The following is a 72,089-nucleotide window of genomic DNA, read 5'->3' on the forward strand; positions in this document are numbered from 1 at the left end:
TCAGCCAGGGTGAGATCTTCCTGGGGCTCCGAGTGAGATCACTCACTGATGAGGCATGGAGGCACTGGGTGTTTGGGGAGGCAGATAAGTAAGGGCCTCACCTATGGGTTTCATGGAGTCAGGAAGAAGGATGAGGCAGGTTTTAGACTCTGCAGAGACTGGACGGTCCTTCGCAGGCAGTCAGTTCCTACAACTAAAAAGGATGAAGCATGCCTTAGCATAGCAGGGGTTTAAGTTCAGCACTGTCAGGCCTCATTTTTGTTCAAAATGAGTGTCACAGTTGCTAATGAAATGCACTTGATTGTGTACCTCCTGAGGACTGCTTACACGTGCGCAATTACTTCAGATCTGAAGGAGAGGTCACATATTGATACCAAAGGCAATGCGCACTAGATAAGGATGTGAACTTTTTTGGGGGGCGGAGGGAGGGAATTTTGTTAACAAGGGAAAGCTCAATGAAAAGTATCTTAGAGTTTTGTAGAGAAACAAATTGAGTAAAGGAATGATCATGGTGTCTTATGGGAAAGGATGGAGATTAAAGAATTATCATGTTGTCTTATGGGAAAGGATGGAGATGTAAGAAATGATCATGGTGTCTTATGGGAGATGATGGAGAGGTAAGGAATTATCATGGTGTCTTATGGGAGATGATGGAGAAGTAAGGAATTATCATGGTGTCTTATGGGAGAGGATGGAGATTAAGGAATTATCATGGTGTCTTATGGGAGAGGATGGAGAGGTAAGGAATTATCATGGTGTCTTATGGGAGAGGATGGAGATGTAAGGAATTATCATGTGTCTTATGGGAGAGGATGGAGATGTAAGGAATTATGGTGTCTTATGGGAAAGGATGGAGAGGTAAGGAATTATCATGGTGTCTTTTTTTAAATTAATTAATTAATTTATTTTTCTTTATTAAGAAATTTTCTACTCACTCCTCATGCTATCCACAGACTCCCCCTCCTCCCTCCTCCCACCCCCAAGCCCTCTTTCCCAAGCCACCCTGCATCCCCACATCCCCCAAATCGAGGTCTCCCATGGGGAGTCAGCAGAGCCCAGCACACTGAGCCTAGGCAGGTCCAAGCCCCTTCCCACTGCATCAAGGCTGTGCAAGGTGTCACACCACAGGCACCGGATTCCCAGAAGCCTGCCCATGCACCAGGGACAGATCCCGATCCCCCTGCCTGGGTACCCCCCAAACAGTTCGAGCCAAACAACCGTCTTCCGTGTCCAGAGGGCCTAGTCCAGTCCCATGGGGGCTCCACAGCCACCAGTCCACAGTTCATGGGTTTCCACTAGTGTGGTCCGTCATCTCTGCACATCCTCCCATCATATCATGGTGTCTTATGGGAGAGGATGGAGATGTAAGGAATGATCATGGTGTCTTGTAGAAAAGGATGGAGATTAAGGAATGATCATGGTGTCTTGTGGGAGAGGATGGAGAGGTAAGGAATGATCATGGTGTCTTGTGGGAGAGGATGGAGAGGGAAGGAATGATCATGGTGTCTTGTGGGAAAGGATGGAGATTAAGGAATGATCATGGTGTCTTGTGGGAGAGGATGGAGAGGTAAGGAATGATCATGGTGTCTTGTGGGAAAGGATAGAGATGTGTCTTAGAATGGTTGAGGGTTGCATTGTCATTCATGGCTGTTAACTGCCTGTTTTGTTTTTGGTTTTGATTTTTCTTTTTTACAATATGAACACAAGAAAGGGTTTTACACCTTTGGTTTGGCACATGTTTGTACTGACTATGAAATTAACATATCCCACACCTTACACTATATTTTTTAATTGTCATTGTTCTCGGGGAGCACAGGACTCAGATAAAGTTAACAGTGTTAAAGGTCACGGTGTTTTTTTTTTGTTTTTTTGTTTTGTTTTGTTTTGTTTTTAACTTTTAAGACCTGATGTAGTGTGGATATCATTTGCCCCTAAATGTTAATTTGTGGGTAGCTTGGCCCTTGCTGTGGTGATGTGGGAGATGGAATCTTTAAGAGGGGAGTCTGGTGGAAGTCTTTAGGTCTTTGAGAGCTCTTCGCTCAAAAGAAATTACGAAACTTCTAGTGGAATCCTGGGCCAGCTCTGTAGAGTGGGTGTAGCTAGAGTTTTCCTGCCTGGCCCATGGTGGAACTGGTTTCCCGCCAGTCCCACAGCCATTCAGACCCGATCAAGTAAACACAGAGACTTATATTAGTTACAAACTGTATGGCCGTGGCAGGCTTCTTGCTAACTGTTCTTATATCTTAAATTAATCCATTTCCATTAATCTATACCTTGCCACATGGCTCGTGGCTTACCGGGATCTTCCCATGCGGCTTGTCATGGTGGCGGCTGGCAGTGTCTCTCTCTCAGCCTTCCACTTCCCAGAATTCTTTTCCTTGTCCCGCCTATACTTCCTGCCTAGCCAATGGCCAATCAGTGATTTATTTACTGACCAATCAGTAACACACTTGACATACAGACCATCCCACAGCAAATGGGAGTTGTTATTGGATCAAGAGTGACCCCTAAATTCATCTTTATATCAATTTCCTGTTTGGAGATGTGGTCTTTCCCACTCACAAGCTCCCCTGCCATTAAGCCCAACTCTGCCAATAGGCCCTCACCAGAGACAAATCAATAAGGCCACCCAATCTTGGACTTCCTATATCCAAAACTGCAATCTAAATAAACCCCTTTCTTTATAAAATTTGGTTTCTTTAGATATTTCATTGCATTAATGCAAAATGGACTAATATAAGAGCCTAAAACAAATTTGAAAGAAAAAAATCAGTTTTGTAAGATATGAGTATGAGACAACTCAGGATTGTGGCATTTTGGAGGCCTGTTCAATAACAGACGTTTGTCTCCTTATTTAATTTGTGGAAGGAAAAACAATGGCCTGTATCACTCATGCTAAATCAAATGATGGGAAACAACTCTTTTTACTGTTCTAGAAAACCATGGAATGTTATTCAATTTGGGTCAATCATTCAGCATACATTTGTTCACTTACTGAGCACCTTCAGGGTCCCAGGCAGGAACTTGGCAAGGATATGGCACTCCATGCACAGTCTAAAGTTTCTCCCCAGGAAGAGCTCCCTATTACTGAGAAAACATAACAAAGAAACTGTGGGAGCCAGGAGAACTGCTTCAAAGTGTCAGAGAATGCCTCACAAGAAGGTAGTTTGAAGCTGAGAGGTGGTGGTGCACACTCCTTTAATCCCAGCACTCGGGAGGCAGAGGCAGGCAGAGCTCTGAGTTCGAGGCCAGCCTGGTCTACAGAGTTCCAGGATAGCCAGGACCTCACAGAGAAACCCTCTGGAGGCTGAGGCTAGCCTTTGGTGCATTTACGGCAAACATATCAAACAATGTTTTTCTACAAAACCTTTTAGAATACACAGGAGAGTCGAATAGTATAGTTCCCACGTGGAAGTGGAAAGAAGTGGAGCTGTTTACAGACCAAGTATCCACACACCCAGAGTATCCACACACCCAGAGTATACCACACACCCAGAGTATCCACACACCCAGAGTATCCACACACCCAGAGTATCCACACACCCAGAGTATCCACACACCCAGAGTATACCACACACCCAGAGTATCCACACACCCAGAGTATCCACACACCCAGAGTATCCACACACCCAGAGTATACCACACACCCAGAGTATCCACACACCCAGAGTATCCACACACCCAGAGTATCCACACACCCAGAGTATCCACACACCCAGAGTATACCACACACCCAGAGTATCCACACACCCAGAGTGTCCACACACCCAGAGTGTCCCACACACCCAGAGTGTCCCACACACCCAGAGTATCCACACACCCAGAGTATCCCACACACCCAGGGTGTCCCACACACCCAGAGTATCCCACACACCCAGGGTGTCCCACACACCCAGAGTATCCACACACCCAGAGTATCCACACACCCAGAGTATCCACACACCCAGAGTATCCACACACCCAGAGTGTTCCACACACCCAGGGTGTCCCACACACCCAAAGTGTCCCACACACCCAGAGTATACCACACACCCAGAGTGTCCCACACACCCAGAGTATCCACACACCCAGAGTATCACACACACACACACACACACACACACACACACACAGAGTATCCACACACCCAGAGTATACCACACACCCAGAGTATCCCACACACCCAGAGTATCCACACACCCAGAATAACACACACACACACACACACACACACACACACACAGAGTATCCACACACCCAGAGTGTTCCACACACCCAGAGTGTCCCACACACCCAGAGTATCCCACACACCCAGAGTATCACACACACACACACACACCCAGAGTATCCCACACACCCAGAGTATCACACACACACACACACACACACACACACACACACACTCAGAGTATCCCACACACCCAGTGTCCCACACACTCAGAGTATCCCACACACCCAGAGTAACACACACACACACACACACACACACACACACACACACAGAGTATCCCACACACCCAGAATGTCCCACACACCCAGAGTGTCCCACACACCCAGAGCTTAATGCCAAAGGAAACCTGAAGAATACAATGGCATGGCACTAACATACAGAGAGCTGAGAAAACTCACAATAAAGACCAATCTCGCTGTGCAGAAGAGCCATTGAGAAGGATCTTGAACTGGGGTTTGGCAGAAGTACAGCATTTGTGGAAATGCTGGGAAAGTGTTAGGAGAAGCTAGGCCTGAGGAGCATTGCCTGCAGCCCCAGCACTCAAGAGTCTGAAGTAGGGGGGTCATAAATCAAAATCCAGCCTGGCCTACACAGTGAGTTCGAGGCTGGTGTAGACTACACAGTGAGACCCTGTTAGCAGAAGGAGGAAGACAAGGGTAGGTCCAACATGAAGATGTTCTGAGAAGATACACACCAGGAACACCTGTGTGGAGCTGGCTTGCCCTTCCCTTGCCAAAAAATAATCTGGGTGTGTGGGATACTCTGAGTATGTGGGATATTCTGTGTGTGGGACACTCTGGGTATGTGGGACATTCTGAGTGTGTGGGACACTCTGGTATGTGAGATACTCTGGGTGTGTGAGATATTCTGTGTGTGGGATACTCTGGGTGTGTGGGACACTCTGGGTGTGTGGGACACTCTGGGTATGTGAGATACTCTGGGTGTGTGGGATACTCTGGGTGTGTGGGACATTCTGAGTGTGTGGGATACTCTGGGTACATGGGATACTCTGGGTGTATGGGATACTCCGAGTGTGTGGGATACTCTGGGTACATGGGATACTCTGGGTGTATGGGATACTCCGAGTGTGTGGGATACTCTGGGTGTATGGGATATTTAATAAATAAAATTATGTTGAATAAGGTAGGGCAGGCCCACTGGTTTGGATCACACCTTTTAGATTACAAATGCCAGAGAAGAAATCTCAAAACTTTCAGGTACCAGTGTGCACTTGCCACCTACATGGCAATGGGCACTATTTCCCACATTTACTTGACATTGGAATCTTCCTTCGATGACACCACCTATTAATACCTTTGGAAATGTTTGTTTCTCAGACACACTACTGAGGTAGAGAACATTCGACCTTGGAGTGTGGTAGGTAAACTAGAAGCTCACCAGTACCAAAAAAAGCCAAAACTTTTTTTAAAGGTCATGGATAGTATCTCAAGTGATATTTAACAATGCTAATTTATTCTCCTTCCCCCAAAATTCATCTTCACGGCTGTAACACATCACATTCCAGAGCACTTGCCGAGAGACATATGGGTTGGTGAATCTTCTTTAATGATGGATAAATCTGTCACAGTTTTCACTCTGTGACTCCGATATCCCTGCAAATTTTCTGCTTGGCTTTTTGCCACACCGAATTTAATCTAAGCCTTAACTTGTACTGCTTGCCCTTCGGTAGCCAGTGGGCACTCTCTGGTCATCATCAGATGCCAGGTGGTGGCACACCTACTTCGAGCAGAAAGGAAGTGGGGTTTCCCCCTGAAAGGAACTCCATGCCAGCAAAGCTGTCTGTTGCTCCGGGCGTTTCCTGCCTATTCCCATTCTTGGGTTCTGTCTCAGGGAGCAGTTGTTCCCAATTGGTGCAGGGTGGGCTTATGGCTCCAGTGGTTGTTGGGTTTGTAGGAGTTGGGTTTTTTTTGTTGTTGTTGTTTTGTTTTGTTTTGTTCTGTTTTTTGGTGAGGGAGCAGGGAAAGGTAGCTGTCTGGTCCCTGGGACTCCAATGGCTGGGGCCTAGGGGCTAGAGACCTGGTCTGCCGGTCCAGAGATGGGGGCTTACCTGTTTCCAGTCGGTGTTGGGTGGGCTTATGATTCTGGTGATCTGGTTCGGTGGCTGGGTGGTGCCTTCTTTTGTGTTCTCAGGTTGCATTTTTGCTCAGTTGTCAACTCCTCAGCTGATCTTGTTTCCTGACTGTAGACTGTAGGATTCTGAATCCTCTTCCGAATGGATCTCAGATGATCAGGTTGTTCAGTAGGGCAATCTCACCAACACCTCCAAGTTGTTGGGTTCACAGCATCGGCAGCTGGGCTCTGGGTTCACTGATGAACCCTTAAGAACACTTCATACATCTTTGTGTAGTCTGCTCCAGAGACTCACAACCACGGTTGGAATTTCAAAGGAAGCAGCCTGAGACACGCAGGAAGCATCGCCTATTCCCATTCTTGCCATGCCTTTGCCGCCTTCTCATTTGCATCCCCACTGGCTCGTCTGGTGCCTCCTCCACTGAGCCCCAACATAATTGAACTTGACTTCCATCTTCCCTGTGTGGATTTGTGTTTCTGGTGCAGCGTCCAGAAAGCCTCCACTTCAGCAATGTATCCTAATTAGGAGTGGTATCAAATCCCCCTCAGTGCTCTAAATACATGGCATTTGGAAACCCTTAGAGGCCTTTTTCTTTTTGCAGGGAGAGTTGTCATCATGCATGTTGGGAGATTAGGGTTTGCAGAATCTAGGGCTATCAAGGATACTACAGATAACCGTACATGATAAAGAGTGATGCCATAATACTAACTACTGTGTTGGTTTCCTTTCTAATCAGTTTGATCTGGCAAAATAACCTAAGGGAGGAAAGGTTTATTTCAGCTCATGGTTTCAGGGGACACAGCCCATCGTGGAGGGACATGCATCCTGGTGGCCATCTGTGGCAGTGGAGCCTGGAGCAACAGCTCTTCATATCATGGTAGATCAGGAAACAGAAAATGAACCAGGAGTAGACCCAGATTCTAATCCTCAAGAACTGTCCCCAGTGACTTATTGTCTGCAGGAGGACCTTGTCACAAAGGTTCCATGACTTCCCCAAACAGTACCCCAACTGAGGACTGTGGGGGTCCACATGGGCTCCCTAGTAAGACTTCACTCACAGTCAAAGAATCTGAGCTCGCTATACCCAACAGGGCTGCATAATGGGGTGATTTGGCCACAGGTGTGGTTACCAGGTGTTTGGAAGGGTCTACACTTGGCTGTACAGTGTGCCTCACCCCTTGGCATTGTATAAAAAGCCATTTGGAATAAACCTCAAGGCAACTGGGTATTGACCCAGTACCCTCCCGAAGCTATCATGTGTCTCTATCTTTTTTTTTTTATCATCTCCTTCTATCTTTCTATCTAATACTTCCTCGTTCCTCTCTCCTCCCCCCAAGAACCCTTTGACAGGTTGGAGCTGGACTGAGAGACTCCCACAGAGGATCAAGTACTCCAATACATGAACCCACGAGGAACATTTCACATTCAAACCGTAACCACTACTGCAGCTTCAGTCAAGTATGCTTTGATAATATTCAGCATCTAAAATACTACCCATTGACTATCCATCCTATGATGCCATACATACCCTTTGGGGTTTGGTGGGCCCATTAGCCTAATATTGGCTTTCTCTTATGAACCACCAAGACTCCCCAGCATGAGCGTTATAAGAGCAAAAGGTATGAGTTTGAAGACCCATAAACACACTCTGTTTTACATAAAAATGTCTGTCTCCTAGCAAGAACAGTACCCACGACTCTCAAGCCAACTCTCGCTTTGCTGATTCCAAAATCAAGCATAAAAATGAGGCTTACTCGGTATTACCCGCTCAGTGTATAGGCTCAGCGAGGGGTGCTCTTGTGCCTTAAGATTCCATCTAGCCTAATTCAGAGCCTGCCATACAGTCAGGATTGCAAAAGTCTCTGTGAAAGAATGAAGCCTTGAATGTAGGCGAGGCCATCCTTCCAGTTCTGTTCTGTTCTGTTCTCAACACAGGGAGCTCTTTCCCAGAACACAGTGACAGTTCCCGTCCCCCACTCACAGGAACTGTGGATTAGTGGTTATCTCGAACAGCATTAGGACATATCCAATTAGCTAAATTCCTGCTCTGTCTTGCCTGACTCCGTTCTGCGGGAACAAAATACTTCTGTGCCGTGAGTAATGGAGGGGCAGGGCTATAGGGGTGCAGGGGAAGAGAAGAGTCCTCACGGAACTCCTGGTCGGCCCCGGGCCTTTGGAAGGGATTCTGAGCAAGCATGAGTGTCCTTTCATAACAAGGACTTAGAAACTATGGTTGATAAAAAGCACCGATTTCACTCGACGGGCCACTAAATGCAGACTAAGTCTCAGCCGTTCTGCCTTTAGCCTAAGCCCTTGACATTGGGTCAGATTCCCGCTGAATTTGCCATATAGGCATGTTAATCACTAAGAGGTGTTTGTCTAAAACTTGGTGACACAGGGGTGATTGGCTTTCAAAGACCTCACCTACCTCAACTCCCTTCAAAGCTGGAAGCACAAAGATTAAAATCACTAAATTATTTTACTGCCATGTTTATGACCGCCCCCGCCCCCAAAAAAAGTGACTCAAAATCTCCAGTCCTGCAGTCTTCTTGAATTCCAGAAACAATGGAATCTCATAGGCTGATCACCCCAGAGAAATGGCAGAAGTAATTACGCGTGGGTGAGAGCTGGATCTGCTTCCATACCCAGGAGGGAGCAATCATCTCACGGGAACTGGATTGTCCCTCAGCTTCATTAAGACTTCTCTGAAGCTTCGTTTTGGAACCAGAACTGAGAGAATAATGAGATGTGCCTCAGATTGACCAAGTCTGCCTAATTATGCCTCCTCCTCACCCTCACCCCAGTTCTTCCTCTACTTAGAAAAACTCTTATCTGCACCCCAAAGACGGGGTGAGGTATTCGGTCACCATCTTCCTGACATGGCCTTCCTGATAAAAACTTCTCTATCCTTTTCTTTTTCTTTCTTTGGGGGGATCAGTATGTGTATATGATACATGTGCACAAGGGCATGTTTGTGTGTGTGTGTGTGTGTGTGTGTGTGTGTGTGTGTGTAGGCCAGAAGCTGAGGTCAGGTGCCTTCCTTGACCGCTCTCCACCTTATACATTGAGACATGATCTCTCACTTAAACATGGAACTTGCTAATTTGGCTAGTCTAGCAAGGCAGCTCGCTTTGGGGGATCCTCCATGCCTTCCTCGCAAGTGCTGGGGTTACAGGCAGGCTACTATACCCGACTGGCATTTCCTTTAGTGCTGGGGAGTTGAACTCGGGTCCTGATACTTGTATGACAAGCACTGTACCCTCTAATCCACCTCCCAGCTACCTTTGATGCCTTTTGCTATTTCCTTTGTCTGCTTTCCTTGGGTCAGGTAGCTGGATATGACTTGGAATCCTTGCGGCCGAGGACTCCAGTTACAGCTTAATTATCTGATATTCTTAGGAGTCAGGGGTCGAGCCTTGGTTACCTTATTTTATAGGCTGGAGAAACTGATGCCCAAGAGGAGTTAACTGCTGTCGGAATTGTTTTTTTTTTTTTTTAACTCCTGCCATGCTATCAGGAGGGCACCTCAGAGACCACATCAGCTATACATCACCGTGAGTGCAGGCCACTGGCCACATTTTTACATCATGACTTCTTCCCATCGCTGGTACAGGAAATGAATGATTTCATTAAGGAGATGGTCTGTCCGAGGCATAGTCCGGCCCCCAGCACCAGGTCCTGTGAGGCTGCAGTTGGTTGTTCCACGGGACTTAGGGTTTAGTAAGCAGCCATGATAATGTGTCTGAACGAATGTGGGGACAGGTGCAGCCTGGGGTTCTGACCACCGGACTTGTCTCAGAGCTGTAGGGAAAGCGCTCCATTGGTGACCTTGAGTAGATAGTCACCTGCATGAGAGGCTGTAGGAGGAGCCAGAGTCTTTCTGAGAGAAAGGGCTTTGCTCCACCCCCCCAACCCCACCCCTCAGCCACAAGTGGATCCTGCATCCCACGGCTGGCAATATCGGTTTTTACTTTTCTAATTTTTTTTTTTGATAAAAGGTTTGATTTCCCCTTTTCCTACTGTTTTCCGCTGAGATACCGTGACGATGCCTCAGTGTGTGAGCCGAGGAGTGTCCTGGCTTCTGCCAGCCAGCCACACACAATGTGAGCTCCTTGTGGCCTTCGGTAAGGAACCTCTGCTCTGTCTCCACCCCAAACCCTCCCTATTGTCCCCATGGAGCCCCTGCCAAAGCTATTTCCAAAGTGAAATGTCATTGGCCTCCTCCGTCCTCAGAGGAATAATCCTCCTGCCCTTTAGCGGTGTCTGTCACTGCCCCCTGCTTTCCACACTGCTAATCTTATTAAGCCACCAACAGGATTGGGAAACGGCCTGTCTTCTGAATTTGTTAATTCCAGCAAAGATTATCTAAGGTCCCTGTTGGTCAATCTGAAGTTTGGGTTCCCAAGTCAAAGCCAGAGGATTCTCTTCCGGGCACCATGAGCAACTTTCCACAGAGGACGCCCCCCCCCCCCCCCCCTGCCATTGCAGGGCGCACATGTTTTCTAAGCCATCGGACAGGTTAGCTTGCCCTTTGCAAAATGTCTTGTGCGAATCAGGCTTTTTGTTTTCCTTCTGCCCTTTGCCTGACACTACAAGTTCTGAAGAAAGGTGACACCTGAGTGTTTATGATATTAAATGCCAGAGTCACCTATACCAGGAACAAGGAATTACAAGGAAAAAAAAAACACATCAGGTCATCAAGCCTTTTAATCAGTAATCTTCCTTATGATTTACAGAACTCAGATTTTCAGATAACACCAGAATGTGTATCCAAGAAACAGGCCACTGTAGGAGCCAAGATTAGCTTTAAAAAAAAAAAAAAAATCTTTATTGAATTGACTGTTTAAGTTCTTCACTTAAGGGTTGTTAGTGAGGTTGTGTTGGACAGGAATCTACCGTGGTCGGCTTGCTAGTTTGTTGCCAGTGGAGGCTTTTTATTCTCCTGGCACTCTGTTTCTCAAGTCCCTGGCTTCATCAGGTGGCTGCAGAACCGGCCTGTTCATAGTTAGAGTCCCGGTGTTTACAACTCCCTGTGGGTCCACGCGAACTTGCCTGAGTGGAACTCACCGGCACAGGTGAAACTTGGAAAAGCGTCTTCCTCCCCGCGTCCAGACGGTTAGCACTGTGGCAGGGGAAAGATGAACGGTATCATTTACTCTCGTAAATGACTAATATCATTTGGAGTTCTTAGTCAGGATGGTCTTATAACGGAAGAGGTCAGCGAGAGAACAGAAGACCACACATGTGTGCAAGGGTAATAGGAAAAAGGGGGAAAAGCGCAGATGCATTGCCTCCATTCCGGCTGAGCTGCTGTCAGTTCCTAGAACAGAGGACCAAGGGTGAGAGGCTCTGCTGAATCCTGGCAGGCTGCTCAGGAAACACGCTGAGCGTTTTGTGTGCGGGTCTGTGGCGTGCATCTTTCTCCTTTGGGCGCTGTTTCCAGAGGCTTACACTCAACCTTCCTTCCTGGTGCGGAGGACGGGCATCTTTGCCAACGAAGAGTTGCTTCCTAGACGGAGATTCCTCCTGTAGAAGGCTTCCTTCTGTTCTGTTTTCAGCTTCTCTTGCATCTGTTGCAATTTCCCAATAACCAACTCAAAATACTCCTTACGCCAAAGAGGCACATTTGGAATGGTGTATTCCAGCCTCCTACCGTCATATTTTGCAGCAGCAGGTTCTGGATTCTAAACATCTCCTATCTCACACCAAGCTACCAATGTTTCTTCTTTTCAGCTCATGAAAGGGCTTCGAAGCCCACACATCGCTTGCTATGTTAAGCTTCCTTGCTGTCGGTTGGTTTACTTACTTAGCAAACACGTTTTTTTTTAGTGTCTCCAGGATTCCATGCAAGGTGTACTTAGGCTGTGGAAGAATAAAACAAGGCAAACAAAAACAAACAAACAAAAAACAGGTCCCTTCCTCACAGGTCTGACAATCTACTTTAAAATTATAACTGTAGAAAATGATAAGACGCAAGCTATGAAGACTGAAGAGAAGTCTCAGTGGTTAAGAGCACCGACCGCTCTTCTAGAAGACCTGGGTTCAATGGCCAGCACCCACATGGCCGCTCACGATCATCTGTGGCTCCAGTTCTAGGGGAATCCAATGCCCTCTTCTGGTCTCTGGGGTACTGTGTCCATGTGGTACACGTGCAAGCTCGCAGACCAAACACCCATACATGTAAAATAAAAATAAATGACTCTTCATAAAGAAGCAAGCCACGAGAACGTATTGAAAGGAGAGTTTCTCAGGGAGGGGTCACAGGCTGCAGGTCTGGATTCTGTATTTCTCTTCTCTGTCTTCCATTTTGGCTGCTCAGTTGGATGCTTATTTATCTGTTGGTGTTACTGGAGTTTTACCATAAAATCCCCAGCCCCGTGAGTCCTCACAGGCTGGGTCCAGCTACCCATACCAGTGTGCCAAACGAAGTGGAAAGCAATGCTGAAGGGTAGAGAGAGGAGATTTAGTCAGTGGCCCCACGTTTATCTTACGAGTACTGACATGAACTTGAGGTTCAAATAGAGAAAGAACTGGGACTTTGGGAAAGAGATGCGCATAACGAGACGCTGTTGGTCAAGGTGTGATATGGTTAATCGTTATCTCAGGCTTGCTTCTGCAAGCTGGTCAGAAGTCCTTATTACTTAAAGGGACTAGTTGTTTTCCTTGAACTGTTGCTCCAGCGTGGGAGTGATCTTATCACTGGGTGATCTGCCTTCAAAGGTCTATTCCTAGAATCCAAGGTAGGTTCAGGACAGTGACTGGGAACTTCCAGCTCGTTTTTTGTGCACAGAAGAGGACGGTGGAAAAGGCCGGTGGTAAGATACTTCAGTTACTCTTATCTCGGTGCCTTTAGCTCCGAAGCAGGAGGAAACGGTGAGGTATCGCCAGGCTTAGGAGGGCACTCCTGAAGTGAACCGTGTGCCTATGTGCGGGATTCACAGTGCCCACTGTGCTTCCTGCATGAAGAGTTCAGCAGCAATCTAGGATTGCTTGCAATCAAGAGGGAGAAGAACTGAAGAAGTTGAGACAGTCCATCGTTCTGTTCACATGTTTTGTGTTTATGGAAAAAGATTTAAGAGAGTAATAATATGCAACGTTAAAATTTTAATGAGATGGGCAATTTCAGATACCACTGTGAAGAATATCGTTGTATAGTATAGCCTTCAATAAAGAATGATTGGTGATTCTAGACAGCCCATATCTATGGATTCCACATTAAAGACCTCAATAATTAAGAATAGAAAGTATTGGGAAGTGTTAGTACAGATGTAATTCTCTTGTCATTATTATTCTATATACACAATAGTATAATAACTGTTGATGTGATGCTCGCATTGCATTGGTTATTAACAGTGATTATTAACAGTTATTAAATCTTGAAATGATTTTATATGTCAGGGAGTATGTGTGTCGGTTATTGCAAATACCCATCCACATGTTTTGGTACCCACAGGGAAAGTACTAGAACCAACTCCCTGTGCATAACAACAGACAACTGTATACATTAAAATTCAGATTTTACATGTGGGCTTGTTTTGATTTCACAATTTAATTTCTACAATTCTATAGAGAAGACTGCAGAATGAGTGTACAAAGCCTGTTCATGGCATTATTGCTTATAGGGCAAACTGGAAGCAGAAAAATACATGGTATGAGAACCCATGGTGCTGTAGACACAAATATAACCAGTCTCTTGTAGTAGTCTTCCTAAGGGGTACATTCACAATAAACTAATTTAGTCCCTTTCAATGAACATTGAGCTGGGCGGTGGTGGCGCATGCCTTTAATCCCAGCACTTGGGAGGCAGAGCCAGGCGGATCTCTGTGAGTTCGAGGCCAGCCTGGGCTACCAAGTGAGTTCCAGGAAAGGCGCAAAGCTACACAGAGAAACCCTGTCTCAAAAAACAAAAACAAAAACAAAAACAAATGAACATTGAAAGAACTCAGGTTCACAACTCATATCTCTTCTTAATGATGTTTTTGGCAGCCTTATTGTTAAATATTTCAAGCACCACCAATCAGGGCAAAGACACAATGTTAATTAATTACTATCTACCAACATGAAATGATATGAAATGTATTGTTTATTAAAATTATCATTATAAAATAGAATATATATCATGACTGCTTATGTTTAAGTTTACACAGAGGCTTACAGTAGTTGCACAGTAGTTCATATCAGATTAAACTTTTCATTAATAATGATAAAGCGTATATATGCAGAGTTCTAAAGACAGATTCAAAAGCAGGCACGAACTGAATGGGATATAATTGCACTTTAACCAACGCCCCCCCCCCCCCCCACAGACATTCATACATCTGCAGGAAGCAGGTTTATTCAGCTAAGGCACTTGAAAGAAGGCGTCCAGAAGGTTTGGTCCAGTGAAGAGAGAGAGCCCAGATGTATATACAAAATCTTGGCAGAATTTTTAAGTGGGAATGTACGGGGCAAAATTCCAAAGATCACAGCAAAAACCAGCAGCTGGAGTGTTGAAATGAGGAGTAGAGATCTGAGCAGCTGCTCGGCACGGGGGAGATGGAGTTTGAAGTTAAAATCCTACCAACTTAGAACTTGATAAACATCTCAAGAATTCTGTCTGTAAAGCACGTGCATCATGCCTTAGCTATACCGAGTACATTCCTAGAGGATGAGATGTACCACAGGACTGAGGGCAGCATTAAATATGACCAGCTTAGCGCGGCTTAGGAAAAAGCCTACAATGCATTAAGGTTATCCACAAGAAACTTAGCATCCAGGAACATAAAACTGAATATCTGTTAAAGCAGTGGTTCTCAACCTTCCTAACACTGGGACCCTTTAATACAGTTCCTCATGTTGTGGTGACCCCCAACTATACAATTATTTTTGTTGCTCCTTCATAACTGTAATTTTCCTACTGTTATGAACTGTAATGTAAAAATCTGATATGCAGGGTATCTAACATGTGACCACTGTGAAAAGGTCATCAGAGCCCAAGGGGTCACGACCCCAGCTTGAGAACCACTGCGTTAGAGGACAGCACCATAAATTCTGGTCTCTACAATGTCCAACACACAACCAGAGTTAGCAGATGTGCAAAGAAATACAAACATGTGATCAGAACATATAAAATGACAAGTCTCGGAAAATAAAGATGTCCCCACAGAGCAAGTGGATATTATTAGAGTCAGTGTATATGGAATTTAAGGTGACTATTGTATTTTACAGGAACAGATGAATAGAATGTATGAAGATGTCAGAGTGTGGGGAAAAATAGAAAAACTCTTAAAAAAATGGAAGTTTTAGAACTGACACACAATGTTAAAACTGAAAAAATTAAATATCTGAAATTTTTTTTAAAAACCCACGTAATTGAAAACATGGTGGATGAGACAAATATTGGCTTGGAAAAGGCAGAAGAAAAGATTGGGATATTTGGAAAGTAGTCAACAAGGAAAAAAAATCATCAAATTGATGAGAGAAAATATTCAGAGAAATGAAGAGAGCTGAACTACCTGGAGGAAACATCCACAAAAAGGCACAATTTGTAGAGGAGAGAGAATTAACGAGGCTTTAAGGAGATTTGGCTTAATAACTCTTTAAATTTGAATAATAATCTAGATAATTATTATTAGATAAAACAATATTTTTTTTTAATTTAAGAAAACAAGAAAAAATGTGGAAATACTTTTACCAAATGACTGGGAATCAACATTGAAGAAAAAAAAATCTGTAACGGATAGATAAAAAGACACATATACGGGAGACAGAGGATAAGGCTAGCCAAAGACTGTTCATCAGAAATAGCTAATGGCACAGCCAGGCAAGGATTGGGCATGGCGGTATCGGCATTCATCTGTAACCTCAATGTTAGGGAGGTGGAGTCGGGCTCTCAAGGTCCTTCTTGGCCTCATAGCAAGGTTATGACCAGCCTGTGCTGCTTCTCAGTCTGTTCTCCCCAGTGACACAGCATGCTTCCCTCCCTCCCTCCCACTTTTTGTTTTTTGTCTTTTGTTTTTTTGAGTCAGGGTTTCTCTGTGTAGCCCTGGCTGTCCTGGAACTCATTCTGTAGACCAGGCTGGCCTCGAACTCAGAGATCTGTCTATCTCTGTCTCCCGAGAGCTGGGCTTAAAGGTGTGTGCCACCAATTCCCTGCAACGTCTCCCTTTTTAAAAGAGCCTTGCTGTGTAGCCCAGGAGAACCTGAAACCTGTGATCCTCCTGCCGTAGCTTCTCAAATACTGGTATTGTAGTCAAGTATCTTCATGCCCAGATGAAAAGTTGTTTTTTTTTTCTAATTCATTCCAAGTCTTTGAAATTATTCTAAAGGAATATAGCTAATTAATGGAGAAGTGGTACCTAAGAAAAACCTACACCTCAGTAAACAATGGATGAGCCTGTGGTACCTGAGCTGTGACCTCTCTCAGCTCTACTGTGGGCATGGGAAATTAAAACATTGAGGGAGGCCTTTCATGTCTCCTTGCTCCCAATTTGGGGCTACATTTTCACCCTTTCAGAAACAGAAGGTTGGCAATTTCCATGTTCCCTTACTCCATGTTGCATGGAGCTATATTCCAGGTAGACTCAACCAAGGGTTCACTTCTTCTACCAAGCCTTCCTCATACTGGGGAAGCAGGTCTACTTCAGCAGTGGTAGGCTGTGGTACTGCTGCTCCCAACACTTCCTCTGCAGCCCAGTTAGAAAGCAGAGTTTCCACACTGGGCAGGGTGGCAGAACTTCTTGGGGAGTCCATTTCTATTCATCGCAGACAGAGGGTGTCTTAGTCACTGTTCTTTCGCTGTGAAGAGTCACCATGGCCAAGTCAACTTTTCTAAAAGAAAGAATCTAATTGGGGACTTGCTTACAGTTTCAGAGGCTTAATCCGTTGTCATCATGGTAGGGAGCATGGTGACATGCAGGCAGACGGACATGATGCTGGAGCAGTAGCTGAGAGTTCGAGACCCTGATTCAGAGACAGCAGGCAGAGAGAACATTTCAAAGCCCACCCCACAATGACACACTCCCTCTAACAAGGCCACACCCCCTGATCCTTTTTTTTTTTAAGATTTATTTATTTATTATGTATACAGTGTTCTGTTTGCATGCATGCCTGCAGGCCAGAAGAGGGCATCATATCTCATTACAGATGGTTGTGAGCCACCATGTGGTTGCTGGGAATTGAACTCAGGAGCTCTGGAAGAGCAGCCAGTGCTCTTAACCACTGAGCCATCTCTCCAGCCCCTTCTCCTAATCCTTCTAATCCTATCAAAGAGTTCCACTTCCTGGCGACTAAGCATTCAAATACATAAGCCTATGGGGGCCATTCTTATTCAGCCACCACTGAGGGCAAAGACAGACCAAAAACATTATTCCAGCCCAGCATAGTGAATCAATGAGTTTGCTAGAACGACTTCCAGGAGCATAGATGAGGAGTTACTTCTAGGGGCATGGTTCATGTGGACAGCTGGGTCACTGAAAAGCCCACCCCAGTGTGGTGACAACTCAGGGAAGTGTCATCATGGCAGGAGCGCGGTGGCATGCCGGCAGACAGACATGGTGCTGGAGCAGTAGCTGAGAGCTCTCCCCGCCCAGCCTGTAGGTGGGTGTCAGAGGGAAGGGTGTTTCTTCTCCAGACATTGTTTACCTCTTTTTTTTAAAAGATTTATTTATTTATTATGTATACAGTGTTCTGCCTACATGTATGCTTGCAGGTCAGAAGAGGGCACCAGATCTCATTATGGATGGTTGTGAGCCACCATGTGGTTGCTGGGAATTGAACTCAGGACCTCTGGAAGAAGAGCCAGTGCTCTTAACCTCTGAGCCATCTCTCCAGCCCCATTGTTTACCTCTTATTAAACCCCAGAAAGAGCCTTGTGGGACTTGCAAGTTCCTTTCTCTGTCTGCTTTGATTTTAATTTTATTTTATGTATATGGGTGTTTGCTGATCTGTGCTCTGCATGTGTGCAGTGCCCTCAGAGGCCAGAAGAGGGCATCGGAGCCGCTGGGACTAGAGTGGCATAGTTGGCCACCATATGGGTGTGGGTTCTCTGAAAGAGCAAGTGGGTTTAACTGCTGGGCCATCTCACCAGCCCTGGGTCCTGTTAAGTCTGCCCAGGCTTGTAAGTTGCTTGTGAGTTTCACAAGCCTCCTAAACCTGCCTTTTCAATGGCTGTAAGTGAATACATGGATCGGCTTCCGGGCTTTGTCCTTGAGGGAAGAAAGGGGAAGGTGCAGATCCACAGAGCAGATTTCCTGGGCACATGGCCCAGGGTTAGCTCACTTCTGAGAATCCAGACTTAGGAGACGAATAATGTCACACTGTACTCTGTGGGTTGTTGTTTTTTTTTCGTTTTGTTTTTTGTTTTTTCTTTTTTGTTTTGTTTTTATTCTCCTGTTTCTTAGAGGTCTTCTCGGCCTTCAGAGTCAATATCTTACAGTCTCAGGAGACTCCAGAAATGAGTGAAAACAGGACCCAGTGACAATAGCGAGAGACTTGGAATGATTGTGTTGTCTTTGGGGCCCAAATAGTCAGCTTAGTAGAGCATGATTTTATTAATCTTGAGTGTAACATAACTGGGCGTAAGAAAAAAGCAGATGGGGTCACTTTATGGTGCGTGTGGACCTGAACTGTGAGAGCAAATTTGGAGACAGATTTGGAAATGCCTCTGTAGAACAAGAGATTTCTCACATTTGTCTTTTATTTCTACATACACTTTCTCCTTCAGCCATCTAATAGGCCCATGGAATTCAATGCAAATTGCTACATTTAGCTTTCTACTGAAAAAAAAAATTAAAGCAACTTTTTAAACATTGAGAACAAGAAATAGGAGAAGAAGCTATGTACAAAACTATGCTTTTTTTTTTTTTTGTTTTTTTGTTTTTTTCAAGACAGAGTTGCTCTGTGTAGCTTTGCGCCTTTCCTGGAACTCGCTTTGGAGACCAGGCTGGCCTCGAACTCACAGAGATCCACCTGCCTCTGCCTCCCGAGTGCTGGGATTAAAGGCGTGCGCCACCACCGCCCGGCGCTTTTTTTTTTTTTTTTAAGTTGAAGAGTGAGTACCAGTGCCAGCTACAATGCTAGATACTGAAGAGTTGAAGACAACACGCAGTTCATCCCCAGCTTCAAAGAGCAAAGGAAAATTAGACAAAGAGGAGAACATTCCAGAAAGGTGGTCACCAGGTGTCTCTCTGTATCAGCTACAGGAACTGGCTTCCCCCATTATGGTGATCCAACGAGGAGATGAACCATGGCAGGAGCTTCTGGACCTTGTACAGCTTGTCTTGAAGGTGCCATGTCATTTCTTACGCCAAGTTCTCTTGGTTACACTGCTTCACCTTGGTACAGAGAGCGTGACTTCTAGGAGTGGGGGTTTGTCAGAAATCACCTGGGAGGCTGGCGATCACAGATCCCCAGGGACAGGCAGAGGACGTGAGTCAAAAGAGAAAGTATTGCTTTTCATGTACAGATCCATCAATCCAGGTCTTCATTGTGGATTAATAGAAGGCCAGACATGATGGCACACACCTGTGACCCCAGCAACCCGGAGGCTGAACACAAGGACTGCAATTTCTGGCCAGCCTGGGCCTCACAGTGAGACTGTTTCCAAAGCAAACAAGGAACAGAAACAGAATTTCTTACTCCGAGATCCCTAAGTCTGGATAGTAGTAAATCATTGTGCTTTCTAGAAGGGATGCGTGGGGGGAAGGTGACGAGTATGACAAGTTCCCTCCCTAGGCTCCTGCATGACAGACGTGGATGCTGAAAGAGATGACTGTCGTTCCTAGGTACGGCACCCTTGCCCGCTGACTGCGAGGCTCTGTCCCTGTCCCAAACCCTGACCAACCAGATCAACAACTTAATCTCCTCCTAACGGTGAAGAGGTGAAAACAAGTTCAAAGCTCTTTTCTCCTCTCCAGAAAGCATGTCATCCTCGCTTTCCCTATGAGGAAACTGAGCGATGGGCCAGTTACTAAAGTTGAGCTTGGCCTGTTTCTAAAAAGTCATGAAGGAGAGTACCAGCCTTTGCCACCAGCTATGGGGGTCACAACGGGCCAAAGATGTAATTACAGCCGCACATGTGATGAACTCCAGATTTATCTTTTAGACATTTCTGCTTTGCCGTAGCCGTTTACGTTGTAAAGTAAGTAGCTATGGATCCACACTCAGGAAACAGAAAGCCCAGGGCGAGCATGAATGCATGTGTTACTGGCTGCTCTCTGCAGTGTGAGAAAGCAGCCATCCCTGGGGTTAATGGTTGGGAAGAGGACACAGATCCTTTTTTTTTTTTTTAAATCTCAGTTTGGTACTCTGTCCTCTGTCCTCTATGACATTGACAAGCGCTCCCAAGCATATGGTCCCTTTGAGGTTGACTGGAATATTGTCCTCCTCCAACTGTGTGAGATGGGAGAGAGAATGGGGTGGGAAGGTCTCTGAACTTAGAGCCCAGCCTCGAGTCTAATCCAGCTCCAGCTTGCACAGGCTAGTGTGATTCAGGGATATGCCCCTCAGCTTCTTCTCCTGAAAAATGGGTATGATAACCGTTGCCAACTTCTCAAGATGGTTGCAAAGCTGTGAAATATGTGTGTAGGAGCGAAGGCCTTGGGCAGACTAGGGAACCAGCCTTTGGACATGTCAACCTGGAAGCAATCCAACAGCCACACTATGGTGGCCAGATCCCTTACCTCTTACCTTGGTCTCAAGAGGGTATTAGCTCTCTCCCCTTGGATAGTCTATTCCCTCCTCCTCACATGACTTTGTTTCCCCTCTTCACTCAGGTTTTGAGTCCCTCTCTATGATTACGAGGGGGAGTACACTCTAGAGAGCAGAGGACAGACCGTCTTGTCATTCACCAAGAGTCTTCAAAGCTTCAGCTGCTATGATGAGTGTCGCCAAGGCTGACTGGGAAGCACAGTTCACAGTGGAGATTTGTTGTTCTAGAAATCGTTCCCAGTCCAGAGAGCTTCTGTGGGGACTGTCATATGGCTACGGTGTACTGAATAGCAGGCGGTCTGGGAAGGACACTGACATTATTCAGTGCTTATCACACTCCAGGCAGAGAGAGAGGTGAGAGGCTGGTGTCTGTCTGGCTTTGCTGAGGAGAAGGCTGAAGTTCTGGAAGGTCAAGTGAGTCACAAGCTTGTGCATGGAAGAGTTAGCATCTGAATCCATCACCTTTGGGTTTTCCGTAACTTCATGCCAAGGGGTATCCAATCCAGTCATTTACATTTTATAAATAGGAGCAAGTACGGTACACAGGGAACCAGAATAATTATGCTGCTTTAACCAAAGGCTTTGATCACAAAGGCCTTTAGTTTTTGCCTTTGGGCAAAAGTAAGGTCAAGTTGTTGATTTAAAATGAAAGAGAAAATTCGTACGTGTCTCCTCTGAATGCCAGGGGCAGTCACGCTTTTTAACAACAGTTCCTCTTTAAACATGCTCTCAGGAGATCTCTGTGCCAAGCAGAGCTTCTAATGAGTAAAGGACAAGGGTCATGGTAAGATACAGTGGCCCTAAAATGAGGTTATGAAACCCTATCAGTCTGGCAAGAAGAAATTAAAGGAAACACAGAGTGTTCTCAAATACATAGAAAGGGATTTGTTTCACAACTTCCCCCAAACAAATTCTAAAATACGCGTACTTCTAGGAAGCTGGGCAGCCAGCGAATGCACAGCTGCTCACAGTCACTTCACAGCATCGTCAGAGCCCGGCCTTTCCCGAGCAAACACGCGCTTTCCTGGTAGTGATTCTTAATGTTTCTGCTAGAAGGTGAGTCACGTCATTGGTGCCCTGAGCGCTTTAGTTGGAAAAAATAGATTTTATTGAGCACATAGTCAGCTGTGACCAGGTTACGAAGGCTACACATGGAGTCACATAACAGCTCTCAAGGGGCTTATGGCCTGACCTGGAAAGAGTTATGGCTTGTATATTAGGGTGAGAGTTGAAATAAAAGTAGCCAAGATAGCCATGGGAGTTCAATGAAGGGTATCCAACCCGGTGTTGGAAGGTCAGCAAAAGGTTCCTGGCTCGCTCAAGTGTTATCTCAATAGGGCCCCAAAGACGAGAAACGAATGGGGTGGGTGTATTCTCTGCAGAAGTGGGGAACGTGTAGAAAGGAGCCGAAGAGACTAGGCATATTTGGGAAACTGAAAGAGATTTAGTGTGGCTTGTTGAGCTAGCTGAATCCTCAGGCAGAGACTTGCCCGACGCGCCATGTTAGAGACTTAAGGATCACCCCAACTAACCATGAAGAACGAGGGTAAGATGACCACGTGTGTTTTTGAAAGATCATAATACTGGGCAGATGTATTCCAGAAAACCTGCTGATTTGGAGCGTGAGCTACAGGGTGGGGACAAGAGCAGAAGCAGGAGGTTGTAGCCACGGTTCATACCCTAGCGGGGCATGGTCTAATCCAAGTCACATCACCCATGCTGGGAAGGAATAAACCGGGTTAAGAGCTCCCTAAAGATGTTATCAGATCAATAAGATTTTGTGTTGGATTCAATGTGAGGATTATGTAGGGAAATGGTCCAGGATGAGTGTGGTACCCAGGTTTCTAGGATGTAGATGAGATCAGTTCCTTAGCTACAGAGCACTGCAGGAGGAGCTAAGTTTTAGAGAAGTGTTAAGGAGTTGTATATGAATTGCTTCTCTTGATGCTGTCAAAAAAAATAGCTAACAAAAGCAACTTAAAGATAGATTGATTTTGGTCTTCAGTTCAAAGGGATACAGCCCATCATGGCGGAGAAGACAAGCATGCCGGAGCAAGATGCGGCTGGTCACGTTGTATACACAGTAAAGAAACGAAGTGATGGTTTCTGGTCCGCAGCTTGTGTTCTCTTTTGTCTTCCTCCAGCCCACGGGATAGGGCCACTCCCGTTCCGGGAGGGCTGTTCTTGCTCAGCCTGACACTGTTAGGCACACAAACACAGATGTTTCTGTGGTGATTCTACGTCTAGCCAAGGGTGACAATGAAGCTTCATCGTCACAAGCCGAATTTGGAAAACGATGCTGGAAAAGTGTGGGGCAACCAGATGGATCTTTTCCATAAGTACTATCAGCAAGACTTAGAGGATGCCCATGACTCCATGGGTCCAAGGGTCTGGTCATTTGTGTGCCGTAAACCGTGGCCCACTGACACTCATAGGTGCTAGCAGAAGTGACGGAGGTATGGAGGGGTGTCTGGTTAGAGGTGTCTAGATGGGAGGGTGAGGCCATCCTCCTGCTGATGCCAGGAGTCAGCCCTGTGGAGATGATAAGTCACTGGGATTTGGGACCTTGCTCTGTTTTTGCTTTTGAGCTGGGGAACGCTCTTTCCAAGAGTAATTGAATGAGAGGCCAACCCCCGAAGTCCCTAATTAAATGGTGGCTTGACTTTCCATTTTTCTCCTTTATCATGATTATGGAGAAGCAATACATACACAGTTTAAAAAAAAAACCTTAAAATAGAATTTTTAATGTGCATCCTTTCCTGAGTCAGTGATGAGAGGTGTGGTCCTCTGTTGATGCTATGCTGAGGCAGTGATCTCCCAGTCAGTCAGGCAATCTGAGGGGTGCCCTTGATGCTCCACAGCAGTGGTTCTCAACCTGTCGCCTAAGACCATTGGAAAAAAGAAAGATATTTACATTATGATTCACAGAAGTAGCAAAATTACAGTTATGAAGTAGCAACGAAAATAATTATGGTTGGGGGGTCACCACCACGTGAGGAACTGTATTGAAGGGTCTCAGCATTAGGAAGGTTGAGAAGCACTCATCTACAGTGAACTGTGTTTCTAAGTTTTGATGCACCACAGCGTAGGTGTATTATAGGAATTAGTCACTTAAGGTATGCTAAGCCCATAAGTCAGGAGCATCTACATTAGTTAGAGAGAAAAGAAGTGTGACAATTAATCTCAACTGTCACTTTGAGAGGATTTAGTATCACCTAGGAGTCAACCTACTGGGCATGTCTATGAGCTTGTTTCCAGAGAGGTTTCACCAAAATGGGATGATCCAGCCTGGGTGTAGGCTGCGCCATTCAATACACTGGAGTTCTAGACTGAGTACAAAGAAGAACATAATAGAATTTGTCTCTCTCTACTTCAGTTCTCTGGAGCAATGTGATTAGCTGCCAAGGTGCCCAGTGGCCACTACAGATGTGGTAGAGAGGTCCAGACTGCAGCTGGAGCTCTTGGTCAAAACTGGAAGCATCATCCACACAGCACTGGTTTTACAGGCAGAAAAAAAAAATACAAGAGTTAGGGGGTCATGGAGGCGTACACAGAGTTTTCAGACAGCTTCTGAGGCCAGGCAGGGTCAGATTCCATGCAAGGAGGCCTCAAGAAGCCATCGCATGAAGCTGTGAAGGTGAAGTCTTGTAGAACTGGAGAAACCCAGCTGCTGGAGATGCCAAGCCATGGGATGTCAGAAAGGAAAACCACAGGTACCTGTGAAACCTTTCCCTGCGGACTGACCTAAGAATGAAACCAAGCCAAGAGAGAGCCTACAGGTGCTGGGGTGGCACAGTAGGCGGAATGTGGTCACCAAAGACATATGATTCCATCACAAACCTTGTGTGTGACATTCGGTGTTGGCCCTGTTGGGTTTGGGGGCTTGCTTTGGTCCCGTCTTTCCTTGCTGTATCCCCATCCCTCCATTTTAGAATTTGAGTGTTTGGTGTGTATCATTGTTTGCTGGAAGTCTCTAAGGTGATTCTGATGTTACAGGGGCTCACAGGTAAGAGACTGTCCGAGTCTCAGAACAGACTCTGCTCATATATACATATATACATACATACATACATACATACATACATACATACATACATATATGTATATATATGTGTGTGTGTATGTATATATGTGTGTGTGTGTGTATAAACAATTTGGAGACTGTTAAGACTTTGAGGACTCTTAGAGAATGACTAAATATGGTTTGCCTTCTAACCATTTATAACACATATCATTTTGAATGATAGTGTTGTACCCCCATTCCCTAAAGTGAACACAAGACTTTAGGGAATGGGGGTACAATACTATCATTCAAACGTGATGTGTTTTGGTGTCAAGTTGACAAGCAGTGGCCTTGCAAGGGTTAATCTTGGTTGTCAATTTGATGGGATTTAGACTCACCTCCGAGGCAGACTTCTGGGCATGTCTGTGAGGGTGTTTCCAGAGAGGTTTAGTTGAGTGGTCATGGAGGCAGTACCGTTACACGGTCTGGGTCCCTGGACGGAAGAAACGGGAGAAAGAGAAGGGAACACAGCGTTGACCTCTTCTCTCTGCGACTGTGGAGAGTGTCACCATCCACCTTGTGCTTTGGCTTCCATGCCTGCTCCACCATGATGGACTGCACCCTCAGAATGTCGGTCGGTCAAAGTCAATACCACCCGAAGGTAGTTCATCACTGAATGAGCAAAGTAATCAAGCAAAAGTGAGCAGAAGAGAGAGAAAAAAAGAGAAAAGACAGAAGGACAAGAAAACAAGGAGAGAGAAAGAGACACACAGAGAGAGGGCAAGAGAGAGGGAGACAGAGACAGAGAGAGGGAGAGACACAGAGAGAGAGGGAAGGAGAGAGAGGGAGAGAGACAGAGAGGGCAAAAGAGAGAGAGAGACAGAGAGAGAGGGAGAGATACAGAGAGAGACAGAGACAGAGAGAGGGAGAGACACAGAGAGAGAGGGAAGGAGAGAGAGGGAGAGACACACAGAGAGACAGAGACAGAAAGAGACAGAGTCAGAGAGAGACAGAGAGAGAGGGAGAGAGGGAGAGAGAAAGAGAAAGAGAGACAGACAGAAAGAGACAGAGAGTCAGAGAGAGAGACACAGAGAGAGAGATACAGAGAGAAATAGAGAGAGACAGAGAGAGAAACAGAAAGAGAGGAGGGAGAGAGAGACAGACAGAGACAGAGACAAAGAGAGGTATGGGAAGAGAGAGAGAGAGAGAGGGAGAGAGGGGGAGAGAGACAGACAGAGAGAGGGATGGGAAGAGAGAGAGAGGAAGAGACAGAGACAGAGAGAGGGGGAGAGAGAGAGCGAGTGAGCTGTGTGATGAAAACAGAAGCCTGGGAGCCGAGCCAGCCTCTGAGGGTGAGGGTGGGACCCTTTTCCCGCCTATATGCACACCCAGGGCCATCGAAGCCTCCCGATAGCCAGTAACTCAGTTTGCACCTCCAAGGGTGGAAGCTGGCCAGGTTGTTTAATTAGCCAAGGGATTTGGGAAACATTATTTATGTTTTCCGAGCTTCAGATTCACCCTCTGTGGATGAGAGTAATGAGTGCAGAATTGTGAGGAGTTAAAGACACAAATACCAAAAGCCTTGAACTCTGCTAAAATTCAATGTGTTATCAGCAAATGGGAATGATTATTATTTTTAGTTGCCAAATACAACAGATAGAGAAAAAAAAAAGAATGTTTTTAATCAATTGCTAAACACATTTTTCAAGGCAAAGTGAATATTCTAGTTTTTAAAGATTAGCTAAAATGGGGATTATTTTTATAAGAATGTCCCAATTTTAAATGTTTACAAATAATTAAAATGTGCGCTCTCTCCCTCTCTCTCTCTCTCTCACACACACACATGCACACACACATGCACACACTTGCACACACACGCACACACATACGCACACGCACACACACATGCACACACACACATACACACACACACACACACACACACACACACACACACACACACACACGTGGAAGAGGAGGCTCCCGGCTATGCTTGGTCCTTTCAGCCCTTTGCAGGAGAGCTTGTGAGTTTGATAGTTGTGGACAGCCTGCCATCCAGATGTGGGGCAGATAACCATCTTCTGAAGTGATGGGTACCGTTTCTTCCCTGTCCTGCTAAGATGGTGCCAGATTTTCCCACACTAAAGGCCTCAGATCTGATGGGGTTGGCGAGACGACTTAGCTGCTGTCGGTACTTGCCACCACAGGCTGATGACCTGCGTTCCATCAGAACCCACATGTCAAAGGAGAGAACCAATGACCTTACGTTATCATCTATCCCGTAGTCGCGTGCTTCGGCACACACCCACGTATGCATATGCACATGATAAGTAGATGTTAAAAATATTGAAATAAGACAAAACAAAGGCTTCTGATTGTAGCCCTTCCCAGCTGCACTGAATGAATCCTTCTGCACAGATTTTCGTCTTTATTTTAAAATTCATATTTTGTTCATTGTGGATTTTTACAATACTTTTGTTTTGTTTTGTTTTTGAGCACTGCATCCATTACCTTGGTTACTGATTTTTTGGTATCGTGTCAAGTTTGTGCCCTAGATCCCAGCCCTTGTGTCCTGGACTAATGGGCTAACCCTGCGGCAGGCTGTCTGAGGAGGCCAGTCCAGCCTCCCCGCGGCTTCTCACAGCTGCCAGAGGGGTGGCAGTAACTCCCCCGAAGCAGGTAGGTGCTTGCAGAATGCAGACCGATTTTCGTAGCCAAAGCAAACAGTCTCCAAGAAACAAGTCTACTAGGGGAAGAAGAACGCATTCCAAAGACAGTCAGGAATTATTTCTAGAATATTTATTCTTTTAAGTTCTTGGCATTTCCTTCCCCCCGTCTTTGGTAAGGAATCATAAAGGCTGGCTTCCAGGGGCTCATCTGTCAGTTGCGGCTCTCCCAGCTCACAGACAGCGTTGCCTCTTTGTCCTGCCATGAAAGGCACAGGGAACCCATTCATAGGAGCTCTGCCTTGGAGGAGAAACCATTTTCCCTGAAGTATCTCTGCTCAGGGGCTTTGGAGTAGGGCAGAGCTGGGTGCAAGGCATCTACCTGCCTGCTGCTCACCTCTCTTGGTTCTCCACCCACTCCCAGAATTCCACTGGCTCTTAAACCAAAGGGCAAGGCATGGAGGTTTGGCAGAATAAGTGAGTAGGGGAAAAAATGATTTCTCTGTTTCTTTACGCAACTGAGATAATAAAACTTCATCGATAGGCTAGACATCTTCTCAAGTAGTATGACTAAATGTCAGCCTTCAGGAGGATGGATGAAAAGGGTAGAATGTTCTAGAATGTTCCAGAATACTCGAGAAAAACAACTGAATCAGAGCTCTGTGTGTCAGCACAGAGAAATGTCAAATATATCATTAGACTTGATTCTTTCCAAGGATATTTCCAGGGAAACTGGGGCTGACTTGCTGTCTAAGGATCCTGAGTCGAGGATGGTATCTGAGTTAGTCCCCTCTCCCTTCCTTGGTTCTCTTCCCCCTTCTTCCAGTATCTCTAAGTGCCCTTCCCTGCCTCTCCAGTTCCTCGGTCCCCTTCTCTCCCCAGGACAGGTCACATGTGTCTCTGTGTCTGTGCACCTGTGTGCAAATGCCACGGACCACACTAGGTTTGTGCAGACAATACTCAGGACATTCCATTATTCCATCTCCCTCTCTCCCACTTTAGGACTAGGTAAACTGAGGCTTATAGCACTTGGAAGATGAAGAGAGGCTCTATCAAAGAGCTGAGCTGACGCTCCAGTGCAGGCCAGAATCCAAAATTCAGCCTCTTCCCATGCTTCTCCACACATCTGCACTGGCACCTCCCTCCACCCTCCCACCTCCATCTTGCCTTTTCTTTCCTTACTCGCCAAGACCATCCCATCTGACCCGCCATGGCCGGCATCATCATACTTCATTGTGTGTTCTATGGCTGCCGTCGGTTATGGTTTATCAAATGCTGGAACTTGATTTTCACAAATCCTGTGAAGGAGACGTGGCCAGGCTTAAGCCCAGGGGAACAGTCTGAGAGGTTGAAGGTGCGTTTGCATCCTCACGGGGTCAGCCGCTTTTCTGTCTCAAAATCCAGGGCTCTTTTGGTACACCCCTTAGAGACTTTCCAGTGTCAAAGTCAAGAGTGTGCCAACCGCTGGCACACCTGTGGAAGTGCGTACTGATACTTTGAACGTTAGAGATTTTGTTCACTGTAGATATTTAAAAATGCATTTTTCTTTAAACAAATTCCATTCAAATATTATTGATTTGAGTTCTGAGTTTATGGGGCACCCCGGGCGGTACCCGTTTTGCCTCTTTGTCGCACTCCATCAGCCCTCCTCAGTTTTTACCTACAGCGAGAACCCCTCCTTCGAGGCCAGCCTGTGTGAGCTGCCCGTGGGACTCCCAGCTGCCTGCTTCCTCTGATCCTCGTGCTCAGTGTTCCGTTCAGTCCCCCAGATCTTCCAGGAAGCCTGTCTGATCAGAATGGCCCAGGGAGAGCAGGCGAGTACCTGTGAGAGGCTGTGGGAACAAGACACCACTTGCTTTTCGCCAGAGGGGCCAATGATGCTGTAGCAGACGCCACCCCGCTGCTTTGAGCGAGTTAGCATAACGCAGCCCTTTTCTGGGAAGGGGGACTCTTCAGGACCCAGCTTCCATGGATCCCTCCTCTTTGGCCTTTAGGAAAACAGAAGGAACATTTTGATCAAGGTTTTTCTTAGAAAAACCCTCCGTGGACGTGTTATAGGAAACGAAGCTGGTTTTGTTTCCTTTGATTAATCACAGTGTCCTGTTTCCAAAAGCAAATGTGGCCTTGGATCTTCCGAAAGAGCACAGCCTGTGCTGGGAAGGAGAGGCTTGAAGCAGTCCCCAGGACCCACACAGCCCTGTCCTCTTCAGCCTGTACCTTGCAGGGAGTTCAGGTCACCACCCCCCTTTTTCCTTTGTGTTTGTTAGGAGCAGGAGAGACCTTTCAAGGTGTCTTTACAGTTCCTTGAAAGCTGGAGGGAGAGGCCAGCAGTGAATTATATAACAGCAAAGCCGTTTTAAAGCAACAGTGTCTTCCTATAGGCACGGGGTGTTTCCCCCGGCCAGTGTCTGACTATAAAGGAAAAAAATGTACAAATTCTGTGAAGAGCGTCAAGGAGACCCCACCCCCCCCCCCACCCCGACCAATGCCATCTCCTCTCACTGCTTCCTACTCTTTCACCAGAGAAACACAATCCCCAGGATGATGATGGAGGCGGGAGGGGGGTTGTAACGACAACAATAACAACCAAAACGTCTTCCAAAGCCTTTCTGAGGAAATGCTAGGGGAAAGCTTGTTCGCTAACCTCCGGGGCACAGCATCGTACTTCTGTAAAAAAGAAGAAGGAGAAAAAGCCGGCTAAAGCCCGTGTTTGTTTTCACTTCTGAGTCGGGAAATCTTATAAATAACCAGCCTTGGCTTTTTCTTTTCAGTGGAGCCCCACCCTTTGACTTAAGCTCTGCGTAAACCTCAGCTGCTTTCTCTCATCCGTAGACTAAACACCCCTGGAAGTGTGTCCCATGTCCCAGCCTCTACAGCCCCTGGTTCCCACATTTTTCTTTGTTCCCATTTTAGAGATGAGGAAACTGAGACCCGTAGATTCCATGACTTGCCTGGTATTCTGAGCTAGCCCTTCCCTCTCTCTGGCATCACCCCCTGCCCCCCTCTCACTCCGGGAGCCCATCTCCTGGCCTCTAGATAGTGATTTTCACCTATGGGCAATTTTGCCTTCCAAGGGGATTTTCAGCAACATCTGGAATGTGTGTGTGTGTGTGTGTGTGTGTGTGTGTGTGTGTGTGTGTGTGTGTATGTTCATCCATCTGTCCACCTATCAGTCTGTCTGTGTCGATGTTTCTAAAAGCAAATGTGACCTTGGGTCTCCCCCAAGAGGGCAGCCTGTGCTGGGAAGGAGAGGCTTGAAGCAGTTCTCGGGACCCACACAGCCCTGTCCTCAGAGACTAGCTCTTCAGCCTGTACCTTCCAGGGAGTTCAGATACTCCTCCTTTGTGTTTGTCTGCCAGTAGGAGCCTGCTGCTGACATGGTAGTAGACAGAGACCAGGGATGCTCACACAGGACCCCCAATATGCAAATGGACCACCCCAAATGCATGTAGTACGGGTCCTGAGAAGTCTTGGTCCATACTGTGGTAGACAGCGCAATAGCATTGGCTTCTCTCCAAACAGCCAAAGCTGCTGTATTCAATGCCCTCTGGCTATGGTCAAGCGTGTGTGTATGTGTGTGTGTGTGTGTGTGTGTGTGTGTGTGTGTGTGTGTCCCACCAAGTTTGCTCCAGGGACACACAGCAAGCTCCTCAGCTGGATCTGCTGTTTTATAATTTATAGTCACAGGGCGTCTGTCTTCATTTAGCAGCAAGCGGGCTGGCATCCGCCCTGCCAGGGAGGAAGCAGTTCCGAAGAGGCCCGCAGCCCCGGGCCAGCTGACAGCCCATGGTATTTGGGGATGGCTGGTGCTCAGAGGCACCTGGGAATAGGCCCGGCCTAGATGGCGCTGAGCACGCGGTACCCCTTTAGACCCATCCGTCAGCAGCAGGCCTTGCCAGAGGATGGCCTATTGAACATTTCCAGGAATAGCCCTGCCAAAGCCTGACAACTGCTTTCTTGGAAATAGACTCAATAAGGATGGCTGTCCTCCAGCAGGCTGAGCAGAAAGCCTGGCCTGGACCACACTGCCAAGAAATGGCAACGCCTAGAGGCAGGCTTCCTCAGGACCTTGGGAATGGGGTCTGTTCATGTGGGGCTTCTTGTGGGACTTCCAGCAGTTCCTGGAGTCACTCAGGATGGAAGGAGATGCGGGGTGGCCTCGGAGCTCTTGGTTCTGATTCCTTCAGATGACTCGGTGTCCTCCACGTGCCGAAGCTGTTTGTTCAGATAGCAGGAAAGTGTGGCAGGCTGGGTAGCGGGTCTTGTCAGCAGTGACCTCACATCACCGGGCAGTGTTCGCCACCAGCACACCTTCTCTTGTATTTCACTCCCGAGGACACCCAAAGGAGCCCCAGCAAGAGGAATTCTTTCTTTCCTGTCCCCATACTTCTCATTCTGAGAAGATACCAAATACAAGACAAAAAAATGAAAGAAAAAGCTTATAATTTAATTGCCTCACCCCAACTGGAGGCAAAATTAGCCTTTTCTTCCATGAAGGCCTGATATGCCTCTTGGCATTTCAACCTCCCTTGACCTCTGGGATGGTTCAGGAGGGCCACATGTGACATTGGATTGAAAGAGCTCCCTATAGACCCAGGCATGGGTGTCATGCACAAACAAGAGACCCAAAACTCTCTGGAACATTTGGGAAATGTTGTTTAATCCTGTCTTTCAGATTATGAGAGAATTACAAAGTCTATGGTAGAGCATCCTTTTATTTTGAAGAACCGCAAGAAAACACTTGAGACCTACACAGAGCTACTGTGAGCTTGGGCTCACACTGCTAGATACTGTTGGATTCCCAGTTTGATTTAAATTTCAGATAAGCAAGAAATTACTTTTTGACATATGTCCCAAATACTTGCTGTTTATTCAAAATTCAGATGAACTGGGCATCATTTGTTTGTTAAATCTGGCCATCCGTGTGGGGAGAAAGATTGGCCTGCCTGTTAAATTATGACAGGAAATAGCAACACAGAATCGACAGAAAACCGTTCCAGACAAGGAAGGGGAAGAAAGAGAAAGGAAGAAACAGAGACAGGTAGGGCGGAAGAGAAATAGCCGCTGAGGACAGAGATGGAGGCGAGAGCCTCTCTGGGGGATACGAACGATCTGGGATGTGAGGACGATGTTTGCACAGAGCGCCATCCCTAGGAGATGCCGTGGGGTTGGCTCTGCATCTTCTGCTGTTCTTCTGTCTGGTGAAACTCACAGCAGCTGCTAGAGAGAGCATCTGTGGCTGCATCATCTACGTCCGCATTACCACAGATCAGGGGTTCTTCAAGAGAACTGTAGCTGGAGAGTTTTCTCTCTGGGTCCTGTCAATCCCCGGCAGTCTGACAGCCCACTTATAAAATAAACACACAGACGCTTATATTATTTAAACTCTTCGGTCTAATGGCTCAGGCTTCTTGTTATCTAGTTCTTACATCTTAAATTAACCCATTTCTATTAATCTATACTTTGCCACGTGGCTCGTGGCTTACCGGTACCTTACATCTTCCTTGTCATGGCAGCGGCTGGCAGCGTCTCTTTGTCTCAGCCCTTTACCTCCCCGAACTCTCCTCTCTACCTGTCCCGTCCATACTTTCCACCTGGCCACTGGCCAATCAGTGTTCTATTCATTAACCAATCAGAGCAACACATTTGACATACAGAACATCCCACAGTACTTCCCCTTTTCTTTTTTTCAAGAGAATTCTGGGAACAGGAAGACTGAGTCGAGAGATGCTGCCGGCCACCGCCCTGAGTACCAATATGTAAGATACTGGTAAGCCAGGAGCCATGTGACAAGGTATAGATTTATAGAAATGGGTTGATTTAAGATATAAGAACAGTTAGCAAGAAGCCTGCCATGGCCATACAGTTTGTAAGCAATATAAGTCTCTGTGTTTACTTGGTTGGGTCTGAGCCGCTGCAAGACTGGCGGGTGAGAGAGATTTGTCCTGACCATGGGCCAGGCAGGACCAGAAAAACTCTAACTACAGAGAACCCTACAAATCAGACCAAACCTGAAATGGCAACCCCGTGCTAGGCCAGGTGATCCAGCTGAACTCTGCAGGCCACCAGTTTTCCCTACAATATGGAGAATCATAGCAATGGGTAGGAAGAGCTTCTAGTCTGTCTGGGCTGGCATGATCAGGTCCTTGTTTTCCCTGTAAGAAGAGTGACTTTGAGCGGTAGTCCCTGCTTAGTCTTGGTCTGTGTTCCTCTCCTGACACCCACCGCCTGCCCATACTTTGCTCACTGGAACCCTTTTCACAGACACCCCCCTTTAAGGATCCCTGATAAAAGCCAGTGTGACTTTTTAACTCCTTTTGCCCAATACTGCTCTTTGATGGGGTGAGAGCAAATCTTCGACCCAATCCAGCGGCAGCACAGGCTCCTTTTACCTCTCCCCACCTCTCCCTACACAGCTGGTCTTTTGGAGCGTGTGGATTTTCAAAGACTTGGAACCCAGACAATAAAATGGACTCAGTTGCCACGATTCCGTGGAAGGCGTTTTGTTGTCGAAGATGATTCAGAAACACTCCAGCAGCTTCTGCTTCGGGGTCATCGTCTCGAGGAGCTGAAGTCCTGGCGTCCAACAGCAGCGGCTTCTTGAGTTGCTCGCACCCTTCTCTTTTACCCAGAGATGGAGGTCAGGGTGGCCTAACCCGGAGAGGAAGGCTTGGCAGGCTTCTGAGGGTGGAGATGAGAACTGGGCCTTCTGACAACAAAGCTGCTCAGGCAGAGCCTGCCAGCTGTGTGTGTCCTAAAGGGTTGAAAAGAGGCTGCCTTCGGTTAACCCCTGCCATTTGGATGTGAAACGCCTGCCCTCCCCAGGTCTTTGGGGACTTGCCCTTAAAGGAGATAGGTGGACCTTTAGTCTCTGTTTCTCGCATACTCTCTCTGTGTCCTGCCTCCCCCGCACCCGTGCATGTGTCCTATGTGTGTCTGTGTGTGTGTGTGTGTGTGTGTGTGTGTGTGTGTTAAATATCATCCACTCTTTTTTGTTATGTTTTGACACAAGATCTTTCACTGGCCTAAAACTGGACAAATAGGCTAAACTAGCTGGCCAACAAACCCCAGAGAACCCCTCACTTCTGCTCCCCATTCCTGGGATTGTAAGTATTGACCATCATGTCCAGCTTCTTCACAGAAGAGTCTGCCAGACACTCTACAGGAGACATAGGAAAGCAACTGTTGAAATTGGCCAAGACTAAATGGGACAGTCCTTCAAAATCCCTGCTTCACAGACAAGTCTGTCAGATACTCTAGGCCTGTAGAATGAAGATGGGTGCCCCAACATTGCAGAGGAACCTTGGGTGACTGTCCAGGCCTCCAAATGTCTGTCATTTCTATAGTTTTGGAAGTGGCTTGCACTGTACTTCCTGTTTACTCAGGTAATATTATGTCCTTCTGAGGTCTTTGATGAAGTTAAAGACTAACTAGTTACAGTTATACTTTTCCTTTGTTATAATAGAAAATAAATTAGGTACAAATCTTTGGACTCATCAAGAGAGGATAGATGATGGAATATTTTCTCTAAATTTGCCAAATACTAATAGACTGGACATTATGAATGTAATTCTTACTTGATAATTGCTCTTATTGTATATAATTTTACTGTATTAGAGTTAAAACCTTTCCTTTTTATTTAGACAGAAAAGGGGAAATGTTGTGGATTAATCTTTTTGTACATTATAAAAATGTCACTCTGATTGGTTTAATAAAAATCTGAATGGCCAATGGCTAGGTAAGATTTCCAGGCACAGAGGATGCTGGGAAGAAAAAGGGCAGAGTCATGAGGAGACATGGAGGAAGTATGCAGGAGATGAGATAACAAGCCATGAGCCACGTGGTTAATTAAGTGATAAGAGCTAGTTAGAAACAAGCCTGAGCTATTGGCTGCACTTTCATAATTAATAAGAAATCTCTAATGGTTATTTGGAAGCTGGCTGGCAGGACAGACAAATCTACCTACACCTCCAGCCTTCAGAACTGTGAGAGGCGTTTGGTATTTAAACCACCCAGTGAGGGTGTTCTGTGTTCTGTGTTCTGTTACAGGCCGATAGAGACATCAAGTCACACTGACTCAGGGCTCCACTCTGAGAGCCATTGCTCTGGGAGACAAGCTCCACCTTCTCAATGAGAATTTTTGTTTTCTGTTTGAGTGATGCTGGAACTCAAACCCAGGGCCCTGCACGTACTAAGTTACTTGTATGTAACTCCGCTCCACCTCCAGTTCCCTTCTCATTTTAGACCTTCCCACTCCCCCAGGACAACCTGTCCTAATTCCTGTACATAATAACTACATAAATTGCAAGGCCTAATGCAAAACCACAGGTTCTTGCTCAAAGACCAGAGAAGAAATGGGCATTTACTGAACTGTAAAGACTGTCATTGCAAAAATATTTTACTGTTAAGTTGATAAGCATGATAACATTAAGTAACTGCACATTTTAAATGGAAAAGAAGTATTCTGAGGTCATAGTTTTGGGTAATAAACAACACTTTACATCATTGCGTTGCCATGACAAATTACAAGATGTTTCAGGCTTCTTTCCTTGCATATTCATTCAAATGGCAAAGTTGGTGCTTTTAGCAAATTAATTTTCAAATGACATCATAGAAAGCAATGCCAGTGGCTGTTGACAAAGGGAAAATCAAACACTTTCAGATAAATTTAACTTTGATAATAAAATCTAATACAGGTGTTGCTGAAACAGGTTTTATGATTCCACAGGCTGATGACGTCAGGGTAGTTCTGAAAAATTACTTGAAATATGAATTATAGTAAACCTAGCATGTGAAACTATTTTTTTTGGAAAGATTTAGCTCTTCTTACAGTTCAGCTTCAATTATTTCAGTATTAATTGTTACGTTTTCTGACAGATCCTGGGACTTGGGGTCTTCATGGTCTTTATATAACTTTATATAATCTAGGATGTCTTCTTAAGTCTCGTTGGCTGTATCTTCAGGCACAAGGGGGATTAATTTGAAGGTCATTTAGTCAATGACTGCCAGTTCATTTGAAACTCTGTATGAAGTTAGTGTTTCATTTTGCCCTAATAGAATTCTCTCCATTTAAATTCTATTTCTAAGCCTGTAGAAATGTGCTTTGTGATGTGCCTGCCATCAGCTCTCAAAACTAGACAATTGAAAATAACCGAGACAGTCTCACTATGTAGCTCAGACTATAGGTAAACGCATGATCCTCCTGCCTCGACTAAGTGAGTCCTGGGGTTATGGGTGTATACTGAAACATTCCTAGTGTCCCCCCCCCTTTTTTTTTCACAGAACTGTGCCTGTGAACACTCTTATTTTATAGCAATTTACTGAGGAATTTTCTACCTGGGTGTCAGCAGTCACTGGCCTTAGTGTTGACTGGAGAGTTAGTGTTTGTAGATGCCAGAGGGAAAGTCATAAATGTGAAGACCAGCTGTGCCCATCATGTGCCCTCAGAGGATGCCTTCCTCTCGCCCACAGCTGTTGCTGCTGCTGCCCCTACATCTGCCACTCTGCCTGTTACAATCACCTTAGACTCAGGGGCCGCTTGTTTATCTTCCAGCTTACACGTGGATACTATTCCCTGAGCCAGCTACCGGTCACTGCCCATAATTATACGTACAAGCTGAGCTTGCGTGTGTGTAGTAGCTTTCTGTTATTGTGACAAAATGTCTCCAGTGATTCATTTATGAAGACAGAAAAGTTTGTTTCAACCCCCCATGTGGAGTTTCTTCCCCAGAACGGGTTGGCCCCATTCCTTTGGACCTGTGGTAAGATGGCCTATAATAGTGGGAGTGAATGTATTTTAGCATACACTAGCCACAGTAAAGCATTTACTCCAGTCAGGAAAGTTTGACGTACCCCACCTCTCTCTGGGTGGGGATGTGACAAGAAAACATTAAAGACCGTGCTCTTGGCCAGTTTCCAGAGTGTAGACTCCAACAGCATCATTACAGTCCTCACACTGCACCTTAGATCACCGGGCCCATTCGCCCCACAACAGTACGGCATCATTCAGCTTGGCCAGTGTCTCCTCATTTCCCTGCTCCTCTGGTAACCACGAGTCTTTGCTCTTTCCTCTGCCTGTCTTGTTTTTACTGAGACATCACTGTCCGCTTGTTGCCTAACACCTGTCTGTGGCTGTTTGTGTTACAGCGGTAGGGCGGAGTAGGAGGATGAGGAGTGTTTGGCTCCAGAGGCCTACACCACTTGCTGACTGGAATTTTATATAGTAGGCTTGCTGACAGCTGTTCTAGACTACAAACCCCACAAAGGCAGCGATCAAATCTGTTTACTTCACGACTCTGTTCTCCAGGCCTAGAGCAGTGCCTGGCATGAAGAGCATGCTCAGTGAAGCCTTGTTGAAGAAAAAAAAAATAGGAAAATTAACTATGTAATCACACTAATGTTTTTGAAGTAATTAAATTTCTTTTTTTTTTTTAACTTGGGAAATCTTTTATTTATTTATTTTTTACAACTTTATTTATTTATTTGTTTGTTTGTTTATTTTTTGAGTAGAACCAAAACTTATTCTAAGCCACAGTCATCCTAGGGTCCCCCCTGCCATATAGCCTCCCTGGTTCTGTGGGTTGCAGTCTGATTGTTCTTTGCTTTATATCTAGAATCCACTTATGAGTGAGTACATACCATGTTTGTCCTTCTGGGTTTGGGTTACCTCACTCAGGATGATATTTTCTAGTTCCATCCATTTGCCTGCAAATTTCATGCTGTCATTGTTTTTCTCTGCTGAGTAGTACTCCATTGTGTATATGTACCACATTTTCTTAATCCATTCTTCGGTTGATGGGCATCTAGGCTGTTTCCAGGCTCTGGCTATTACAAATAGTGCTGCTATGAACATAGTTGAACATGGTTTTTTTTGTGGTATGATTGAGCATTCCTTGAGTATATGCCCAAGAGTGGTATGGCTGGGTCTTGAGGTAGATCCATTCCCAATTTTCTGAGAAACCACCATACTGATTTCCACAGTGGTTGTACAAGTTTGCATTCCCACCAACAGTGGAGAAGTATTCCCCTTGCTCTGCATCCTCTCCAACATTGACTGTTATTAGTGTTTTTGATCATAACCATTCTGACAGCTATAAGGTGGTATCTCAGAGTCGTTTTGATTTGCATTTCTCTGGTGATTAAGGATGTTGAGCATTTCTTTAAATGTCTTTCAGCCATTTGTGATTCTTCTTTTGAGAATTCTCTGTTTAGCTCTTTAGCCCATTTTTTAATTGGATTGTTCAGTATTTTGATGTCTAGTTTCTTGAGTTCTTTATATACTTTGGAGATCAGTCCTCTGTCAGATGTGGAGTTGGTAAAGGTCTTTTCCCATTCTGTAGGCTGTCTTTTGGTCTTATTGACCATGTCTTTTGCCCTACAAAAGCTTCTTAGTTTCAAGAGGTCCCATTTATTAATTGTTGTGCTCAGTGTTTGTGCTGCTGGTATTATATTTAGGAAGTGATCTCCTGTGCCAATGCATTCAAGTGTACTTCCTACTTTCTCTTCTATCAAGTTTAGTGTAACTGGATTTATGTTGAGGTCTTTTTTCCACTTGGACTTGAGTTTTGTGCATGGTGACAGATATGGATCTATTTGTAATCTTTTACATATTGACATCCAGTTATGCCAGCACTATTTTTTGAAAATACTTTCTTTTTACCAATGTATAGTTTTGGCTCTTTTGTCAAATATCAGGTGTTCATATGTGCGTGGATTAATGTCAGGGTCTTCAATTCAATTCCATTTGTCTGTATTTCGGTTTTTATACCAGTACCAAGCTGTTTTTATTACTATAGCTTTATAGTAGAGCTTTAGGTCAGGAACTCCTAGTGGACCAAGACTAACAATTAGAACAAGAGAGGCACCTTCAGACACAGATACCACCTATACTGAGCAGAAGAAGAGATGAGTAGATGCCAGTGCAAAAATACAGGCAACAACATAAAGACCTATATGACAACATCAGAACCTAGCAATTCTACACCTGCAAGACCTGAATATACCAAGGCAGAAGAAACAGAAGAAATCAATCCTAAAAATGACTTTAAGAAGATGATAGAGATCCTTAAAGAGGAAATGAAAAACTCCATTAAAGAGGAAATAAAAAATTCTCTTAAAGAAATGGAAAAAAATAAAACCAAATAAAAAATTGGAAGAAATCAAAGAAAGCCAAGAAAAAGTAATTAAACAGGTGAAGAAAACAATTCAAGATTTGAAAATTGAAATTGAGACAATAAAGAAAACACAAATTGAGGGAATGCTGGAAACAGAAATCCTGACTAAACGAACAGGAACTACAGAAGCAAGCATAACCAACTGAATACAAGAGATGGAACAGAGAATCTCTGACACTGAAGACACAATAGAGAAAATAGATTCATCAGTCAAAGAAAACACTAAAGACAAAAAAGTCGTAACACAAAACCTCCAAGAAATTTGGGACACCATGAAAAGACCAAACCTAAGAATAATAGAGATAGAAGAAGGAGAATACCAACTCAAAGGCACAGAAAATATATTCAACAAAATCATAGAAGAAAACTTTCCTAACCTAAAAAAAGAAATACCTATGAAGATACAAGAAGCTTACAGAACACCAAATAGGCTGGATCCAAAAAAAAAAGTCCCCTCGCCACATAGTAATCAAAACACTAAACATACAGAACAAAGAAAAATATTAAGAGTTGCAAAGGAAAAAGACCAAGTAACATATAAAGGCAGACCCATCAGAATAACACCAGACTTCTCAATAGAGACTATGAAAGCTAGAAGGTCCTGGACAGATGTTATATAGACTAAGAGACCACGGATGCCAACCCAGACTATTATACCCAGCAAAACTCTCAATCACCATAGATGGAGTAAACAAAATACTCCATGATAAAACCAGATTTAAACAATACCGATCCACAAATCCAGCCCTACAGAAAGCACTAGAAGGAAAAATCCAACCCAAAGAAGTTAAACACACCCATGAAAACCCGGGAAATAGGTAATCACACACCAACATACACCAAAGAAGGAAAATGCAACACGACCACAAAAAATAACAGGAATTAACAATCACTGATCATTAATATCCATCAATATCAATGGTCTCAATTCATTTATAAAAAGACACAGACTAACAGAATTGATAAGAAAACAGGATCCATCCTTCTGCTGCATACAAGAAACACACCTTAACTTCAAAGACAGACACTACCTCAGAGTAAAGGGCTGGGAAAAGGCTTTCCAAGCAAATGGACCTAAGAAGCAAGCTGATGTAGCTATCCTAATATCTAATAAAATAGACTTCAAACTAAAATTTGATCGAAAGAGATCAGGATGGACATTACATATTTATCACAGGAAAAATCCACCAAGATGAAGTCTCAATTCTGAACATTTATGCCCCCAATACAAAAGCACCCATATTCATAAAAGAAACACTACTAAAGCTTAAAACGCACATCAAACCCCACACATTAGTAGTGGGAGATTTCAACACACCACTCTCACCAAAAGACAGATCTACCAGACTGAAACTTAACAAAGAAATAAAAGACCTAACAGATGTTATGACTCAAATGGACTTAATAGATCTACAGAACATTCTATCCTAACACAAAAGAATATACCTTCTTCTCAGCACCTCATGGAACCTTCTCAAAAATTGACCACATGGCCGGGCAGTGGTGGCGCATGCCTTTAATCCCAGCACTCAGGAGGCAGAGCCAGGAGGATCTCTGTGAGTTCGAGGCCAGCCTGGGCTACCAAGTGAGTTCCAGGAAAGGCGCAAAGCTACACACAGAAACCTTGTCTCGAAAAACCAAAAAAAAAAAAAAAAAAAAAAAAAAAAAAAAAAAAAAAAAAAAAAAATTGACCACATGCTTGGTCACAAAACAAATCTCAACAGATACAAAAACATTGGAATAACATCCTGTATCTTATCAGACCACCATGCATTAAAGTTAGACAACAACAACAAAAATTATAGAAAGCCTACAATCTCATGGAAACTGAATAATGCCCACCTGAAACATCAATGGGTCAAGGAAGAAATAAAGAAAGAAATTAAAGATTTCCTAGAATTCAATGGAAATGAAAGTACAACATACCCAGACTTATGGGACACTATGAAAGCAGTGCTAAGAGGAAAATTCATGGCTCTAAATGCCCACATAAAGAAGATGGAGAAATCTCTTACCAATGAATTAAAAGCACAACTGAAAGCTCTAGAACAAAAAAGAAACAAACTCACCCAGGAGAAATAGACGCCAGGAAATAAATTTCTTAAGATGCCATGTAAATCTTACATTTGACCACACTTTAAAATGCCTGTATAAAAAGGATGTTTAGACTTTCTTTCCTGTGAAATTGACTTTTTAGGAAAGTGGTAGGTGTTTGTCCTGTGGCTTCACATATACTCTGGCACATTGTCCCTGCCCCAGTCTGAAGAGGCTGTTCATGGAACACATGTCATCATCATTCCATATTGAGCAGACCTGGGGCCAGGTGTGAGGATTGAGATGACAATGATTCTGCCACATCTGGCCCATCAGAACCAACAGAATTGGCAAGCCAAAGGGAAACAGACTCGCAGATCTTTACCACACAAGTACAGATCCATAACGACCTGAGAAAGGGCGTCGAATGGGAAGGAAAAGTCCTGGAAGGAGTGTGCTATGGGTGTTCCGAGCCAGCACATATTCCTCTTGACTTACAGGTGTAGAGAAAGCTGCTGGTCTCAGATCCCAGATAAGGCTCAGAAAGGTAGTGCTCTGTAAAAGGAGTGTTACCAACCCTGCGTTACAGAATTCTTATCATGGAGAACTGATAAAGCCTGAAGAATGGACCAAGGGACTCACAGTGGATTAGAAGGAATTAAAGAATGGTGTGATCTAAAGCACATATACTCAGCACTTGAGAAAGAGCAGATATAGTAGAGATTATGAATCCTCTGTAGACAATGGTGTAGGAGCTCTCCAATTTGGAAAAACATGATGTACTCAGGACACTTCAATGGGTGTGGGGAGGGAGCAGATTTTTCAATAGGAAAATACACACATGCAGAAAGTTAGGCAAGAAAATGATCTCAAGTGCCACATACTCAGGTCTTATGAAGAACTAGAGCCCTACTCAGGTCACTTGACCATCCTCTTGGGCTTCAGCCATATTGGATGTCTTTGGCTTGTGACAACTGCTTTGGCCAGCACAACAGCGGTACCTGAAGCAAAATGGTAAGGCCATCATTCCCAGAAGTTGCTGAGGAACCAGTAGGTTCCATTGCTGGGCTGGTGGAGACACTGTGAAATGGGGTTTTCAGGGAGCTCTCCATGAAACTAAGCATGAAGATTGGGTTGTGGGCTGAGGAAGCCTGAGGAGACCTGGTCACCTCCAATCTTACACATCCCATGTGAGTTTATTTATTATATAAGATCAAAAATCAGCTCTAGGTTTTTTTTTTTTTTTTTTGGTTTTTCGAGACAGGATTTCTCTGTGTAGTTTTGTGCCTTTCCTGGAACTCACTTGGTAGTCCAGGCTGGCCTCGAACTCACAGAGATCCACCTGGCTCTGCCTCCCAAGTGCTGGGATTAAAGGCGTGTGCCACCACCGCCCGGCTAGCTCTAGGCTTTTTAAGGCAAAGAAGCCAGAGATTATTTATGACCAAATTTTCCAACAAGTCCCAGAAAGTCGATTCACAGAATAGCCGATGTTATTTTTTTTTATTGTTGTCTCTCATTTCTTAGAGAAACAGTTTTGTGATTGGCCTAAAAGAGAGTTGCTTGTGGTGAGGCTGGGGTTTCTTGACTGCCTTGGGAGCAAAATGCTCTACTGCTGAGGAAAACAAGCAGAACAGCCCAACCCTCCCTGACTCTTTCCAGAACCTTCCGTGGACAACACATGTCATAGAATTGCAGGGCCCGGAGCTTGCAACACATATTCCAGGGATACAGCTCAGTTGTGGGAGCCTCTTTGTGTAAGAGAGAGAGAGAGAGAGAGAGAGAGAGAGAGAGAGAGAGAGAGAGAGAGAGAGAGAGAGAGAGAGGAAACAGAGGTTTTTAAGCTGTTACTTAGAAAATCTACTAATGGAGCAGCTGTCTAAGGGACACACTGACACTTGTTCAAGTCTTTGCTGGGGACAAACAGGAACATCTTCTGCAGCTTACCTAGAGGAACTATATATACTTTTCATTTAACCCTTAAGGGAGAAGCACTTCAACACCCAATAAATCTTCTTCTTAAACTTATTTCAATGGAAAGTAATGAAATAGACATTCGTAAGTGAAAGAAGTAGCCTGTTCTCTGACAGTGCTCCCATATGACCCAAGTTGCAATTTTTATATAATGGTCTTACAACAATTTTTTTATGACTTTTTTTTTTTTAATCTTATGTGCACTGGTGTTTTGCCTGTATGCATGTCTGTGTGGGGATGTTGGGTTCCCTGGAACTGGAGTTACAGACAATAGTGAGCTGCCATGTGGGTGCTAGGAATTGAACCTGGGTCCTCTGGGAGAGCAGCCAGTGCTCTTAACCACTGCGCCATCTCCCCAGCTCCTGTAACAGTCTTCTGACGGCCCTTTGCTCACTGTGCAGACCCATCGGATTGGAATGCTGATGCGGGCACCTGGCATCTGTGTGATCTGGCGAGCTTCCAGAATTCTATAGGCTTCCATTTTGCCATCTGAAAAATAAAGATAATAATAGTATCTATTTAAAGATTAAATGGGAATATATATGGAGTGGCTTGCTCAATGCCTGGCATGCACTGGGACAGCTGTAACTGTTAGGATTATTTATCATGAAAATAAGGGAACTGGGGGTTAGAGAGATGGCTCAGCAGCTAGGAGCATTTGCTGTTCTTAGAAAGGACCTGAGTTCGATTCCTAGCACCCCTGTGGTAGCTCACGACCATCTGTAACTCCAGTTCTAGGGATGCAATGCCATCTTCTGACTTCCTTGGGCACTACATGCTTGTAGTATGCACACACACACACACACACACACACACACACACACACACACACACAAAACCACTTATACACATAAAATTAAAACAATTTAAAATCAGGGTGTTTGGAAATGCTGGTTAGCTAGGAGGAGATGTTAGTGCTGATGTATTCCTAACAGCCGAACCAAGCTCCGACCTCTCCTTTGCACTGTGAAGATGTTTCTGGAGAAAGATGGTGGCAATGTTTACTCAGCAATGTGAACGTACTTAACTCTACTCAAAAGTGGTTTAAAATGCTGAGGTGTGTGTTCTGCATATTTTATAAAATGAGTCAATGAATGAAAATTGAAGTTAGCTTCAAAAACAAATGAACAAAAACCCTTTGGGAGATTTTTTTTTTATTCTCCATGAAGTTTGGCCTTGCTAAAACCTTGGTTAATCACGTTGGTATATCATCGTTTGGGCTATAAAGACCCTTCAAGGTACATGTGCTAAGAGCTGGGTTATTAGCCTCTGGTACCAGTGGGAGGGGGCAGTGGACAGGGAAAGAGGGGCCTGGAAGGGAGGAGGTAGGCTACCAGGGTGGGGTGTGCCCGTGAAGGGGGTATATTGAGACCCTGGCCCCTTTCCTCTCCTCTCACTCGATGGCCACCCTGAGGTGAGCACCCCTTCCCACACACGGTCCTGCAAAGAAGTCCCATTCCCCCACAGGCCCACAGTGATAGAACTAGGCAAGCCCGGCCTGAAACCTCTGAGACTATGAACTAAGGCAAACTTTTCTTCCTTTCAGATTGTTCGACTCGGGTGTTTCCTTACCACACGGAAAGTTGACTGGTGATGGGGAGAGGGGAGGAGAGGATTTGAAGAAGGAAGGCAGGATGGGAGACAGGAGGTGGGACTCGGGGATGGAGGAGGCCTGTTTACCTTTGTGTGGGAGATCAGCTCCCACTTTTCCCCCCAGGGTACTCTTGAGGAGTGAGGGATAAGAGATTTAGATAGAAATATAGAGGTGGAAGGACAGAGGGGAGAGAGACAGAAACACAGAATAGCTCGGGAGGGCCTGGATCATTATCCACCAGCCCCTTCTGTCTCTTCTAAAGGGCTATTTATAGGGTGGAGCAAAGACCTCCCCCTAGCACAGCCAAGTGCAAATCCTTCCAATCACCTGGTAACTATGCACATGGTCAATCCATCCTCTAATGCAGCCCTGCTGGGTGAAGCAAGCTCAGATCTCACTATGAAATCTCTGTGGGCCTCCACACCTTCACTCTCTGTCAGAACAGTGGCTGTGGCTGACCCAGCCTTGCCTGCTTTCTCCTACCAGAGCCATAATGTGCCAGGAACGGTGACTGAGAACTTGAGCTCCAAGGATGAGACTGAATTCTCTAGGTAATTATTTTTTTCCTTTTAATGACTTTTTCTTTCTTGTCTCCCATCTTCTCTGGGTCCACTCTTCATCACAAAAAGGAAGTGCTTCCTCGGTGGTGGCCAAAGAACTTTCCAGAAAAACTTAAGAACATCTTTTCTCATGGCTGATTCCAATTTGCTGGCCCTTGATCATGTTTCCTAAGGAAACCCACACCCTGTGCAGAACCCCCTCCTGCCAAACCAGCCCTTTTGTGTGAAGGGCTTCTAAAGGTGAGTATGTCCTACACTTCTTCACTTTGCCCTAACTCTCCTCAAGGATAGGACAGGGCCCTGGTTGTGGTGGTTGAAAAGTCCAGGACATCCACTTCTCTGATGTATCCTCAGGGAGATCCAAATTGGGAAAGAACACAACCCAGAACCACCTGCTGATTAACCATCTCTTCAGGAAGCCATTGAAGAAGTGAGCTTGACTCACTCGGCAGTGAAATGGAGAAAATGTGGACATCAAAATAAATAATGATGGCTCGGGTTGAGGGATGAAGAGTGTTCTGCTCTCTAGTACCACATAAGCAAGTAGGCGGGGGGTGGGGGTGGGGTGGGGTATGTCTATGATCCCAGCACATGAGAGGCAGAGGCAGGAGGATCAGAAGTTCAAGGTCATCTTCTACTATGTAGTGAGCTTGAAGGTAAGCCTGGGATACATGAGGCTGTCTCAAAAAATTAAATAAATAAATAATGGTAGAAGCACATTATAACCTATTTAAATATAAAGTGGGAAGTCACAAGTCCACATACCTAAATGAATAAGTAGAAAATTCACGCAAACACAAAAAGATATTTATATACTTTTAAACTGCCTCTCCCAATATACTTACTAATTACAAAGAACAATTACAGCTCTGGCAGATGCATCCTTCTGCAAAAAATGGCCAGCTGAGCTTCTGGTCCATCTGACAGGATGTAGCAAGAGGACTCCAGCATCACCTTTGTGCCATCCCTGGCTGAAGATGAATGCCTGGCTGTAGTTATTGATAGGAATTCCAGTCACGCCCCCATGGTCGCACATGCCCCGGTGGGACACTTAGTCATTTCCACCTAGTCATTTCTGGGTCATACATCCTACATAACCCATGCGCTTCATGACCACGTGATCGATGCGCATGTGTGGAGTAGCCATGTGGGCCTGTGTGCGCATGTGCGGGGTGGCCCTTAAAAAAGAGGGCCCCATGTCCCCCCTGCCCTTCTTCCCTCACGTGTCCTTTCAGCAGGCCTGATCACATCTATCCCTTTCTCTTTTCTTTAATAAAACTCTTGTTAGTGGATTCTGTCGTTTCGTGACTTTTCCTCACAGGGTAAGAGTGCCACTAAAAACCATCAGTTATGGGGAACACAGAAAGTCCCACATGGAGGGTTATTTCGCAACATAAGTGGCCTTCAAAAGAGTCAGGAGCACGAAAGACAAAGACCTAGAAACTTTCAAACTGAAGCACAGGAAAAGACAGGAAGCCGACCACAAACAGCTGCATTCCAGATTCCTTAGCCGTGAAGGACATCATTGGGACTGCTGGTGTGCTTTCAGATGGGGTTCAAAGTGTGGGCAGTGGAGACATCACAATGTTGATTTCCTGGTGATGGCTGAACTGTGACTTTGTAGGACTCACATACTGAAATGTTCAGGGTGTGGTGTGGATTGTCTCGGCATGGGTGAGTGGGATCACTCAGATCCATGGAAAGAAGGCACAGAGGCATATTAAGACTGAATCTAACCTTTCATGGCTGCAGGGGGGTCCAGCCTCCAAGGATTAAAGCACTTTCCCTTCGCCCTGGGCATTTTTATTTTTCTCAATATTTACAGTGTAGCCAGTTCATTTCATACGCTCAAAACAACCTGAAAGGAGTTCCCAAAATACAAGGCCAAGTGCAAAGTCCTCGATTTCTCAGGTACTGGGTTTCCTGAACCACGTTTTACATAGGCCTTTGATCCTTGGGAGACTCTGAGACAAGATTCACATAGGGCGATAAGAGAAACAAAAGGTATCGGTTAAACAAAGGATGGATTAGGGCTAGATGCTACTCTCTGGAGCCAAGCCAGGCGTAGCTCAGCAGGAATGCAGCCACAGGGGTGACTGGGCATCACAGTAGCAACTTCATATCTGATCAGTTAAGAAAAAAATACTGTGTACTGAGCTCTCGGTTTTTAGCAAGTGTTATTGTGTCTTAAAGTGGGGGGGAAAAAGAGAAGGAAGGAAGCAAGGGAGGAAGAGAGGGAAGGACAGAGGAAGGAAGGAAGGGAAGCAGGAAGGAAGGAAGGAAGGGAGGCAGGAAGGAAGGGAGGAAGGAAGGGAGGAAGGAAGGGAGGGAGGGAGGAAGGAAGGAAGGAAGGAAGGAAGGAAGGAAGGAAGGAAGGAAGAAGGCACCATCATAGTGAGCTTCATTCAGATGTCCTAGCTTCAGGCCTTGGCTTCTTCTTGAACTTGCAGAGCTCCTTTAAAGATTCTTGTAGGAACATGTACCAGTTACGTTTACAGCATCTTAAGGGAGAGGTTTGCTCTGGTGCATGGTATGGAGATACAGCCCATCATGGCAGAAAGGGCGTGGAAGCTAAGTGACTCTGCCTGTGGCAGCAAGAGTTGGTGGTACAGCTTCTTCACCTGCTGGTTAACCAGGAAGCAGAGGTCGAGTCAGAAACAGTATTCAAGGCTACCCTCGGTGACCCATTTCTGCCAGACCAAAGGTTCCACAGCTTCCCTATAGTTCAAACCTTAGTGGAAATGGGTGGGGGCAGAGGAGGGAAAAGGAGGAAGAGGAATTATGAGCACCAGATGAAGGTTTGTACTTAATCTGGTGACTCCACACTTGATATGAAATATCTTTAAGTATGTACATATGCTCCTGTGTATAGAAACTTTTAAAACTGAAGATCATACCATATGTACAGTTCATGACCTTACCTACTTAGTATCTTTTGAAAATTACTTTTTTTTTTTTTTGAGATAGGGTCTCACTATGTAATCCTATTTGACCTAGAGCTTATAATGTAGACGAGGCTGGCCTTGAACTCACAGAGATCTGCCTGCCTCTGCCACCCAAGGGTTGGGACTAAAGGATGTGGTACCACAGCCTGTGCCACATTATCCTAAAGGTTAGTTAATAACTAGCCATCAGTTGTGAATCATAGCAATTTATTTAACTAGCCCCAGCTGTGGTTTGGTGAAACACGCCTGTTCCACCCTCCACCCTCCAGATATTGGCATCTCTTCTTCCTCAATATGAGAGCAAAAAGGGAAACGCCAACAAGATAATCTCTAGGAGACTTTATAGCACTTCCGCTTTCCCACGGACAGAGTTGGGCTCTGAAAAGGAAGTTTGGGGAAATGATAAGAACCACCTTCTGGAACTGGTGAGCTGAATTCACTTTTTCTTTTCTCCTTTTCTTTCTTGATAGTGGAAGACTCTACTGGAGACCGAAATTAGGTACATCATGCATGCTAGGAAAGCACTCTGCACCGAACTACAGCCCCAGCCCTCAAATGAGCTGAGTTCTAATCCCAATTCTCTTCTTCCCAGAAATCTTAGGACGTGGTGCGTGATAGCTCTGTGCCTCAGTTTCTTCATCTGTAATGTAGGGGTGAAATAAAATGTGCCCACTCACAAAGTCATTGAAAGACGGACAAGTTGTAAAGAGTTCATGCAGGGTAAGTGTTCACTGGTGTTAGCCATTGTTAGTATTTTGTATAAATAGGAGGCAACTTTTGAGGTCCAAAGAAAAAGACAGCCAGTACGTCAGCCCCCCTCTCTGAGAGAGGAAAGTCCCCTCTCCTGGCGACAGGAGTAATTATGATGGAAAAAACATTTTGCAAGGTCTGGAGCTGACGTATACGCCTTATGACATTTTAATATCTGAGTAATAGATTCCATTGCCTACAGAGCCATGGCATTTCCATTTATTGCTTTTTCCTCTTCTCTCTCAGACCTGGAGTCTACCTCCTGTTGACTCCATTTTTCCTCCAGCCACCAGGCACTGCTTCTGGACAATGCTTGCTACTACGCCAGGGCTTACTCAGGCAAGGGGGCCCGGCAAGGCACCCTGCATTCTTTAAAGAGATGCCAAGAGGCCCTTATCTGCCCTCTATCCTTACGTTTTTTTTTCCCAGTGATATGCCCAAATGATGTTGGGTATAACTTTAAGATCATTCTGTGTCAACCCTTCATAATGCTGTGATTGTGACTATAACGTTAGTGTTCCAGAGCATGGTCCCCCTGACACACTCAGAGACGCCATTCTGTAGGTTTTGATGGTATTTTACTTAAGTAAGCTGAGGAAGCAAACTTCTCCATGGGAGAACTTGATTAGAAGATGAGGGGACTGGGCGTAACACAGTTTCAGGGTTCCTAAGGCTTCAACGAAACACCACTACCAAAAGCAAGTTGGAGAGGAAAGGCTTTATTTGGCTTATACATCCGCATCACTGTTCATCATCCAAGGAACAGGGCAGGACCTCAAACAGGGCAGCAACCTGGCATGCAGAGGCTATGGGGGGAATGCTGCTTACTGGCTTGCTTCCCATGGTTTGCTCAGCCTGATTTCTTTTAGAACCCAGGACCACCAGCTCTGGGATGGCACCACTCGTAATGGGTTAGGCCCTCCCCCACCAATCATTAATTAAGAAATGCTCTATAGGCTTGCTAACAGCTCTATCTTCTGGAGGCATTTTCTTAATTGAGGTTCCCTTCTCTCAGGCGACTTTAGCTTGTGTCACGTTGACATAAAACTAGCCACCACAAACGCCTATGACACACTTGCTGGGAATCTCACAGTATGACTCAAGGCTGAGTGAGGGTGTGGGCAGGCTTCCTTTAAAATGTGGGTCATTATTCCCCTGATCCCAGTATATCTCCATTATGCAACTCTAACTGATCTCATTCTCTTCCCCCATTTCCAAGCCTTGGGTCTCTGTACTCCTCTGCCCTGAATCCCTTCTGTCCATCTTTCAGACCTGGCAAGACATGGCAGAGACATAGCAAAGGAGCATCTTCATCCAAGGAGCATCCTCATCCAAGGAGCATCCTCGTCCAAGGAGCATCCTCGTCCAACGGTGCAGTGTGAATGTGGGAAAAGGATGCTTGCAGACATTTTTTGGTTTTGTTTCACCTCCAGCTGTGAACATTGGATGGCTACCCAAGGAGCTGTGGAATCTCTCTTTCTTCTTCCACAGGGTCCGCCCTCCCCGGCACTCTTCAGGCCGGGTTTAATCACCATAAGCTTCACGTGGCAGAGGAAAATAAACTCACATCCAAGTTTCTGATTCAGTCCCGGGGGAATACAGCCATCTGCAAGCACACCTTCAGTGTCAAGGTCGCTGCTTATCTTATCAGTAAAAATGCCATAAAACTGCGGGGCAAACCTTGACTCATAGTCAAAAATAGTCCCCATAACCTGGAGGGGTGGCTTTCTTTATGCCTTGAGACCAAAGATGAAAGTAATCATTTCTGTTCCAGGAAAGCAGATGATGCTCAGGCAAGCAGTGAGGATGAGGAGCAGCTAAACTTCTGCTAAGCATGGCGGGGATATATCAAGGAAAGAGACAAATCAGAGGGAGCTATGGGGGCCGGTTTCCATACAGGCAAGTGACCGGCCAGCCCCAACTCCTTCCAGGATCCAGAGTCAGAGAGGACAAGTCATGTGGCAGTTCACTTGTTTCTAGAATTCCACAGAATCTTCCAGGGTGGTTTCTGATATTCGGCACAGCTTTGAAATTTGGAATCATCTCCATCACAGAAAGACAGGCTATTTTTTTTTTTTCTTTTCAATGTTGGGGACCAAACTAAGAACCTTGTACCTGTTAGGCAAGCACTCTATCAGTGAGTTACGTCCTCAGATCCCTGCCTCCATTGTCTTTTCTTCTCCGCTATTAAAATGTACAAATAAAAATAGTTTTCCCATAATTAACAAAAACTGTCACTTAATACATGCATACACATAGGAAGAAATGAAGAGATTAAGGTGAATTTGTGATTTTCCCGAAAAGCACCAGCTTCACTTCTTCCCGAGCTGGTCCCTTTTTTCTAGATACCATTTCTCTAAATTATAAGGTTTTAAATGTCCTAATGGTTAGCTCCACATTGATTTAAAAAAAAATGCTATAAGACTTTTGTGGTTTATTATATTTATTCTTTATACACGGACTTCTTGTTAAAGTGAGTTTCACCTTCTCTCTTCTCCAAGCTCCTCTCCCCTTCACATTACCTTCTGTGAGTGGATTTTTATAATACCCTACCATGGAGTTTCTACTGATCTTATCGTGTATTATTCTCTGAAACCATTTTCTGCTAACTTAGAAAAATCAATACCGAGGGGAGGAGCAAGATAAGAGGTGTGGTGCCGCATGCCCATAGTCCCAGCTCTTGTAAAGCTGAGGCTGGAGAATCATGGCTTGAGGCCAGGCTAGGCTACATAACAAGTTCCGGACCAGCCTGGGCTACAGGGCAAGACTCTCAAAAAACAAAACAAACAAACAGACAAAACACACATACATACAAAGGGAAAAATGAAAACAGGAAGCTTGTCCCCTGTCATTTAGACATGGAGGTCACAATAAAATGATGTTTGTGTTTGTTCACCTATGTGCCGGCCCCTGGGAGGTGGGAAAGATTGTACGCGATTATCTACCTGCTTACAGGGGAGCACTGCAATGGTGAGATTGTCCTCAGAACAGAGGGCATGGTTGCTTAAATCCAGGTAAACCGATCATTCCTCTCTGAGAAAGAGGATAGACAAAGCTCTCCTCCTTCATACATGTCCTAAGTGGTGTGTGTTGCTACAGAAAGTCAGGGCTGGAACAGGGAGACTAAAGCACACCCGAGCCTAGGTCAGTTTCTCCACGTTGGTCTTACTGGGAGTCACCTGGCTCTCTGTGTCTCAGGCTCCAAACGGAACAGTACTTGGTGGGGCTGATGGTCACACACACAAACTAATTTGATGTCATCAGCCACCTGTGTGCCCATGATTCACCTGTATGGAAGGCTCGCTGCCTCGGCTGGGATTTTTGTTTGTCCTTTTAAAAAATATTTTATTAATGTTTGAGATTATACTCGATTTGAGTTTTCAAGTCCCAAATGGCTTGAAAGGTAATGCCCTTCCTAAGCCGGGTTGGGCTATTCCCTTGGACACACACTTGCTTTTCTTTAGCTGTATTCCTTCTGAGAACTGGCACTGTCACGTGTCCCACTGAGTCTTGGGAACTGATGAGGAGCAGGTGGCAAGGGTAATCAAAGGGGCAAATTCCACATTCTGGGCCTCAGTTGCAAACTCCAGTCTTCAAAGATTGCACTGTAAAGACTTTCTGTGACCCATTCTGCAGTCACGATGCAGTTAGCATCTGCAGGGTGCTTCTCCATGCATCCGTGGCTGTGCTGAAATTTTGCATTCCCTTTTCCCTTTCATCTTGGCATCACCCTGGCATTGATACTCTTTTTGCTAGCTGGAAATGATAAACTTGTGAGTGGTAAATTGTTCAAGCCGAGTCAGCTCGTTCCTGGGAGAGCCAAGGTCAGCACGCAGAGCACTCAAAACCCGGGCCGTTCTTTTCTTCCGTCTCGCTAGCAGAATTAGAGTTTTGGCTTGATACTTGGTCATTAACCTGTGAAATAGAATTTGGATAAAAACACTGTTTAGTTGAGTCATATGTTTATGTTTTGAATGAAACGTAGTCAAATCGGTTTCCTGTGCAGGCACTCACAAAGGGAAGTTTTGAACTTCCTCTGATCTGACAGGCATGCAAATAGCAATATTGGTGGCTTTAAAATAATTTGAATGACAATAATTAGTGAAAGAAAAAAGTGATGGATTTCCTCCTTAAAGTGTTTTATTGTATTTATTTATTGGTGGGGGCATGCCAGGGTGCTCATGTGGAAGTCAGAGGACAACTTGTAGGAGTTGGTTCTCTCCTTCGACCATGTGGGTCCTGGAGATCTCAAACTCAGGGCACCTGGCGTGCGTGGTAAGTGCCTTTACCCACTGAGCCATCCCACCAGTGCAAAAGTAATTAATTAATGATTGAATATTGTGAGTTTATCCTAAGTTACCATTATGTTGCATTATTTTATGATGCTCATAGATTTCCTATTATTGTTGCTACCATATACATATATGTAGGATAGAATGTCAGATATACATGTACATATTCTATACAATATTTACTTTGAAAGATATTTGAATTTCCAAAAGCACATAGTATTTTTCAAGGATATCTTTCAGTCATGTCCATGACCCATCTTAGAGAGTTTGGCCAGGACCCTGCTGTCCGCTATCACTCCATCCTCGTAGTCAACTGTGGCCATAAAAGGGTGCATCTTAAGGGAGAGTTAGAAAAGATCCAAGTTTATTCAAGCCCCACAGCTTGGGAATATAGAGGAGCTGCTGCTAACACTCCAAATGGGGGCTCAGGAGCAGGAAGGGTTATGTAGGGCGGGCAGAAGGCGGCACAGGGTGGAAGCCACAGGGTGGATCTCGGTCCTCTTCTCTGAAACACAGCAGTGACCTATCCCCTGGGGCCGGCTCTTGCAATTCTCCTTTTGAATCGCTGTGCCCTGTGTTGGTTGAGACAGAGAGCCCAACAATGAGTTTCTATGAATCTGAAGGAAAACTTAGCTGTAAACATCTTACCCATCTTCCTGGGACTTTTCTTCAGAATTCAGAAGGGGAAGGAATAAAGAGAGGAGAAGGGCCGCAGGGAGGAAGCAAAGGAAATCCGGAAGGCGTGGCCCCTGGTGAAACTGGCCCTGGTAGCAGCCCCAATGAGGGGAGCAGCTTTGTTTTCCAAGAGGGGCGTGTGTGTGTGTGTGTGTGTGTGTGTGTGTGTGTGTGTGTGCATGTGTATATGTGAGTGTGTATATATGTGTTCATGTGAGAGTGTGTGTGTATGTGTGTGTGTGTGTGTGTGTGCATGTGAGCATGTGTATATGTGAGTGTGTATATATGTGTTCATGTGAGAGTGTGTGTGTCTATGTGTGTGCATGTGAGCATGTGTATATGTGAGTGTGTGTATATGTGTTTGTGTGAGAGTGTGTGTGTATGTGTGTACGTGAGTCTGTGTGTATGTGAGTCTGTGTGTATATGTGTGCATATGAGTGTGTATATAGTGAGTGTGTGTATGTATGTGTGTATATGTGAGAGTGTAGAGTGTGTGTATGTGAGTGTCTGTGTGTGTGAGAATGTGTGTATGTGAGTGTATGTAGGTGTATGTGTATGTAAGAGTGTGTGTATGTGTTTGTGTGAGAGTGTGTATGTCTGTGTGTATGTGACTGTGTGTACATGAGTCTGTGTGTATGTGTGTGAGAGTGTGTGTATGTGTGTATGTGAGCGTCTGTATGTATGTGAGTGTCTGTGTATATGTGTGTTTGTGTATGTGAGTGTCTATGTGTATGTGATGTATGTATGTGAGTTTGTGTTTATGTAAGAGTGCATATATGTGTATGTGAGTGTGTGTGTGTGTGTGTGTGTGTGTGTGTGTGTGTGTGAGTTTCTTCTTCAGCTCTGCTGCCCAAGCTTACTCATCTGGACGCAAACACAGAAGCTTTCTGGCCTCCAGACTTGACCTTCTGAGCTCAGACCAAAGAAGAATCAAGTCATCTTACAGCTGCTCACACTCACTGTGGAGATGGAGGCAAAGGGGAAGAATTTCCCTTGAGGGAGATGATTTCCTGGAGAGAAATACACTTCCTAAAAGCAACGTAAGCATGATTTATGCACCACCCCACAGCCAGGCTCCTTTTCTTTCTCTCCAACTCTGAAACACAGGCTGGAGGTTCTTGTTTATCTTCCATCCCAGAAGGAGACCGAATCCTTGGAGGAGGACTTGGTATTATGCCAGGATCTGAATTAGAAACCACAGCCTTGAGATGATGCCAACTGGGCCAATTAAGAAGGTGTTGACGATGCTTCTCAGGAAGGAGTTTCTAGATATTTTAACTTTGATGGAAAAGTTTAAGCTTCTAAAAATCCCCCAAGAACTTCATATTTTCCAGGGAATAGTGCCTGGGCTCTTAAGAGCTTCCAAGAAAATGGGATTCTCAGAAGGCCTTTCGACCTTCATGCTCACTGGTCCAATCGGGAGATGTATGGAAAAACAAAGCAAAAAAAACTGTGCCTTCTCACACATCCTGAGAGAGTTCAGATCAGTTAAGTCTTTAAGAAGTTTTCTGCAAATTAGGACAGTGCCCCGGCTTTGGGAAATGTGCCCACCTCCCATCCTCGCCACTTTTAGCTTCTGGATATGGCAGGGCTGGCCAGCAACAATGCCAGCATAAGGGGCTAGGATTAGCACTTTCTCCACCTGGGATTCCCTCAGAGTCCTGGCACACTTAATAATCTTCTTCAAAACTGGCATAAACTGGTTATTACAATCCAAAGTGTAAGGGCCCGTCAACCACGTGATCTTATGGCAAACCCCCCACAAGGTAGCCCTCACGTCTGTCTGTAGGTCTGTCTGTAGATGAGAAAGCTAAGACTCAGAGGAACCAAGAAATTCATTGGAAGTTCTGTTGCAGCTGTGACTCAGGCAGACTCAGACTTGCATATTCAAATCCACACTCAGGAATTCCTAAGAATAGGTGAGACCTCGGTCTTGGCCAGGGTGATGTGGAGAGTCCTGCTGCTCCCAGCATTAACCTTTTAGCTACTGGACCCTGCAATAGAGGTCTGGCTCTGGTGGGAAGGGATTCCAGCAAATAGCTCCAGACAGTGGAAGAAGAAATGGTGAAAACCAGCAAAGAAATGTAATCAGTGTGTCTATGCAAGCAAGGCAACGGAGCGCAGCACCCTTCACTCTGTTCCCAGGAACACTGACGTGAGCTCCCAGGTTATAGAAGGACAGAAGGGTGACGGAAAAAAAAAAATTCACATCTTCAATCCCAGTCGAATGATGGTTCCATGGATCGTTATCTCCGCACTGGTTAGGCAGGGCTTGGTTGCAAGAAGAAAGTCATTGCTTCCCGGATGGTAGATTTGAGTCTGGTCGCAAGATGTACTGAAGTCTGAGGTAAGTGCAAAAGAGAACCACTCAAAGCAAAGGTGGCGTATGCAAAATGGAGCCCGAGAGGCCAAGGTTTTGTGCTCTTGGTTATCCACTGGGCATTTGGGGACCGGGTTGGGAAAAGTTGATGCTTTGAGCAGGAGTAGCCTGTAAGCCAGGGGTTCTCAACCTGTGGGTTCTGACCCCTTCACAGAGGTCACCTAAGACCATCAGAAAACACAGGTATTCACGTGACAGTTCCTAACAGTAGCAAAATTACAGTCATGACGTAGCAATGAGGATAATTTTATGGTTGGGTGTCACCACAACATGAGGAACCATATCAAAGGGTCACAGCATTAGGAAGGTTGAGGATCGCGGCTCTAAGTCCTTGTTCCGTGGAGGGGCGGGGGGTCTGGAGCAGCAGGAAGAAAGCATGTGGGGTCTTGAGAAAGCTGCTTTTTATTTAACCTATTATTTCAACAATCTTAGAGCCAGCACAGCCAGCCCGGGCACAAGATGGCCAGGGACTGGAAATGAGTCCCAGTCATAAGTGGATTAAGAGAGGGGGTCAGTTCTGCTTTTGGGGCAGAGTGGAGTCATAACAGGATGGGCCGTTAGGAGTGCTGGGGGAAAGAAGAATGTGATGATGTTGGCGACATGGAGCCGCAGGGCCTACAACTCATTTACTGTAGCCTGTGGGAGGGCGAGGTTTGGAGCTGGGAAGCAAGAAGAGAGAACCGTGATAAATGGGTACAGAAGGACACACAGAGAATGCGCACCTGTAAGACACCTCATCTGGGAAGTTGGACCGTATCAGTTTATGCTTTGGACATATCAATACTTCCAGGTTTTAAAATCCTAAAATATAAATTATTCCACTTTCAAATACAAATGTTAATGGAGTATAGCATGTAGTAGAGACTTGGCTTGTGTTGAGATAAAGCACAGACGCGTCAGCTTGCCTCCCCACTGAGTCAGAGTCACATCCATCCCTTGGTCACTCCATGTGGGCCTTGAATTACAACTACATTTTATCTTCTAACAGTTTTGCAAGAACTGCATCTTTTTTTTTTTTTTAATGCTACACTGCTTAGGCGATTGCCTACCTTCTGCCTCTGTTTTCCCAGGAGTCTTCCCTGGGGCTGGATGTTATTTCTCTTTCTTGGAGATAGGCTGTGGATTTTCGGAGAATTAAATCATCGCTCAGCATCACAGCACAGATTTGCACTGTCTCTGGTACCTCCCTACGCCTGGAGTCCCAATTGCCTCTGCTGACTGAATGCACTGAACTCATTTTATACACCCACATCTGCAAGACGACCACCTGCAGCCAATAGAGAGCCATAAAATGTTGCCATTCCCTCAGGGGTCAGCACTCTAGCCCTGCAAATTCCTTTAGCCCTTCATTCCTGTCCCACATAATCCCAAATCCCCAAGTATCTCAATCTCTTGTTAATGCAGGTTTATTATGAATGGTGTAAGAGCCTCACAAAGTTACAGCAATAAGGGCAAGTGACCAGAAGTCGTATTTACCAGTGCCAAATGTCCAGCTCTCAACACAAATATTTGGAGAATTCTGTTCTGCCCTAATTTGATTGCTTTTGGAGGAGAGCCTCCACAGTGTTTCATATTGTTTATAATCCAAGCGGGACCCATTTCCAGGTCAAGAAGAGATCTGATCAGGTGCCTGTTGGAGTGTGTGTGTATGTATCTGTGTGTGCACAAGAGTGCTGTTCATTTTTAACCAGAGTGATCTAGGTTTATTTCAAAGAGGAAATCAGGTACAATGGAAGAAGCCATTGGCTGGGTGTCATGAGGTTTGAATTCTAGTCTTAACTATGTGTACCCTAAACAACCTGGTTCCTCCACCTTATGTCTCTTCCCATCCTAGACCTTTAGCTATTCTCAGCCTGGGGACTGGCTTAATGGTCTTTCAGAGGTGGCAGCTCTCATTCTCTGTGCTTGAAGCCCATTTCCAGTTAATAATTAAAAGTTAGTAAAGCATCGTTGAAAACTTTCAAGTCCTATGACAACACCAGAGGTGCCAGCAACCCTTAAGTACATTTCTCACTACAATATAACTATTTTCCAATTACTATAATGTTGTTGGTTGTTTTTACTCTTTACTCTTTGGTGTCGGGGGGGGGGGGCCGCCACCCCGTTCCCAAATAAATACACATGGAGACTTAATTCTGACTTATAAATGTCTGGCCCTAGCTTGGCTTATTTCTAGCCAGCTTTTCTTAAATTATCTTGTCTATCTTTTATCTCCGGGCTTTTATCTTTCTCTATTTCTGGATACCCTTTCTTTCCTTCTTACTCTGTGGCTTGCTATGTAGCTGGGTGGCTGGCCCCTGGAATCCTCCTCCTTCTTTTCTTGTTCCTTGATCCTCTCTTTGCCCCTTTTCTCTTTCTATTTATTCTCTCTGCCTGCCAGCCCCACCTGTTTCTCTGTCCTGCCCAGCCATTAGCCATTCAGCTCTTTATTAGACCAATCAGATATTTTAGGCAGACACAGTAACACAGCTTCACAGAGTTGAACAAATGCAACATAAAAGAATGCAACACATCTTTGCATCATTAAACAAATGCCCATAGCATGAACCAATGTAACACATCTTAAATTAATATTCCACAATACTATAAAGTCACTGACAGGTATGGATACATATCTGGTCAACAAGTTCTTTCTGTAAGTTGCTCACTGCTCACTGTATTCTCTAAACAATCCAGAGCAGGTTTCCCTCTGTAACTTTTCACTATCTCTATCCCCCTATCATACCCATGCCTTATAGAGCATACTTGTCTCAAGTCTGTGTCTATACCTCTTAGTGTTCCATCTGATATAAGAGCTTGGACAACATAAGAGCTCAACTATAACCCAAACCAATTTTTAAGTAAGTTGGCTAAATATTGAGAATAACTGTGTCCAAGGGTCATACTTGCTAAAAAGTTCTATAACTTTCTCAAGTAAAATAAAACACATTGAGGAAAGAGCTGACTGGGGTGGTTCCATGGTGTGAGTATGTTCTAGAAGGGTTCACATACCAGAGGAATAGTGTTCACTGTTTCTGTGTTGAGGGTATTGAGATGGTGCCTCAGGAAGAAATTAAGGTAGTTCTCACGAGACTTCTGTTATTCCCTTCAAGGGTGAGAGGTCCTAAAAGGGTGAGCCTGATGTTTCTCTTGGTCCCTGACTTTTTGTCTCATCCTCTCATCTCTCTCATCTTCCAACATGATGTCTTCCATCATGATGTGAAGCAGCCGAGGGAACTCCCACCAGAGGCTGAACCGAGAAGGCCACTCGGTCTTGAACTTTCAGCCTCTAACTCTGTGAGCCAAATAAAACCCCCTTCTTTAAAAAACATGGAGCTTCAGATATTTTGTTGTAACTAACTAAAAATGAACTAATATATGTAGTGTGCTTAATTAAGTCTTAATAAGTCTACATTAGTTGCAGAAAGGAATCCTTATTGAAGAGAAAGTGAGCCGAGAAGCCTCTGCAAGACCCCCAAGTCTGCAAAGCCTTAGGGAAATTGCCAGAAGAGAGGATGGAATGGTTCACAGGGACGCTGAGTAGCAATGGGACAGAAGACCCGTTTCTCTCCTTGTCTAACAGTTACAGGATTTTAGAAGGCGACATTTAAAGGTCTTTTGTCGTAGGATGCAATGGTTTCTAAGTTCTTAAAGGTGATTGCTGTAGAGGGCACGAAGGCATCGGCCCTGCTGTGTTCCTGTAAATCACTTTTCATTTCCTCTAATGCCCTTCCCAGGCATCTGCTCCTTTGTGGTTCTAGGCAGAGAGAATGACGAACAGTTCAATGGCTGCTTAATAGCGACTCAGATCCGCTGTCAAAGCAGGGTGAGGATCAGAGCTTTTCAGAGGCAAGCGGCAAGCTGATCAAAGGAAATCTTTATCATGTGCCTTATGGGGTGTGACTTTCAACACCAGAAAACAGGCCTTTGGAGTCCATGTATTTATCATTTAAATGTGTCTTATTTCTAGGGAAACAAGGTCCTTGGGCCCCCAGTCCACATTTTTGCCAGGAAATGGGTAGGTAATAGGCCTGTGAGCTTCCTTTTCTCCTCTAATGAGACTTGTGTGTTAGAATAGTGCGCTTGTGGTGTGCCAGATGTGTGCTGAACACTTCAGATACAGAAGGGGGTGAGGCCCCAGCCCTCCTGGAGACTGCAGGGAAGCCAGGCAGTTATGGAACGTGCCTCAACCTGTACTGCTGACCCTGAGAGAGGGGCGCAGACCCAGCTTCCACATACAGGAAGGCCTGTGGGGTGAGGGTGGGGGCAGGGCAGCAGTGTGTGTGGTTCCTAGGGGAAATGAAAGCTGCTCCAGTAAGGTCGGAGTGCAGAATGTAGAGTGACATGCCAAGATGCCAGGACCCAGCGGGAGGCAGCAGTCACATTACACAGGGCCTTGTAAGCCATGCTAGAACTTGTTAAGAAGCATGGGAAATCCCTGGCAGATTCTAGGTAGGAGATGGAGATCAGTGCTCTGCACATGGTAAGAGGAGCCAGTAAAGGCCTCTCTTGCTAGTGATCAGGTGTAGCTGGAAAGTTTCTCTCTGGGTCCCACCAAGCACCCACAGTCCTGCAGCCCATTTGTAAAATAATCACTCAGAAGCTTATATTAATTAAAATTGCTCGGCCATTAGCTCAGGCTTATTATTGACTAGTTCTTACACTTAAATTAACCCATAATTTTTATTTATGTTTAGCCACGTGGCTTGGTACCTTTTCTCAGTTCTGTCTTGCCATCTTGCTTCCTCTGTGTCTGGCTGGCGACTCCTGACTCTTCCCAGCATTCTCTTCTCTGCTTGTCCCACCTATACTTCCTGCCTGGCTACTGGCCAATCAGCACTTTATTTATTAACCAATCATAGCAACACATTCACAGCATACAGAGAGATATCCACAGCAATTAGGGACTGATTTCTCAGCAGGTTTTGAAAGAGTTGCCCAGAGCAGGCTGCTTCGTGAGCTGTGCCCACGTGGTGGGTGTATTGTTGGAACTACTTCCTGCAGAGTGTCACCAGGATGCCTCTACCCTGAGGCAGGTCTTTGGAGGATACTCCATCATCCTTTTCTACTTTCCCCCATTCCTATCTGTTGACGTCACCAGCTCCCAGCAAAGAGCAACCCAGATGCCGGCTTCTTCCCATCTTCCAACATTTTCATCTCATCTTGAGCTAAGTCCGTTTCTCCTGTCCTGGGTGTTGACGGTTGAACTTGAGCACATGTGTAGCGTACATTCCCCCACTGAGCTACATTCCCAGTGATGCAACTGGAGATCTTCAAAGATGACTTGGACTATTTCTTCTTCATCACCTAGGTGCCATTCTCCCTCCGGTTCACTCCCACTGCGGTTGCGTAAAAAACAAGAGCTGACAGCCACTGTGCTGTACATGCCTGCTCTCTCACAGGCCAACAGTGAAGACGAGGCTCATCACTGAGTTTGTGGATTCACAGGGCTTAACTGTTGCCGCTGCTCTGTAGAATGCCATTGCGGTACAGCTTTAAGCAAAGTTTCTGTGAGTTGGACCTAAGGTTGCAGCCAGTCTGCATCCCACATACAAAGCCAGACTATTAAGAACGACTCACGGGCACCCACTGTAGGCAAATGTTAGTGGCTGACTGGAAGACGTTATGCATGACTGAGTGACCACAGCTCACACTGCATCTGCAGACATGAAGTGGAGCCAGACTAAAACTTCAAGACCCCACGAGCCTCAGCAGGAGACACTGTCTCAAAAATCAAGGTGGAGAGTGACCGAGGAATGACCTCTGGCCTCCACACACTTGTGTGGACACACACACACACACACACACACACACACACACACACAAATCTGTACTTACAAAAATGTCCCCTCACTGTACTCAAAAGGGTGATTCTAACTCATATTATAATATGATAATTATTCCTTCTGTCTACAAGGCCACATCTCTTAAAGGTTCTCCTACCATCTCCCCAAGACTTTAACTCATGGTCCAAACTACAAGATCCAAACTACAAGAGAGAGGAGAAAAATAAACTTCCCCTACGTTTTCTTATTCCTAGTGGGGAACAAGGACCCGTAATAAAATTATATTAACAAGAAAAAAATTTCTTGAATTTCTATTAAGATTATAGAGATTGTTTCTCTATAATCTCATATTAATGGAGAAGGTGATAAATCCGCACCAGAACCGGGCATAGTGGCGCATGCTTGCCCACCCAGCAGTTCCACAGGCCAGTCTGGGCTACACACAGTGTGACACTCTACTTGCTGGTTTTATGTCACTTGGACACAGACTAGAGTCATCTGAGAGTCTCAGCTGAGAAAATGTCTCTATAAGATCGGGCTGCAGGCAAGCCTGGAGGGCATTTTCTTAATTAGTGATTGACGTGAGAGGGCCCAGCCCATGGTGGGTGGTGCCATCCCTGGGCTGGTGGTCCTGGGTTCTATAAGAAAGCAGGCTGAGCAAGCCATGAGGAACAAGCCAGTCAGCAGCACCCCTCCATGGCCTCTGCATCAGCTCCTGTCTCCAGCCAGGTTCCTGCCCTCTTTGGGTTCCTCTCCTGACTTCTTTTTTTTTTTTGGTTTTTCCGAGACAGGGTTTCTCTGTGTAGCTTTGCGCCTTTCCTGGGACTCACTTGGTAGCCCAGGCTGGCCTCGAACTCACAGAGATCCGCCTGGCTCTGCCTCCCGAGTGCTGGGATTAAAGGCGTGCGCCACCACCGCCCGGCTCTCCTGACTTCTTTTGATGATGAACAGTGATATGGAAGTGTAAGCCAAATAAATCCTTTCCTCCCCAACTTGCTGTTTTGATCATGGTTTTTCATTACAGCAATAGTAACCCTAAGACAGAGACCTTGTCTCAAATAAAAGAAAAAAAAAAAACCTGCACAAAACTTCTCCCTGCAGAATGCCTCTGCTACAGCTTTCCCCTAAATGGACTCTCCCCCCCACACACACCCTTGTCTACCTTTGTTTTAGGGAACATGGCATTTAAGACTAAAGTCAAAGCTACTGTTTGACATTTACTCAGAATCTTGATGTTATTTCCTGGTTATTTCCCACCTGTACATGAGGTGCACTTTACTCAATTTTTTTTTCTTGCTAATGTAACTTTATTATGGGGCTTTGTTCCCACTAGGAACAAGAAAATGTAGGGGACGTTTATTTTTCTCCTCTCTCTTGTAGTTTGGACCATGAGTTAAAGGCCTAGGGGGATGGTAGGGGAACCTTTAGGAGGTGTGGCTTTTTAGAAAGAAAGTTAGGTCATCAGGGGTGTGCCCTTGAATGGGATAGTGACTCCAGCCCCTTTATGTCTCTCTTTCCCATCCCTGCTCCTAAGAGGTGAGCAGCTTTGCTCTACGACCTGACCCAGCTTGATGCTCATCCAGCCTCTCCATGGGCCTAAAGCCACCTGGCCACCACTGACAGAAACATCTGACTTAGCATCCGAAAGAACCCCTTCATTCTTTTAATGTTGTTGTGTGTGGCACTTTCTCCAAAGAGATGAAGAACCGACACACTCCGCCCATGATGCTCAGAGGCAAGCCCTACATGGGAGCTGCCCCAACAGTACCATGCTCGAGATGCTCATCTTGTTGGAGCAGGGCTGACGTCACTGAGAAAGGCTTGCTGCCTGGTGCACATAGAAACCAGCACTATGAGCCTGGCTTTTGCAAAAAGAAAAGTCTTTATTGTACAGCCGACTGGCGGGAGCTACAAGCTCAGATCTGCTTCCCTGATCTGTTAGAAGTGGAGAGGGGGTGTTGCCAGAGGTAAAAAGAGATACGCTGCTTGTTGGTTGGATGACAAGGTCAAGGCCCATCCCTTTTTTTTTTTTTTTTTTTTTTTTTTTTTTTTTGTAGGGTGTATGTGAAGCTAAGCGCTGCACCAGGGGCTCTGGAGCTCATAAAATCATTGACCAGACAACCTGAGTTCTCATGTCCGTTCCTAAAAAGCTGGCCCCAAACTATATATACCGTTAGCAAAAGCCTGGAGGCTTTGCCTGGAAATCCATTTAAAGTTAAGGCATTTACGTCCATGTGTGTCCAGGCCTCAGCTGCTTTCATTCACGGTGCCCAGTTGTGGTGGCTGTCCCCAGTGGGGACTGTCATCTCTCCACTGGCAGCTGGGCAACACAGAGTGGGTGGAGCTCCCGCTCCTGCCTGCCTGCCTCCAGCCTTCATCTCTTCCTGCCTGAGAGCCCTTTCATGGTTAATTCTTTAAATCCAATCCTTTCATTAGGGAATGAGCTATCATGGGTTTCTTTGTCCTCAAAGACTCGGCATTAGGCTGTGAGGGCCTTCAAACAGAATTTTATTCTCCTTTAAAGATGAAAAAAAAATCGATTCCCTTTTAATAAATTATGAAGAAGGTATTTAGCTAGTCACGTTTAAAATGTATGTTCTTGTGATTATCAGCAGGATGGCAGAGGCAGATGGAAGATTGTGGAGTAAAGGGAGGTTATTCTCACGGCTATGGTCTTCATTGCTCCAAGCACACTAGGCAAAGTCGGATGCCTTCAGTGCTCCACAGGTTTTAGAACTGTGTTTGAGGGAAAAGAACCCTCTTCTTAATCATCCCCAGCATGATTTTCAAGGGCTCACAAGGGTGTGTTGCTTAGACGTCTATAGTGTAAGTGATTCCTTTAATTGTCTAATGGAGATGCAAAGCGACATGGCCCATAAGAAGGGTAAACGGCCACAGCAAAAGACAAAGCCAACCTCACTTGCCCATGGCTTTGAGGAGAGCATCCACAGAGGATTTGTGTGGGGGAATATTATTTTAAGATGTATTACTTTTGTTTATGCTGCGTTTGTTTAACTCTACAAAGCTGTGTTACTGAGCCTGTCTAGAACACTAATAATAAAGAACTAAATGGCCAATAGTGAGGCAGGAGAAAAGATAGGTGGGGCTGGTAGGCAGAGAGAATATATAGAAGGAGAAATCTGGGGAGAGAAGAAGGAGCCAGAGAAGGAGGAGGACTCCAGGGGCCAGCCACCCAGCTACACAGCAAGCCATGGAGTAAGTAAAAATTGCAGAAGTAAGAGAATGGGAAAAGCCCAGAGGCAAAAGATAGATGGGATAATTTAAGCTAAGGAACGCTGGCTAGAAACAAGCCAAGTTAAGGCCAGGCATTCATAATTAAGAATAAGCCTCCAGGTGTGATTTATTTGGGAGCTGGGTGGCGGGCCCCCCAAAAAGAACAGAAATAAACAACATTTGGCATCCAATGTGGGGTGCTAAAATGTTGTTGTTTGTTCAAATAAATCACACATGGAGCCTTTTTCTTAATTATGAATGCCCGGCCTTAGTTTCCAGCCAGCTTTTCTTAACTTTAAATTATTCTATCCACCTTTTGCCTCTCAGCTTTCTTATGAAATCCAATGAAATTTCACTTCAAATCCCAGCATCTCTTTTCTTCTCTCTCCTCCCAGATTTCTCCTTCTGTATATTCTCTCTGCCTGCCAGCCCTGCCTATCCTTTCTCTTGCCTTGCTATTGACCAGTCAGCTCTTTATTAGACCATCAGGTGTTTTAGACAGGCACAGTAACACAGCTTCACAGAGTTAAACAAATGCAACATAAACAAAAGTAACACACCTTAAAATAATATTCCTCAACAGATTTGAAATTCAGTTACCAAGCTCTGTACTGTACAAGAAAGATCACGGGTTGGTGAGATGGCTGAGTAGGTAATGGCGCTTGCCACCACCAAGTCCAACAACCTGAGTTTGATGGGTCCCCCATGGCTTAGACACCATGGTGGGGAATGTATGGTGGCGGGAGCTGCTCTAGCTGTGCCTCCAAGAGCCTGAGGCAGCTGGTAACATTGTGTTTGTGGGCAGGAAGCTGGTGCTCTGCTCACCTACTCCTTTTCCCATTTTTATTGAGTCAGGACCCAAGCCTGTGGGATACTGCCATCCATATTCAGGGTGAGTCCTCCTCTTTAGTTAGCCCCGCCCCCAATTCTCACATCTTTGAAGACAACCGACTCTCCTGCCTCCAGCAGCCATCAGTTCCAATAGTTCATCAGCTAAGGGTGGAACTTTGGGACTCTGTCCCCCATTTATACATAGATCTTGTCTGGCTTGATTTGGGTAGGTCTTGTGCGTGCACTCACAGCTACTGTGAGCTCACGTGAGCAATGGCCGTCTCACGTCCTCTGGACACTATTTCACTGTAGTCACCAACTGCCTCTGGCTCTTACAGTCTTCCCGTCCACTCTTCCACAGTGCCCTCCCCAGCCTGTGGGGGAGCGGAGTGATAATCGATATCTCGTTTAGATTCTATCACTTTTATTCTGCATATTTTTATCAATTTCACCAAGTGCCTTGTCCCTTGCTGTTCATGGTTTTTCTGGCATAAAACTGGGAAGATACAGTCTGTATAAGAGTTTTCCTAAAGGCCTTGTAAATGGTGCGATTTGGGCAAGATGCAGAATTTAAGACACAGACCATGGAGGCTGTGCCATCATCGACCATGTGATGTCATAACCTCAAAGACATAAACTCATAATTTTATAGATTACACCTGCTCTCTACATTTAAAAATACCTTTTCATTGTTTTCTCCCTCAGTTTGGGACCTTAACAACTCACAACCCATCGTGAGCAGCTATCATTCGTAGATGATCTGAAGAAGGCTGAAAATGCAACTCCTGCCTCCGCTGAGAGGTGTGGCATCCATCCCAGGTAAGTCTCACCTGGTAACGTTACCTTCCTGAGGTTCCTCGGCCTCTTCCCTGAGGAGTGCATCCTGCGGCTCTAGATGTCTTGGCTTCAAGAACATTTGCTCTTCACTATGAGCCCATCCCCCGAATGACATAAATCTGAAACATGCTGGCTGACCTCTGCCATCACAAGGCAACCGCAGCTGGAGACTACAAACCATTCGGCTGCAATAAAACCTGGCTCCTCTACAACATGGGTAAAGCATCCTCCAGAGGGGCTCAGAGACGATAAATGCATGCCAAGCTGGCTCAGTACAGATCTCAGCCCTTGTTAATCTCAGCATGTTTCCAGCGATAGCATATTGATTACATCCCCTTAACAGTTACTCTTATTGTTGTGGATTACAGAGCAGAGACGTCCTATCTCAGCTACTGGAGCGTTGGAATGGGGTCATGAGTCCTTCCTTGTTCTGGCTGTTGGGGCTGCTTTTTTTTTTTTTTTTTTTTTTTTTTTTTGCTGTAGTTTTCTGATTTTTCATAGAGATATCCTGGCAGTCAGTATGTTCATATTTTCCAACGGAAGTCAAGGTTGCTCATTTGGGGAGTCGAGTGCTCCCCAAATACGGGTTGTTCTGTACTCAGCTGGAAGTGCCATATTTTTTATTTAACTTCTGCAGAATTCAGATATAGTTCAACTCTAGCCACAGCCAAGGTTCTGGCTCACACTCTGACTGTACCATTCTGAGACCCTTGGCTGCCCTTCCCCTTCAACGGCAAGGATTGGCTAGCCAAAAGTCTGTGGCCAGTTTTAAGAATTTTTTTTTTCTTTCAATTTCCCCAAGCTTGTGGTTAACCTATTACTTGATCATTCTCATTGACTCTCCTTAACCTGAAGACGGTCATTTTTAAAGCTGTGACTTAGAAGGAGCTTTTAGGACAGCCCATTTGAAATAGAAGATTCAGGCCTAGTACTTGTGGTCTGTTTCTCATAAATCCCGATGATCTATTTCCCCTTCCCTCAGTGACCTTCTCAGCTGACATCATCTTTGGGCTGGTTGCCTTGAGAAACAGGAGAGGCTGGATATATCAGCACCAAGCAAGCATCCCTTAAGGCACATTGAGTCGCAGAGTAACTGAATCTCAAGGCTGGATGGGTACCAGGAGATTGGTTAGCTCTATCTCCCTCTCCACACAAAAATTTGTTCTCTGATATTCACAGTCCCTCTCCTCTGCTAGAATCCTTCCAAGCAGAGAGCTCATTAGTTGGCCGGGCAAACTGTTCTCTGTTTCTAGTTCTGACTGCTGGAGTTATTCATCAAGTTGAACTCTGTTTTTTTTTTTGTTGTTGTTGTTTTGAGGTTTTTTTTCCCCATTAGTTCTAGATATACCCTCGGGAGTGAAGCAGGTTAAGTAGATTGAGTTCTTAATAAGACCATAGTAACCACTGTTGTGTGTCGAGTTCTCACTAAGGTCTCTATCAACTGTCTTCCCCTTAGTCAGGGTTCTGTAGCAATGGGAACCAACTCTGCCTAACTATTTTAGCTATCTTTGGCCAAAGAAGAACTATTCCAAAACTTGGTGCCTCAAAGAAAGATTCATTACCTCACAGTTGCTCTAGGCTGGGATTCCAGAAGCAACTTAGTAGGTGATTCTGGGCCAGGGCTTCCCATAAGGTTTCAGCCAAAATGTCTTCCTGTTACAGTCATCTGAAGGCTTGACTGAGGATGTGGGTCCACTTCTGAGGTCTCTGATGTTGCTGACGACAGTTGGTCTCAGTGCCTTTCCAGTCACTGGCCAGAGCCATCCTTTTTTTTTGCTATAAAGACCCCATTTTGATATGTCTCCAACGTGGCAACTGTCCTAGTATAGGGTATAAGAAGGAGAGGTGAGGCAATCCTATTATGACTTAATCTATGAACTCATTAACAAGGTTTGTTCTCTTTCTTTCTTTCTTTCTTTCTTTCTTTCTTTCTTTCTTTCTTTCTTGTGGTTGGGGATTGAACTAAGGGCCTCATGGATGCTCAGCAGATACTCTACCATTGAGTTCCTCTAAAGTTTACTTTTTGCATTTAGTTTATTGAAAGTATCAGGTTTCTGGGCTAGAGACACAAAGATTATTAGTTACAGACTCTCTTAGTAGCTCTTTCTTGTATGCCATTGAGTCCTAGGACCGACAGCTTGATCTTGTGCAGGTGGAAGAGAGGGTCTATTCTACATGATAGGAATTCTGAAGTTGCCAACTCAAAGTCCACCTTCCAGCTGGATCTTTTACTCCAGTTCCCATCACAGAAAAGAGGAAGAACCTAGACTATAAAATAACAGTCTCTAGGGGGAATAGGAAGCACTCTGTCCATGATATGAGCCTGTGACTTTGGAGAAGATAAGAAAGATTTTATTTCCCTTTGACTAGAAATCAATGGCTACCCCAGAGGGCGAGTTTATTGGGATGTGAGGAGCAAATTGTTCTCTATATTGTAGCTAAGAATGACCTTGAACTTCTGATCTTCCTGTCCCTATGTCCCAAGTGCTGGGATCACAGTCTTGCACTACAATGCTCAGTTTGATGCAGGTCTAGGTATCGGACCCAGGGCTTCCTGAGACAGGCACTCTACCCACGAAGCTGCACCCTTAGCCTGATAATCTGTGCTAAGAGGGCATGTCAGCTTCCACTGCATAGAGAGCTCTGCTTTGTAGAAACATGGGGGTCTCCACAGTTTTCCAGTACCAATCACTGTTCTTTCTTCTTCTTTCTATTAGAAGGAAGTTACTAAGTTCAGCCCACATTCAAGGCAAGGTGAGTCAAGTTCCACCGCTTGAAGACCAAAGAAATAAAACATAAAAAAAAGTGGATATTTTTAAATCACCACATTCTACAAAAAAAGAAGAAGAAAACCACCTTAGAGTTTGAATATGTACTAAATATGTAAATATATGCACCCTCCCCCCAGGTTCCTGTAAGTGATACCATACAACATGTCATCTTAACTTACAGAATTGCCATCTGAATGAAGAGCAGGTGACTATGGGGTTTTTCGTGGTAGTTCCTTAAATACACTTCTAGTTAAAGCTCCGTTGACTAGAGTCAAAGCTATCATCTTTCCACTCCCAACACACACAGTTAGACAGGCCTGGGCTGGCCAAAATAGATAGTTCTGTGCCTCAAACAGGAAAACAGGAAGCTGGTCTTTAGCAACATTGAGTTCCAACTGGCAAGTGTTAGAACTTCTCTGTCCAGTTGGGGAATGTCAGAAGTAGACTAGGGTTCTGTTCTGCCTTTTTAGCTACCCTCCTGGACCTGGGCTCAGTGGGTCACATTGTAGTGCATAGCCAAGACATCACAGAGTAGTAAACAGTTCTTACTGGGAGAAGGCAAGAGACACACAGGGTATGTCTAAGTTCTGCCTTTCTGGGACACAGGCAGCTTGGAGCAATCACTCAGGAAGGCTGTAGGCATTCACACACACTTGGCCCATTTCTAAGCATGCTTAGCTTAAGGTCACACTCAAGAAAAGATTGTAGACATGTTCTGCTATGCTTATCTCATGGAACACGTGTTTAAGGGGTTAAAAGTATGGCTTGGAATGCCCTGGCCATTGTGCCATAAAATCTCAGCTGAAAACAGAGGAATGACACCATGATGGTTAATAGTGGCTGGACACAGAGATGGGCAAGGAATGGCTTTCAATGAGTGTAGAAGTAGCCCAAGATCATTTGTCCATGGTCCTCAAAACTCTAACTCCCTGTACTCCCAAAGTTCAGTCATTTGACCTTGTAGAATCTTCAATGAAGGAACTTCAGTTTACAGTAGTTACAAATATCAAGCGCATCACCTCACGGCTTCTGTGAGCCAGGAATCTTGGAGCAGGTGAGCTATCTAGGTGGGTCTGACTCAGACCCTCTCTGAAGTTACAGCAAAAATGTTGGTGGACACACTTACAGAAATTCCAGCCTCACAGATGGAATTCAGGGGAGAGGCCATGAGGAGTCTGGCGCTCACAGTGAGGAAGCCCTGCCCCTCAAAGCCACGGGGCATTCCTGGGCTTGAACTGTGGCTGGAATCAGGAGCCAGCAGGCTGTGTCTGACATGGTGAATGAACGGCTGAGTCTGTGAGTAGCAGAGCATTAGACCTGAGTCTGGGAAGGAATAGGCTCCCACTAACAGCTCTGTGGCTATTTGGGGTTAATCTACCACATCACACAGCATTCGAATTCTTCATCAGTTACTGACCTTTCTGGTCACATGATGGTTCATTAGAGTGTCTCTGACTATGTGGTATTTAATGCCTCCAGTATCATCTGTCCAGTTAAGGGAACAGGAGGGCCATTAAATACACCTAGAAACTCTGCCCAAGGCTCTTGTTTGTGGGATGAATGAAACAAAAGGAAATTGTCAGGACAAGATCTCGGGTGAAGATTGGGAGCCGTCTCT

The sequence above is a fragment of the Peromyscus eremicus genome, chromosome 18 (assembly GCF_949786415.1).
Source record: "Peromyscus eremicus chromosome 18, PerEre_H2_v1, whole genome shotgun sequence".
NCBI lineage: Eukaryota > Metazoa > Chordata > Mammalia > Rodentia > Cricetidae > Peromyscus > Peromyscus eremicus.